The sequence below is a fragment of the Aquarana catesbeiana genome, linkage group LG02 (genome assembly GCF_042186555.1).
Source record: "Aquarana catesbeiana isolate 2022-GZ linkage group LG02, ASM4218655v1, whole genome shotgun sequence".
NCBI lineage: Eukaryota > Metazoa > Chordata > Amphibia > Anura > Ranidae > Aquarana > Aquarana catesbeiana.
Window position 1 is genome coordinate 556730053 of NC_133325.1, and position 60948 is coordinate 556791000.

Consider the following 60948-nt stretch of genomic DNA (forward strand, 5'->3'; position numbering starts at 1 on the left):
AATATGGCAAATCCAGTGTCCCCAGAGTCTGTGTAACCTGGGGGACCAGGACCGGAATCCACAGTAATACCACCTCAAGGGTCCCCAGGCATACAGCTCACAAAGATCACCGTTCCCCCAAATGCAAGGGCCCCCGATCGATCAGCAAGAGGCTAGCATACAGTCCCCTCCAAAAGTCTCTCTCCCGGCTAGGTCTGTCACATTTCTCCCCTTTCGGCAGGAGACTAACACAGGAGGAGACCCCAGACGGGTTGACTCCGAAGTTAGTCAGTAGTTCCAGTCCTCTAATGCCTGTACCCACACAGTACCCCAAACAAATTGTTCCAAACAAAGTATTACTCACCCAGCCAACCTCTGCCTCTCTCAGAGAACATATCTGCCGCTGGGGAGAGGCCTGGACGGGCCCTTCTCTCTGGAGTCCTTTCTGCCGCTGGAGAGAAGATAGGGTGTCTGGGCTCACTCCGTCATGCTGTTGGGGATCTGGGCCGACTGCCCAGCATCCCTGGGGTATACAGGTGGAGACTGAAGTCCCATCCACCTTCACAGGACATCCATCCTCTGTTAGTTGAGGGCAGAGTCCAGCAGTACTCGGCCCTGTTGCCAGCCCTTCTGCTGGAAACCCCACACCATCTGCTCCGGCTAACTGTTGGGGAGGGACGACGAACACCTCCTCTCCCTTCTCCCCCTGTATCCTGATCTGCTGCTGGGAAGTGACCACCTCCTTCTCACCCTGAGCCTCCAGAACCGCCGCAGATGTAGGGCAGAGATCTTGGACCCTCTGTCCGGTTGCCAGCGATTCAGCTGGGGAAGTTCCTTGTAACTTCACAGATACTTCTGTTGGTGCTGGGCAGAGCATAGTGAAGTTTGGCCCTAATAACAGCTCATCTTCTGCTGGAGGCTCACCAGGTTGTTCTTCCTCAGCAGAAAAGTCTATCAAATCCCCTGTCTCTGCAACTGGTGTCTGGGGATAAAGGTTCACCATCTCCTGTCCCTGGAACCCAGAAGACGCTATCAGTGCTGGGCAGAGCACAGTGAAGTTTGGCCCTAATAACAGCTCTTCTTCTGCTGGAGGCTCACCAGGTTTTTCTTCCTCAGCAGAAAAATCTATAAAATCCCCAGTCTCTGCAACTGGTGTCTGGGGATAAAGGTTCACCATCTCCTCTCCGTGGAACCCAGAAGATGCTATCAGTGCTGGGCAGAGGTTAGCAGAGCTCTGCCCTGTTGTCAGCGTTTCAGGTTTGGGAACGGCAATCTTCAGATTTTCCACTGCCGATTCTCTGGCATTCTGCTGGACAGGCACATTCCTCCCTCCAAGAGCATCCAATGCAGAAACAGGTTCATCAAGGTCAGTCACCACTTGCTGCATCCTCCATAAGACCTCCCCCTCCATAGCTGCGGATGCAGGTTGGCAAAGCACACCGTTACTCTGCCACATTGTCAACTCTTCAGCCAGGATTTCAGAGTTGTCAACTGGTATTTCCTGATAGTCCCAGGCAAAGGGAGCACCACCCTGCTGCTGAGCAGAGTCCAACAGCTGTTTGTAGGCGATCTCCAACTCCCATTCCTGAACGGCCAGAAACTCCAAATCTTCCAGTGCCCAGTGCACTTCTGAGACATTCAGTCTCCGCTCTCTGTGCTCCATTATTTCCTCCAAACGCCACTCCCGATCACTTCCAAAGTCAGGGTCCCTGGACAGCCTCCAGTATAACAATCCCAGGCCATCGTAGTCAAAGCCTTCCATGGGGCTGTCATCCGCTGTCCATGGGAACACTTGGGCTACATACCACTGGAGGGCTCTGTAGCTCTCGTCCAACCACATTTCTGCCCGGATCAGCCTGCTTAACTCGGCTGTCCACTCCTGGTTCGGCTGTTCCCCCAAAAACAGCATTCGCACTTCATACTGCGACCAGTACCTCACATGGATGTCTGGTGTCGCTGCTCAGGGGCTAGCGCTTCCTTCCAGAGTTCACAGCGGATAGAATCAAACCATCCTAGCAGGACCTGCTCTGATACTGGTCCTCTGTGCTGTATCTCCTTCTCTCGCAACCTCCTTCTGAATTCCTCATCCATGGTGGCTGGTATTTCTCCTCTCCTGCTATCCTGCTACCTTGGATCCAGGTGATGGTTTGGATGTGTTCACGGCAAGGAAGCACGATCCCACCATTCCCTCCACGGCTCTCAAGTAAATCTTTCAGCGTGGCTCTCCTGCAGGCTGGTTTGGAGTGTCCCAGTAACTGGAGAGCAAATCCCACGGCTGCCAACCAATGTAACGAGCCCCTTGCTCGCTCGGTTCCACTCTCCCGACACTCCACTGCTGCTATAGAATCAGACTGCAGATCGCAACATCTGATTGTTCGGTCATCCGATGCTCCAGGACTAGAACTACAGCTCTGTGCCGTTCTAGTCCAGTTGTGATAGCTCAGAACAAACACCAGGCAGGCCGTATGTAAGTTCAACCAGGAATCTCACTTTATTGCAAAATACAGGCTTTTATACACTAAAAGTGGAGGTGCAGACCTCCTGCTCATATTACTCTAACAATACAGCTGTAACCTAATTAACCTAATTAACATGAGCTAATTAACTAATCCCTTTAGACAGCCTAGATGACTGAGACATGACTTTTAGGCCAGACTGGCCGTCTTGTAGTTCAGAAAATCCCATCAACATTATCACAATCAACATAGACTCTTCTTCACACAATAGCAGAGTTAATTAACACAAACAACAATGGGGATCTAATGACTCTTAGATCCCATACTATAGACTTATTTACAATACACATTTTAGCAGACAACAGACAGACAGGTGCTGGAATTTACATCAGCATCTCCTAACAGTATCTGTCCCAGAATTATGAATCAGCCACTATTCCAATATGGCAAATCCAGTGTCCCCAGAGTCTGTGTAACCTGGGGGACCAGGACCCGAATCCACAGTAATACCACCTCAAGGGTCCCCAGGCATACAGCTCACAAAGATCACCGTTCCCCCAAATGCAAGGGCCCCCGATTGATCAGCAAGAGGCTAGCATACAGTCCCCTCCAAAAGTCTCACTCCCGGCTAGGTCTGTCACAATGCAAGACAAGTTTTAGCCAACACCTGTCGGAAAAAAAACAAGGATTTTGGTGTCGGAATGTCCGATCGTGTGTACAAGGCATTATTCTCCCCAGAGTTTCCCCAAGGAGGCCCAAGGACTTGTTGTTGGTCCCGCATGAGAAACTAAGTGTGAGACCCACATGGGATGAAAAGGGAAGAAGAGACCCACAGGAGTGGGAGAATGTTGTACTTTATGGCCTGCAACAGAGACTTTTGAGAGAGAGCCTATAAAGGTTTATGGACACTGGAATGCACTTTTTCAGGTATGACGGGGCTGCACATCAGCCTGTAGTCATAATTAGGGAACTAGGAAAGTGTCATGTCTTGCTTGTTGAACTTTAAAATGTTTTCCTTTGCACCTTTATTAAGTAAAGCGTTAAAACTTTGTCCTTGCCTGGTCTGAAGTCATTAAAGAGGTGTTTCACAAGTAACCGGCACACACATACAGTTAACGAGTGGGTCTTTAACATGTTGATGTATTAAGACATTGGTGTGGAATAGAGTAATGTGAAGACAAAAGTAGTTGCCAAGAGTAACAGAAGTGTAACAAGCAGCCTGTTGGTAGCGTGTACCTGTTATAGATGGCATGTCCTCTAGCAGCAAGGGAGATGTTGTTGGCACTCCTTATGCCAGCGGTCTGTCTCTCATAGCAATGGGAACAGATTGCACTGCAAAGGTTTCCACATCCTGTACAGAGGTATAGAAGTTCAGGAGTTAAGTGAGAGCACATGTGGAGCCCAGGCAGAGTGCACGGCAGGGCACGCTCCTCTACTTGAGAGTAGTAGTGGAAAAAGCTGAACAGGTGATTGTGGACATTGGCTCAGTGTGCCACTACAAAATTCAAGTTACTGTGGAAGTTGTGCATTGACATGAGAAACCGAGAGTTAACTGGGGAACAGTTGCATTGTAGTGTACATGGTGTATGTTCATCTCTAAGAGTAGAGGTCCACCTTAAGGTTGAGTAATCCTCCACAGCAGCCTCACTCTTGTCCTAGGGTATTAAAGACAACACAAAACAGAGGTACCCCATGCGTGTATAAAATGACCCTGTAACCAATTGCCTTACATAGCCCAGAAGAACCCACCCTGGGGTAGGCCTCTCATGTGACCATTGCTTGGCGCCCATTGAGGATGTTAACATGGAGGACATGACTGACAACTACCCAGCCATAGATGGTTATAGCCACCAGCAATAATCACTGTGTTCTCCCGGCAGGGACAGCTCGCCACGCCCTCCCGCCAGGAGAGCACAATAGCTCTACGGGAGGGATTCCCCCATGACTGCGTTGATGGGGAAATCAAGCAGGAAATAAAATCTCAACATGTAAGGCCTGCCTTAGTGAAGACTTATGGGAAAATCTGAGAGCCAATCATACAAGCAGAAAATTAAATTTTTGGAAGTGTTCTGTACACCAACTGTGTACAGGGTGCCCTTTTGCATTGAATTTTACACAAAACTACAGTGCTGCAGATTGAAAGTGAAAGGTAATTTTTAATACCATTAAATTACAGCATGGCTTGTGTAGTAATTATGCCATATTATTTTTTTTATTTGCTATATTTTTTTTTTCCAAAAATGGAGTTAACCTCTAATAGATGATTAAGAAAACAGGATTTTTGACTTACCATAAAGTCCTTTTCTTGGAGTTCATTAAAGGGATTGTAAACCCTTGTTTTTTTTAAAATAACAAACATATCATACTTACCTCCATTGTGCAGTTAGTTTTGCACAGAGTGGCCCCCGATCAACATCTTCTGGAGTCCCCCAATGGCGTTCTCGGCTCCTCCCTGCATCAGTAAACCCCCTAGGAGAAGAGCTCTCCCTGGGGATTACCTTGCGGGTGCACTCACGAGTCCAGCATTTGCGTCCATAGACACAAAATACCGGACTCGGCCCCACCCCCCGGTGCCCGCGTCATTGGATTTGATTGACAGCAGCGGGAGCCAATGGCTGCGCTGCTATTAATCTACCCAATCAAGAGCCGAAAACCCTGGCCAGAGAGGTAATGTGGGGAAAAAATGGGTTCAGGTGAGTAAAACGGGGGGGGGGGGGGCTGGGGGGGGACTGCTCAGTGACAGAAGTTTTTTCACCTTAATGCATAGGATGCATTAAGGTGAAAAAACACAAGGACACAAGGGTTTACAACCCCTTTAAGGGACACAGGTCCCCCACCCCTCTATCTTTGGATCAATCCTACTACTGCTTTAAGTCTCCTTTAGGCAGCGTAAAAACCCATATGTCTGAGACTAAAACAGCCCATAGATGCATCAAAATTCAGCCGGTTCAGCAGATCCATGTATGGGTACTGTGGTTGTAAAGAAATCAGTCTATCGATAGACTTTTGGACAACCACCCTGCTGAAAAAATTTCCTCCCAATCAGTTCTGTGGGCTATAGCCTGCATTGCTCTTCTATGTATTCTGATGGAGACTACCCGTCTCCCCACTGTCAGAATACAAAGACACAGTGGAAGGTTTCTATCATCCACCACAAATGTGTGGATGGGGAAATCGGGCATTTTTTTCATTCAACCCACTAAATAGAAAAAAACTGACCCATTTATGGCCAACTTTAATCCTACCCTGTTTCCCTTAATGATCTCTAAGATAAGTCAGAATTCCTGTACTGTTCCTCCTGAACATGTAAGTGATAATAATGAAAAACTTGTACTGAGGCAGTATGGAGGCTGCCACTGCTGACCCTCCTTCTGAAAACAATAGTTCACTGTCAGTCAGTCATTGTAGTTCAGGGCCTTCAGAACTTTCCGTACTATGTAGTTTAGAAACCGTGACCTTACACGGGCTTTCCCATACTTGCCAACTGTCCCGGGAAATGTCCCGAGAAATCCGGTTGTTCATGATTCGCCGCCGCCGCTAGAGGTCCGCCATTTTGGTGAAGTTCAGGAAGACGGCTGGGGGGGCTAGACGGAGCTCCTGCGTCGCCGCCCACCCTCCGCCCCGCTCCGCCTCGCCCCGCCTACCCCACGCCCCTTTCCATATCAGACTGGCAGCGGGGCGGGGGGGTAGGCGGGGCGAGGCGGAGGGTGGGCGGTGACGCAGGAGCTCCGTCTAGCCCCCCCCAGCCGTCTTCCTGTCTGATAAGGAAAGGGGCGGGGTTCTAGCCATGCTACTACTAGGACACCTCTAAGGTGGGGGGGAGGGTGCACCGCTGTGGGACTCCTGATGTGAGGGGGGGGGCTCCTTTGGGGACACACACATGATGCAAGGGGGGCTCCACTGGGGACACCTGATGCAAGGGGGGGTCCACTGGGGACACCTGATGTGAAGGGGGGCTCCACTGGGGACACCTGATGTGAAGGGGGGCTCCACTGGGGACACCTGATGTGAAGGAGAGCTCCGCTGGGGACACCTGATGTGAGGGGGGGCTCCGAAAGGGACATCTGATGTGAGAGGGGGCTCCGCCGGGGACACCTGATGTGAGGGGGGGTTCCGCAAGGGACACCTGATGTGAGGGGGGGCTCCGCCGGGGACACCTGATGTGAGGGGGGGCTCCGCCGGGGACACCTGATGTGAGGGGGAGCACCGCTGTGGACTCCTGATGTGAAGGGGGGCTCCGCTGGGGACTCCTGATGTGAGGGGGAGCTCCACTGGGGACACCTGATGTGAGGGGGAGCTCCGCCGGGGACACCTGATGTGAGGGGGAGCTCCGCTGGGGACTCCTGATGTGAAGGGGGGTTCCGCTGAGGACTCCTGATGTGAGGGGGAGCTCCGCTGGGGACACCTGATGTGAGGGGGAGCTCCGCTGAGGACTCCTGATGTGAGGGGGAGCTCCTCTGGGGACACCTGATGTGAGGGGGAGCTCCGCTGGGGACACCTGATGTGAGGGGGAGCTCCGCTGGGGACACCTGATGTGAGGGGGAGCTCCGTTGGGGACACCTGATGTGAGGGGGAGCTCCGCCGGGGACACCTGATGCGAAGGGGAGCTCCGCCGGGGACACCTGATGCGAGGGGGGGCACCGCCGGGGACACCTGATGTGAGGGGGGGCTCCGCCGGGGACACCTGATGTGAGGGGGAGCTCCGCCGTGGACTCCTGATGTGAGGGGGAGCTCCGCTGGGGACTCCTGATGTGAGGGGGAGCTCCGCTGGGGACTCCTGATGTGAGGGGGGGGCTCCGCTGGGGACTCCTGATGTGAAGGGGAGCTCCGCTGGGGACACCTGATGTGAGGGGGAGCTCTGCTGGGGACTCCTGATGTGAAGGGGAGCTCCGCTGGGGACACCTGATGTGAGGGGGAGCTCCGCTGGGGACTCCTGATGTGAGGGGGAGCTCCGCTGGGGACACCTGATGTGAGGGGGAGCTCCGCTGGGGACTCCTGATGTGAGGGGGGGCTCCGCTGGGAACTCCTCGTGTGGGGGGGGCTCCGCTGGGGACTCCTGGTGTGGGGGGAGCTCCGCTGGGGACATCTGATGTAAGGGGGGCTCCGCTGGGGGCACCTGATGCAAGGACGGACTCTGCTGGCACATCTGACGCAAGGACGGACGGCTGGTGGCAGGCGACGTGCCTAGTGACACGCTCAGGGATCCCACTGATTCTGCATTATGGTGAGTTGAATGATTTCATTTTATATTACAATGTATTAATAGAAATAATGCACTTCAATCATCCTGACAGCATAACAACCATGGTGCCGGGATGATTGAGGTGCTAACACCAGGTGTTTGGAGTATCTTTATCTGCTGATTGTTAAACTTTCTAGAATACACATATTTCTATTGTTGTGTAGGATCTGGGGCTGCTGTCCCGTCATTTCCCTCTCCCCCTCTAATCCCTCTAATCCCTCTCCCCCTCTAATCCCTCTCCCCCTCTAATCCCTCTCTCCCTCTCCATCCCTCATTCATCTCAGACTCTAACCACACCCTCTTGAGCCACGCCCATTTAAGCCACGCCCAATATGACGCATAAACCACGCCCATTTTTCGCAGTGGCGCGCTTCGCGTGCCGAACTTGTATCTTTTCCCTAAGCCACGCCTATAAACGAATGCCCCGCCCACTAATTATTCTACGGCTCCGCCTACAGCCACGAAAGTGTCCCACATTTTTTTTTTACAATGTTGGCAACTATGGCTTTCCTGATCTACAGTCCAAGTATGGTCAGGCCTTTCAGAAAATTTTGCCAGAGACTGGTCTTTCAAAAAAGACTGCTGGTTCAATTACTTACACTGCTGGGGATTCCCATGTCAAGATAGCTAGTAGAATTGTGAGTCACCCCTATGCTACATTCCCTCCCCTGTTCAGTATCAATGATCGTTTCCAGTTGATTTTACAAATCTGTGTCTATGTCGGCACAGGCAGTAGCGTTTTTCCGAGCTTTTTCAAGCGTTTACAGGCATTTTTTGCACATGTATCAAGCTTCAGGTATTTGTTTCCTGAGTTGGGCAAGGGGAGGAGCAGTTCTATAGGAGGGGTTCTTCAGATGTAAAAAAGCATATATCGTGCATTTACAGACATATCCATTGAAATCTTTGGGTAAAAAATGCCTGCATACGATAAGAAAGCTCATATACTGTACTTATTTGAGCATAGGGCTTAGCCTAGGTTCACAATAATGCTGCTATATAATGATGCAGCTTTCAGTGCATCTTTGTAATGCATGTATGCACGTTTTGATCTGTTTTCACGCTTTACGTCTGTTTACTTTTGACAATATCTGCTGTGACATTGTTGCTAGGAGGAAGAGACTAGATTTTGAGTAAACAGGGAAAAAAAAGCACCAATAATGTAAGTACTTGTGTTTTTCATGCAGCAACAAAAGAAGAAAATTTACATTTTCAAAAATCGCACCACATCATGTTGCAAACCTAGAGGATGTTCTGCATTACCACTGCTGTACTGTCATGTGACACTATTCTGCCTCGAGTTACTGAGAACTGTTTGTAAATGATTCTAGAATTACAAGTAAAGTATTTCATGATTAAACTATATCAACTGGCTAGGTCATTGTGAAGAGGAGAGTGAACTTGCTCAACATGGGTCAACATGCGTCGGGGGAACAGTGTATGTTCTACAGGTTAACCATTTGGGGTAAAGTGAGAGAAGTTAGCGGAAGGAGGAGCGACCAGTTCAGTAGTGGGAGTGGTGGTGACTGGGAGATGGAGGTCCTGTGGGTGGGGTGATCTAGTAATTGGATTGCACCCTTCCAAGCGGTTTGGCTCCTATTCTAGGGCCTTGCTCTGGAACGGAACAGGACCTAGGGACCCGGCCTGGAACCATGAGATGCAAGGCCTTGTGATGTATTACAGTGGCTCCCTTCTTAGCCTATAAGCAAAAGAGGGTAAAGTTTTATGTTTAAAGAGCTGGTGAGGAGAGACAGAGTGCACAGAGCAGTCCCAATCCTCCTTTTCTCGGGTTCCTCATTGGCGCTCTTGCCTCTTCATCTTCTCTGTGTGCCAGCATAGGAAGCCGCTTCCTTTGGTGGCATAAGAGCAAGCTCAATCCAGAGCCAGGCTGTTTGAAGCTACTGACCCACACTGTATGGCTCAGCCCTGCCCCATGCTCTCTCTCCTCACTGGATTTGATTGACAGAAGCAGGAGCCAATGGCTCCCACTGCTGCCTCCATGTCCAGTGAGGAGAGAGAGTAGCACTGCTGCCCTCAGGCACAGCGCTGGTTTGAGATCAGGCTCAGGTAAGTAATTTGTAGGGGCTGGGGGGGGGCTGACAATAGAAGATTTTTTTTACCTTAATGTAGAGAATGCATTAAGGCAAAAAAACATTCAGCCTTTACCACCACTCTAAAACCCCTGTTAGTCTGCTTTTTGGTGTCTGTGTCTGCCCACTGGTGGAATTTCCCTTAATTTCCTGTCCTGGAGATACAATAGGAAGTGAAAGAAAATGCAGTAACTACAACTGAAGAAAAATCATTTAAATTGTTTGTTACCCCAGCATTTTATATTCCTGATATGTGCCTGCTTTACTATGTACTTGTATGAAAAAGTATCCGGTTCTCTTTGTATTGATTCCATTGTATGAAATTCCTGGTGTTCCTGCCAGTCCCTTTGCTTTCCTATTAAAAACTGATCACCCTAAGCAGGAGCACACACCGTGGTCAGTTCTCTAGGTTTGCTGGGAACTCAGCCTGCTCTCCTTCAATAATCAGACTCCTGGCCAGCTTAGTAGATTGTTCTTTCCTAGATACACATAATATAACTTGATACTAATATTTATAGGTAAAGTTGATCCAGGGAAGATCCGATCGCCTCATGGTGGGATCAGGAAGGAATTTCTTCCCCTGCTGGAGCAAATTGGAGCATGCTTTATTGTTTTTTTTTTTGCCTTCCTCTGGATCAACTGTGGGTATAGGATTCTATATTTTTTTTCCCTTCTATTGGTTGGACCGGTGTCTTTTTTTCAATCAGACTAACTAGGTATGTAACCATAACTTCCCTACAGACCAATTAATATACACCAATTTGGGTTATTTTCACCAAAGAAATGTAGCTGTGTACATTTTGGCCTAAATTTGAAGAAAGATTATTTATTTGCAGCACTTTATCACAGAAACAAAGAAAAATGAGTTTTTCTCAAAATTTTCATTTTTTTTTCATTTATTTAGTAAAACATTAAAAACCCAGTGGTGATTAAATACCACCAAAAGAAAAGCTCTATTTGTGTGATAAAAATTTCATATGGGTACAGTATTGCATGATCGCGCAATTGTCATTCAAAGTGCGACAGCGCTGAAAGCTGAAATTGCCCTGGGAAGGAAAGGGGTGAAACTGTCAGGTATTGAAGTGGTTAAGGATTTCCTATCACTTTCTGTCTTGGTGACAATGGTCACCAGGATAAATACAGTGGGTGAATATACCTAGCTGGGGCACAGACAGCAATAGAAAACGTGAAAGAGAATTGAAAAATAAAAGCACCACTCCACTAGTAAAAGCCCTGAATTTTTTTTATCTATGTTCAATTGGTGAGTCAAGGCATTTCAGGGGCTTTAAGGTTCCCTTTCTTCAGGCGTCAGGGCTGAAGAAAGAGAGGATAAGGGTCTGAAATAGGCTGAAGACTCATTAAAACCAGTAGTCCTGCCAACAAACACATACAGCCAGTAATGTTGGACTGATATGGTCAAGAATTGCTTCTCTATGTGGATATTCTTCCAGTTTGACCTAGCTGAACTTGAACTAGTCAGACTGAAAGAATACCTAAATAGTATTAAGATGACATTTTACTAAATACTTATGTCTAGTACACACAATCAGAAAATCTGATGAAATATTGTGCTTTTGGAAGCGATTGTACGATAATCTGATTGTTAGTACACAGTTTTCCAGAGCCGATCATGATAGTTCATCCAAAATTATCCAAAGGAACAAACACGAAAATGTTTCTCGTAGGAAGCTAGACTATACGACTTTTGTTTAATCAGTACAGTATTTCTCCGAAAAAAATCGGGAAAGCAAGGCCACGCATGCTCGGAACTGAAAGTAATACATTACCATACAATACAACACATTACTTCACTTCTGAAGTTGTATTCTGTCGTACAAGAATTTTTGTAAGTTTAGTAACCTCCTCAATGGACGATCATTCGTCCAGTATTTTCATTGTGTCTACGAGGCTTTAGCCAGGTTCAGACTCTAGTTTTTGCCCTTCTTGGACCTTATAGCCCCCCAAAACACATTGACTCACCCCCTTAAAAAACTAATCAAATTTAATCTTGACTTTTATCAGCAGAGTGTTACTTTTATTGCTCAATCTTATTTCACAAATCCACAGGGATCACTTTAAAGGAACTTAGGGCTCGATTCACACTACTGCATTTTTTGATGTATTTTGCAGAAATGCAGGGAATTTTTTTAACATGGGTTTCTATGGAACAGGTTCACATCAATGCATTTTTGTGCCTCTGAGTTTTTGGAAAGGGTCGGGGACTTTTTTTTCTGCAAAATGCAGCGTTTTGAATTTAAAAGACTTCAAATGGACCCTCATCCATAATTTTATTTTTTACACTGTTTATAGCTGGTTGCTAAGGAGAGGACCGGGAAGCCAGTCGCGGTGTACTTAACAACCGATGAGTCATCAGCTGTCAGCGGGCTTAATATGGATTCGGAGGGGACCCCCCCACTCCCAATTTTTTTTTTAAATGGCGTGGGGTCCCCCTCAAAATCCATACCAGACCCTTATCCGAGCATGCAGCCCGGAAGGTCAGGAAAGGTAGGGGACGAGCGAGCGCCCCCCCTCCATACCCATACCAGACCGCATGTCCTCAACATGGGGTGGGTGGGTGCTTTGCTCCCCCCACCCCAAAGCACCTTGCCCCCATGTTGATGGGGATAAGGGCCTTTTCCCGACAACCCTGGCAGGTGGTTGTCGGGGTCTGCGGGCAGGGGCTTATCAGAATCCAGAAGCTCCCTTTAACAAGGGGGCCCCCAGATCCCAGCCTCCCCCCTATGTGAATGAGTATGGGGTACATTGTACCCCTACCCATTCACCAAAAAAAGTAGTGTAGTGTGACAAAAGACAAGACAGTTTTTGACAAGTCCTTTATTAAAAATTTCTTCTTCTAACCCCGCTTCTTCTTCCTTCAGTCTTCTCCTTCTCCCACTTCTTCCTCCGGTCTTCTCCTTCTCCCGCTTCTTCTTCCAGTCCTGTTCTTTATTCGGTCTTCTTTGTCTGGTATTCTTCCTCCTCCGCCACTCCCGTCGATGACCCTCTTTGAATGCTGCGTCCCGCTGATCTGTCCGCGCCGATGTCATGCATTTCTTAGATAACTATGGGGCGTGGCCATCGGATGATGTCATCCGGAGGCCCCGCCCCTTTGTAACTTCACCACCCTGGGCATGATGGGTCTGTGAAGAAGCGTGAGAAGGAGAAGACTGGAGGAAGAAGTGGGAAAAAACTGTCTATTGTCTTTTGTCACAATACACTACTTTTTTTTGGTGAATAGGTAGGGGTACAATGTACCCAATACTAATTTACATAGAGGGGGAGGCCGGCATCTGGGAATTCCTTTGTTAAAGGGGGCTTCTGGATTCTGATAAGCCCTCCCGCCCCCCGCAGACCCTGACAACCACTGGCCAGGGTTGTTGGGAAGAGGTCCTTGTCCCCATCAACATGGGGGCTTGGTGCTTTTGGATGGGGGGCACCCACCCCCCCCATGTTGAGGGCATGCAGTATGCTATGGTTCGTCGGGGGTCCTCTCAGAATTCATTCGAGACCCAAGGGCCTGTATGGACCTGGGGGGGCCCCATGCTATTTTTTTGACAATTTTTTTTTTAACCGCCAATTCTTTTTTTTTTACATTCAGCTGTCAGCGGGGGAAGCCCGCTGACAGCTGATGAGTCATCGGTTGTTAAGGACGCGGCAGCCGGCTTCACGGCCCCCTGCTTAGCAACCAGCTATATACAGTGTAAAATTAAAACGCAAAATCGCAGTAGAAACGTGGTTAAAAAAACACAAAAAGCACTGCAGAAACACTCAAAAGCAACATGCATAGATGTGAATATAACCTTAAGAGCTGCCTACTAATCTGTACACACTGTCCACTATAAATCATGACACAGGTTCAACTACATGGACTGGAGTCTTTTTTCAACCTCACCAACTATGAAGCTATGAATTGCTCCTCTCCTTTGCCATTATACAAGCAGAAATACAACAGAATTGCCATATGCATTTATTTTATCAGAGTTAAAATTGTACAACTATACAACTCCAAAAGAAGGGAAGGCAAATCGCTGTGTATTTCCAGAAAAAAAAATTTGAAAAGTTGGCTTATACCTGCACTGAGTAAACTAGTGAACTCAGATATAGATGGTAAGATTGATAAGAGGTTCCAGTTCCACTGTGGACAGATTTGTGCACTAATTTCTGGTATTGTACACAGTTCCAGGATCCTTGATGGATGGTGGCGAGGGGATAAAAGTGGGTTTACCTGGCCCTTCTTTTCTTTTCACATACAGAACAAATGCAGGAAAATGAATAACCTGATCAAGTGTCAAAAATAAGTCTGAAAAAAACTCTTTGTATTAAATATAAAGAAAAATTATTTACCAAAGGCGACAAAGTAACTTGAAAACCAGTTATCTTCCACCAGCAGACAGGAATTTCTTAATGAAAATGTCACTTTCATGGTTCAGCTGCTATGAAAAAAATGTCACTGCTGAAGCTATATGACATCACTAGCTTGTGCTTATGAAGCCAGCAAGCAAAATTTTTTTAACAATGATTGAAGCGTTGACCATAAGCACTATTGTCATCTTTATGAAAACAATGATTTTCTTATATTTGGAGTTTTAAACACATTAGCATATTTAGAAATACTTCTAAATACAAATTCCGGGATTGAGCTATGGGTTGGATATAGAGGAATGAATGGTTAATTGACTTCTGGTAGCCGACCAAAGTGTCTGCTGTTGCAACAGGAGGCAATCTTTCTCATGTGAATTAAATACTATTAATAATAATCAGGGCTTTTTTTGTGGGAATGCAATTCCGCCACCTCCAGCACTGGATGTATATAATGCCAAGGAGTGCTTGGGGGATCTATTGTTGCTTGGCGATCTATTGTTGCTGGGGAGGTATATTGCTGATGGTGAGGGGAATCTATTGTTGCTGGGGGGGGGGGGGGCGTTGTTGATGGGAGAGATCTACTGTTGAGGGAAGGGTCTATTAATGCTGGCTTCTGGGGGATCTATTGTTGCTGTTGGGGTCTATTGTTGCTAGGGTGGATCTACAGTATTGTTGTTGGGGGGTATTTTGTTGTGGGAGTGCTATTGTTAATGGGGATTTCTAGTGTTGCTAAGGAGATCTGTCATTGCTGGGGGGTCTATTGCTGCTGGGATTGGTCTATTGATGCTGGGGGGGGGTCTATTGTTGCTGGAGGGGGTCTATTGCTGGCTGCAGGTGGCCTAGTTTTCTGCTTATTATTAGCAAATTCTATACAAACTACTTAGTACCAAAAAATACTTGGTTCTGTAGTCTTTAAAAGGGACGGTACTGGGAGGAGAGTAAGGGGTGGAACCAAGGGAGGTTGCAAAGAGGTGGGCAGGGGGCGGAGACAAGGGGTGGCCCAGAAGGGGGGCGGGGTAACTGCACTTATTCTCTGAGAAAAAAGGCCCTAATAATAATAATAATGCCTATTACATTTTCAACTTAATAATGATTTTTATAGGTGAGCAGATATAAGCCTCAATTCAGTAAGCTATAATGCATGTTTTATTTGACATAATATTCATTATTTTCATCTCTCTTTGGATCACAATATGGGTCAATATGGGAAATAAATATAATTATAGCTTATTGATCTAAGTCTTTATTAACCTATGGGCATGGACCTTCCCACATAAATCTCAGAAGAACCACACTGAACAACCTGCCATCTAATCATATACCACTTCAGGACCACAATGTTTCTCCATTTAAGGACCAGCACACTTTTTTTATTTCAGATATGTCGTTTTGTCTCAAATAATTTCTTGCCTCAGTAGTCTGTCTTAACATTTAGCAGTATGCATTTTTGAGAAAGGATAAATAGAGCTGTAAAGGTGCCCTCGTGGGGTCGCTGCGTGTTTCAACAACCACACATCACCCTGCTTGTCAGACTTCCATTTTAGGCACATTTTCTCCGGCCAATGAACAGTTTCTTGCTTGTTTTTGTTGTTTTTATTAGGGGATTAAACTTGGATGGGAAAAAGGGACATGGTTGGTTGAGTCTAAATTTGACAGTCTCTTCCTCTGCACATCTCCTCCAGCACACTACTTGAGATCACTTGCTTCACTTCACTGTCCAAATTTAGGTTCCTGTCATCGTTAGCACATGGCTAGGCCTCACTCTGAATAAGTCCTAATGTTTTCCTAGTAGCCCTTTACAGGCAGGGGTCTGCAATCCCCTTTGTGGTAGCAACCGTTTTAGTTGAGAAGAATAGATGTGCTAACTGACACTTGGTGGACTACTGACCCCAACATGTCCAATGCAATTCCTGCCAACCCTCCTGGCTGCAGCGACTTAACTTCAACAACACCACAGTCTCTCCCTCTAGCTCCATATCCAATCCTGGCATGTCTTTCCCAGAGTTTCAAACTGTGCTTCTCACTCACCAACCCCGGTATAGATCCCTCATGAATGACTTTCCTGGCCATGTTCCCCGCTGTCTTCCTCCAGCTCCTGTTCCAGGACACCTCTCAACGACCGTGTAGAGAGAGGCTCCTTCCCAGCTCCCGAGGTCCAGGCCTGAGGTACACCCCGCCCTGCCACAAAGGGGGTCCCTCAAGGGCCACCACAGCCTAACACGCCATCATCTCAGTTCTTCCACCCGACAACTAATCCCACAGCAGGCTGACCATGGGTATATATAGGAGGCCTGCCCCCTGCCAATCCTAGCTGGGGATTGGTCAGGGCTCCCACATACAGCCCATGTCACTCTAGCTCTCTGCCCTGCCTCTTTTCTAGAACCTTCTGAAAACCAGAGGAGGCACCCAAGAGCTAAAGCACATGTCAGTCACCTGCTGCTACACTAAATCTCTCCCCTGCCCCTAGATCAAAACAAACAGGCCTAACTCACAGCATAGGCCTGCCTGCATTTACCTGCGCTGACAGTACAAAACAAACCCACTACTCTAGCACCTACCTACCTATTGTAGAGGGTGCTACAGAGCTTTAATTTGAAGCCTATACATATTGTAAAGGGAAGAGGCTCAATTGGATGTGGCAGTAGTAAACCATGCACAAGGCAGGGACACCCAGAAACAGTCCAAGCAGGTATGTCCTGCACTTTGTTTAATGCCTTGCTGAATAAAACACAATCCAATGTAAGAACTTTTTCTACTGTACATCAAGCCCATAAAACGAACAAAACATCTCTCGTCCGATACACTAATATAACATTATGTCAGTTCCTAACAAACAGAATACCACCTAATAGGTTCTCCAAAACAAACAAGCTTAGTGTCAGCCGCAGGTCTCAAAGCAGACCGAGGGAGAGAGAGTCCTTGAGCCTGTGCACACTTGAAATTAATGATGTTTGGCTAACAGGTAAGATATGTACCTAGTGATGGAGACGTTATCCCACTCAAAGACTCTGGGCTCCAGGACCTAGACCAGAACTTATTAGGATTTGAGAGTACAAATAATTTGTTTTCGCCATAATGGACACAAATTCTAGAGCCCCTCACTATGTGTGACAATATACTCCAACCACAACACAATATACAGTATATATGCACTGCATACATTAGCTATTTATTTTTTTGTTTAGACTTGAAAATGAGGGGGAAAAAAAATTCTATAGGATGCACTTTTACATAATAAGCAGGACCCCAAAATATTATTTATAAAATATTTCTATGTATTAGGAAACAGCCTTATTATTCATATTATTATTATTATACAGGATTTATATAGTACCAACAGTTGCAGTCCTTTACAAAATGAAGGCAGATATTTCAGTTACAATACAAGAGGAATCAGAGGGCCCTTCTGGTTAGAGTTTACAATCTAAGGCTTCATGTACACTAGCCTATATGTTCAAAAAACATGAAACACTGCAAAATCGTGGCAAAAATGCACCGCGGTTTTCCTGTGTTTTGCGTTTTCCTACCACTAGCAGTCAAAACGTGTATATATATATATATAGATATATCTATATATATCTATATATATAGATATATATAGATATATCTATATATATATCGCGCTGTCCCTTTAAATCAACAAAAGCAGCCAGCACAGCAGAGGATCAATTATGCAAAGTGTAATATACAATAAAAAAGTGCAGCGCTAAAAATTGAGAATCTCAGATTCCTACTGAGAATAGTAGCAAATATACACAAACAGTGACTGTGTAAAAATCATGTGAAATATAAAACAGTGCTGAACAGTATATTAAAAAATAAATGGACAGAGGATGATAATTCACTTTGTTGAAAAAGTGTCCTTGATAATATGAAAGATATTAATCACAATCTTATTGTTTATGTCCAAAAAAATTGATAGTAGTGACCCAGAAAGTGAAATAATATATACTATCTAATAATGTGACTTTGGTGAAGCAAATTGATAGAAGATCCGCCACCATATATTCTTAAAGGCTTACCGGAAGGATTGAACCCAGATGGATATATACCCACTGAGTCAATCAGGCTTGAATAATAATGGACCTGGAGGACAGCTACCACAGAAGACACGAATTCCATGGGACCAGTAACGCCTCTTTCACACGGCCGATCCATTCAGGTCCGCCTGTCAGTTTTTTAGGCGGACCTGAACGGACACTCCATGGAGGTCTATGGAGCATCGGATGTCAGCGGTGACATGTCCGCTGACATCCGACCCGCTCCTATCCGAAAAAGTGTAACGGAGGAAAAACCTACTTTTCCAACCGTTTTCGGATCGGGTGACGACTGACACTACGGTCCATCATCATCCGATCCCCCATAGGGGAGAGCGGCGCTCTGACAGGTCCGTCGCTGCACAGTGTGCAGAGACAGACCTGTCACCTGCCTGCTCAGCGGGGATAGGCGGAGTGATCCCCGCTGAGCAAGCGGATGTTCATGGGGCGGATCATCACGGACCCGCCCCGTGTGAAAGAGCCCTTAAAGATCAGATCTTCCAACTATCCAGCAAATGTCCCTTCCCCATGTGTGTTCATCGAATGCTTTGTCAATTATTAATCTTTTTTTTTTTTCCTTAAAGATGAACTTCATTAGTTGCAATCTACACAGCACAGCAATTACCAAGTGTTGACATAGGCAATCCTGGAAAGTTGGAGATCTACCTTTTGTTGGGAAGAAATGGCTGCTCCTTTCAGCAGACTGATTATAAAAGGAGTGCTAAGTCTGCAGACTTTCTTCATCTTATGTGAGCTTGTGTGCAGACGCAATATTTTGGTAAAATGACTTTTATGGCACAAGATGGTATAGCTATGGCACTTTTGCTTGAAGTCTGCCATTTGGTCATACAAAAAAAAAAAAATTCTACTGGTAAATATTCCATGATGCTTCTCTTTTTTTTCTACAAAATTGTACCAACCCCTTTCACTATAAAACAGCAATAAACTTCAATAAACTTCAATAAAATGTGGAGTAAATGGGTAAACTGTATACAAGTAATTAATGCATCTTTGAATATTCCTTTATAGGTTATCATATTAGTTATGAATATTACTATAATTGCACATGGGTAAATATTTCCTTAGGCTGTATTTATAGTACATGGAATGAACACCACACTGTTTTTGCGTTTAATATAACTTTGATCTGTAAGTAAATAACATGTAAAAACAAACCATTTTAGCTAGCAGTAAGAAAATATACTAGATTTTCAGCATTGCATATAATTGCAAAGGTTGCCCCCAAATCCACTCCCCCATCTGCTGACAGCAAAGGGAACAGTTAAACTTGCAATTACATTCATCTGAACTTCATTTTGGTGTTCTAATATTTAGAACTTTAAATTGGAGAGACTACTGACCTCTTCCTCTCTACTGGTACATTGAGCATTCCTCGTTTTGAACTAAACTGACGCTCCCCGGTTTCATATATCTAATACAGTGGAACCTTGGATTACGAGCATAATCCGTTTCAGGAGAATGCTTGTGATCCAAAGCACTCGCATATCAAAGCAAGTTTCCCCATAGACGTCAATGGAAATGAAGATAATTCGTTCCGCATTGACTTCTATTGTATGCAGTACAGCATGTGGCCAGAGGTGGGGGGGGTGCCAGAGAGACTCGGAAATACTCGGAGACCGCTCGGATGCACTCGGAAACCCTCAGAAAGGCTTGGAAACACTCGGGAACTGAGTATTTCCAAGTGTTTCTGAGTATTTCTGAGTGTTTCAGAGTGCATCTGAGCGGCTTCGAGCGGCTCAGAACGGCTCCGAGTGTCACCGGCGCCCCCGAACCTCTGGCCAAATGCAGTACTGCACACCGCAGAGGCTTAAATCCTGCTCATTTTGCAAGACAACACTCACAAACTGAGTCAGGTTTTAAAAAAAAAAATAGCTCGTATTGCAAAACGCTTGTTAACCGCGTTACTCGCAATCCTAGGTATTACTGTAGTATTGCTTGTTGTTTGTTGAACACACCAACCCAAAAAGTAAAAGTGTTAGTGCCATCACACCTCAATACACATCAGTATACAGTATACCGTATCAGTGAAAAATAACTAATTATGTTCATTTATTTTTCTAATCTAGATCCAATGTCCTAACCACTTACTTTTCACCACTGCAGTCAAGACACTTCCAATCATTAAAGCGGCAATAATCCCAAATGCAAATATTTATTAAATTGTAACTTACCAATTCTTAGATGTGATGGCTACATTCATTTTCTTTTCAAGGCCCCTTTCATACAGGGCAGACTCCATGCAGCGGATCCGCCTGCTCAGTGGAGGAGCTCACCCCTGATCCCCGCTGAGTGGGCGGATAACAGGTCCATGTCTGCTCCGCTATGCAGAGTGGACACGGACACAGCCTGCTTTCCTCTATAGGGCGGTCAGATGGAAACGGACAGCCTGTCCATTTCCATCCGACTGTCATCCAACCTGATGACTCTTAAAGCCGCTCTGTCTCCACTGACACACTCAGTTATAGTTAGAACTCTGTCCTGATATCCCAGATGTGGATATGTGTAAGTGTTCCTGAACAGGGTACCCCTAGAACAAGGATATGCAATTAGTGGCCCTCCAGCTGTTGCAGAACTACAAGTCCCATGAGGCATAGCAAGACTCTGACAGCCACAAGCATGACACCCAGAGGCAGAGGCATGATAGGACATGTAGTTTTGCAACAGCGGGAGGTCCACTAATTGCATATCCCCACCCTAGAAGGTGACTGCAAATTCCTGGCACCTAAATGTTAGTGTTGGCCGGCTTGCGGTGGAGCCCTTCTTTAGGTGGTGCACACAGCTGTACCTTTAAGTGTATGTAGTGGATAGCTGAAGGACTGCGAAATAAAGAGCAATCACACTATGTGCAGCGAGGGAATAAGTGTTGTATCTCCACTCACCACTGCTGGCAGGTGACAGGTCCAGTTCCATACACTTGGCAGTCAGCAATTCCAGACATCAGGGCGGGAGGCTCAGTTTCTCAGCCCTTGTTCTCACGCAGCTTGGTTTCTCAGCTTTGGTTCACACAAAGTGCAGTCTCTGGCAGACTCAGCAGCAGATTTGTCCTCCCTCTGATGTAGGCAGACAGGCACAAGCAGCAGGTCCCCACAATGTGATGCTCTCTCTCTGGTACAGCTATGGCACACCCTGCACCAGGTCCTCTTGGCTCTTCTTCTCCTAGGAAAAGACCCCTCAATCTCTTGATTTGCCCAGTAAAAGAGTAATCTCTCTTCTCCTCTGTGTGCAGGGATTTTGGATCCTGTAGTTCAAAGACCATCTGCTCCCATTCACTTGTATTATGCTGTACCCAAAAGGGAACTACAAATCCCAGTGTCCTTTGTGGCTGCTGTGTCCTCCCCCTGCTGCTGATTGAATCCAAACTTCTGCTGCAGGAGGGACGGGAGAAAAGGAGGGAGTGGGGGGGGGGGGTAGATTGGGACAGCCCACAGCAACTCTGCACACACACAGACAGTGCTCCACCAGCCTGCCACGGTTTCCAGCAGCGCAAGGGGGTGAAGGAGGAGATCAGGTAGAGAGTGATCAGTCCACTCCTCACAAACACACAGGAGGGGCGAATGAGCAGGGGATCACACAGCCGGCTGCACTCAGTTACACAAACATATTCAATATATCTCTCCAGTACATGCATGCTTCACCATGTTTTGTCTCTTTAAAAACTCTGCAAGTACAGAATCTTTGTCAGCAGTGTTGAAAGTGAGGGAAAATTAGACATTTTGATTGTCACTGGGTCAAGAATAAAAAATAAATTTTCCAAAGAAGGCACATACAGGCCGGGGCAAGGGGTGGGCAGAGAAGGCACATGCCTTGGGCACAGTTGGCATGTGGAGGGAGGGCTGCTAGTAGCATTGCTAGTGGTGGGCATCCAGCTGCTGCCCTGTTGCAATTGCCAGCAACCACAACATCCCTTCCCGCCTATCACTGTGGCTATGTATGGAGGAAATGCCAGTACTTTGATCGATGAGAGAAGTTATGGAGAGGTGTGGAGGAGAATGATCATAGAGAGGTAGAGTAAGCATGGATAGAATGATAATGACCAAAAAGGGAAATGGCAGTGGATAGAAGTGAACGGAAGGGGAAAGAATCGGAGAGAAGAGTGGCAAGGATGGAGGTAAAGAAAAGTGTTCAGGGTGGAGAGCATGCATTTATAGAGCAGAAGGATCACAAAAGTAGAGAAGAACTGCAGAGGCAATGAAAGTGCCTGTGGATGGAAGAGGGAGGGGATAAAAGGATTTATGGTAGAATTTGTACAGGAAAGTAAGGTGGGTGGGCGGGGGTGGAAAGGATCTGTGATTGGGGAAGGCAGGGTGATGCAAGTATATTTGTGCAAGAAGGAGGGATTGAGGGGGATAAGGATTTATGCTGGGGGAGAGTGAGGGAATAAGATGATTTGTGCAAAGGAGGGGGTTGAGGGTGGAATTAATGCCTGTGGGGGTAATAGGATTTACTGTGGCATTTGTACTAGAGGAGGCGTGGGTGAGAATAAGTGGACAGAATCTGTGCTGGGGAGGGGGGGGGGGTTAAGTAGAGTTATGCAAGAAGGAAGGGTTGGGGAAGAAGGATTAATGCTGGGCAGGAGAGGGAATAGGAGGATTTGTGCTGGTGGGGGGGAGGTGAGGGAGCAGAGGACTTTTACTAGATGAGGGCTTTGGGGAAAGAGAGGATTTGTGCAGGGGAGGAGACTGGGGGGGTGGAAAAGGATTTGTGGTGGGGGGGAGATTTGGACTGGAAGAAGATTTATACTAGAAGGGTGACTGGGGGGGTATGAGGGGAAGAGGATTTATACTAGGTGCCGGAAGGGGGAATTTGGTGAAATAGGTAGAGGATTTGTGCCAGGAGAGGGATTTGGAGGGGAAGAGGATTTGCACTAGAAGGTTTTTTTTTTGGGGGGGGGGGGATTTTTTGCAGGGAAAGAAAGAGGATTTATGCTGGGAGGGAAATGGGAAGGAGCAGATTTGTGCTAAAAGCAGGGAGAGGATTTGTGCTGGCTGGAGAAATTTAGGGGGGGAGGAATTGGACTGAAGGGGTGAAATTGTGCTAAGCTCTTTTCACTTTATACTGATTGCTATAGTGCTTTACACACTCCTGTCCCCTGCATTATGTCCATTACATACTCCTGACCACTGCTTTCTGTGTGTTTTATACTCCTAAACCTAGCACTGACTGCAGCACTCTGTGTGTTACGCAGTCCTGACATTTAAACTCTTTGGATTATACACTCTGGACTCCTGCACTCTGCTTTACAGACTCACTTCTGCATTGTATACACTATTTCGTATATTACATACATTTCACTGAAGTGTTCATTGTCTCAACAGTTACTGGTTGCTGAGCATTCCCTGACTATTGTAATGAAGTTCTTCTGTAACCTCTTAGCACCAGCACCTCTCGGCACTTTAAGAGGTTTCAAATGCCAGGAGGCATGGCGGGATTTATGATCATGTGACCACTGTGATCGGGAGCTTTCTGTTAGGTGCCGGTAACTGTGGCGGAAGCGCGTAGGGCACAGCTGTAACTGCAAATTGGTATGCAAATATGTGTCCGCTTGGTGCCAAAGCCCACCCGCCTGTTGGTGCTTAGGGGTTAAGGTAGGCTAAGACAAAGTGTTAGCTGTCCTTTATTTCAGTGTGCACAAAAGCATATGCAATGATAATGCTTTTTTTTCTCTAATTATTGTGCTGAGCTTTATATGTGTTTGTGAGGCTCTTAGAAATTTAGTCAAGTGTGAACAGGCCCTAACACTTAACAAACGCTCCCATAGTGTTAGTATGGGCCTTTGACTCGCGTTAATGAGCTTTAGTATGGGTGTTAGACACACATTAACCGCTTGCCGACCAGCCGCCGCAGTAGTACTGCGGCAACATCACTTGGCTGCGCGAATCGCCATCATGTTACGTCGGTAACATATTCAGCCACCTGCTTGCCCACGTAGCCGATACGAGTACCTGGCAGTCACGATCATCACTGGGCTCCCACGATCGCTCGGGGCACACTGAGAACTGGGATCTGTGTGTGTAAACGCACAGTTTCCGGTTCTCTGAGGGGAGAACAGACAAATTGTCTGTTCATACAGCGTATGAACAGTGATCTGTCATCTCCCCTGCACAGTCCCCTCCCCCCTTCAGTTAGAACACACAATAGGGAACACATTAACCCCTCGATCACCCCCTAGCGGTTAACCCCTTCACTGCCAGTGACATTTTTACAGTAATCAATGCATTTTTATAGCACTGATCGCTGTAAAAATACCAATGGTCCCAAAAATGTGTCAAAATTGTCTGACGTGTCCGCCATAATGTCGCAGTCCCGGTAAAAATCGCAGATCGCCGCCATTACTAATAATAAAAATGCCATAAATCTATCCCCTATTTTGTAGACGCTATAACTTTTGCGCAAACCAATCAATATACGCTTATTGCGGGGTTTTTTTACCAAAAATATGTAAAAGAATACATATCAGCCTAAACTGAGGAAAAAAATAGCTTTTTTTATATATTTTTGGGGGATATTTACTATAGCAAAAAGTAAAAAATATTGCGTTTTTTTCAAAATTGTCGCTCTTTTTTTGTTTATAGCACAAAAAATAAAAACCACAGAGGTGATCAAAGACCACCAAAAGAAAGCTCTATTTGTGGGAAAAAAAGGACGTCAATTTTGTTTGGTTGGAACGTCGCACGACCGCGCAATTGTCAGTTAAAGCGACGCAGTGCCGAATCGCAAAAAGTGCTCTGGTCAGGAAGGGGGTAAAATCTTCCGGGGCTGAAGCGGTTAATGAGCTTCAGTATGGGTGTTAGGTATTTTACAAGAGTTAAAATGCTTCCCAAACGCCCTATGAGCAGTTTTGAAGCATTTGATGAGCGTTAAGGCGCTCCACAAACGCCTATTCCATTACAGGTAATAAACTAATCTCAACGTCCCGAAACTACACCATAACTGCCTGCCAGAACATTTGTGAAGTGTTACCATAGACTTGAATTGGAAGCGTTTAAAGGCTTAAAATGCCTCCTGACTCGACAGGCTTCAATTTTGAAGCAACGCGACGCTAACGCTTCATGTTTTGATAGTGTGTGCTGTCTATTGTATCTTCTGCATAGGTGTTTGAGGGGTGTTCTGAAAGCCTCCCAAATGCCTGCTCTTAATGCCAGTGTGAACTTAGCCTTATTTTGGGAAGGGGTGGGGGTGCAGTTTGCTATTTGTGCTCTGGGCACTGGGTGACCTTGTCCTGGCACTGCTAGTGAAAGATGTCTAAGACAGGATTTTCCTTAGTTTGGTGAGGTTTCCTTTACCCCCTGTAGTGTCAGGAGTGAAGACAAATCTTTTGAGTGGAGCAGAGACTTAAAAAAAAAAATGTCAAGAGTTTTAAAAATTCTCTACCTTACCCAAAAAAAAAAAAGTTTGGGCTTTAGATACAATATCTTAAAACCAGTGTAATGAACAGGAGTCAGGCCAGCGGCATTTTTGATTAATTTTTGTCAAGTTCATAACGCCAACATTTTTTTAAGGGATTGGTCCTTACAAAGGGTGTTATTTTCTGGAAATCATAGACAGTTTTTACTTCTTATTTGCATTAATTCTTGCCCCTAGCTATTTTTTAAGTTCATTATGTGCTAAAAAAAAAATGTATTTCTGGTAAGCCCCACCCTCTCAGCGACACTGAAAAAGTATAAGAGAAAGATGTTGGGTCACTTGTTCCTTACCACTCAATCAAGACACAAGAAAATGTTGTTCTTGGGCTTTGTGACATTGTTTGCTGCACTGGGGATTGCTGGTATGTAATTGTTTCATATATCTGGACTTACTGGTCTGAGATGTTATAGACAGCAGTGCTAACTAAAATTAAATATATTCATTTAGACCTGTATTAGTAAACTAATCTGAATAAAATATTTTTTTTTAATATTTACCAATACATAATTGTTCTATAGATCAACAGAACCGTGCATTGATGATTCTTATATGCATCATGAATATTTGCAATCTAATATAATTTTTAATTTTTTTTAAAGCAATAATGACTTATAAGAAATATGAAAAAGATGATATAGCAGTTTTAAAGAAAACATAATTGGGTTCCAGAGAAATAACCACATGTTTCTTAAAAACTGAGAGAGGTTTCTCTTTGTCAGAATTCCAAGTACTTAAATGGGCCTTAAAACATAAGTATAAAAATAATGAATAGGTTATGAGTGCCAGGAAAAGAGATCTGATGCTACAAAGGTAACAAAAGTAATCTTTGATTTATGATTTATATGTTTCCCCCACTTTTAATATTAATAATATCTATATCTATGGGGGTTATTTACTAACGGAAAATCCACTTTGCACTGCAAGTGCACTTGGAAGTGCCGTCGCTGTAAATCTAAGGGGTAGATCTGAAATGAGGGGAAGCTCTGCTGATTTTATCATCCAATCATGTGCAAGCTAAAATGCTGTTTTTTATTTTCCTTGCATGTCCCCCTCAGATCTACAGCGACTGCACTTCCAAGTGCACTTTCAGTGCAAAGTGGATTTTCTTTTAGTAAATAACCCCCTATATCTATATTTATTTCCTAAAATGATTACTAAATATAGAGATGCACCAGCTGATAGGCTGGCATTACCAAATGGGGTTTTCGTTATAAAACTAAGGTCCAGGCACATTCTCCATGAACATTTTCAATGCTTATAAACCTGGCTGGAGAATGTTTACACAAATATATACAAATCAAAGAATGAATCTTTGATCAATGTGTAGCGGATGTGAATCAAATCTATGGACGCACCACAAAAACAAAGTCAGAGTTGGTGATATAGAGTGACGTGTGTTTTTTTATTGAAATATTTTGTAGCTGCTTAAAATGTAACAGAAGCCAGCATTTAATATAAACAGAAGAAATTGAGAAGTTAGCAAGTGATAAACTGACGGTAGATAATAATGGAAACATGCTTTATAATCCACAGCAGCTTTTCAAGCATGCTGGAAAACTGATTCATACATCAGAGTTTACTTTCAATTATAGTACTTCTCTTGACCACCCAACTTTCACTAGTCCTGTTTTCCGCAAGATACTTGCTATACAGTACCAACGCCTGTAAGTTATTGCTACTAGTTGTGGTGGATGTGAGTAGTCCACATCAGGGGGTGAAGCACTCGCTTGCATATGTTGCTCTCTTGCAGGCTTGATGAGTGAGGCATTGGAGTGGATTTATTAAGGCTTGGTTCTATTCGTGTGGCTGAGGGTGCAGGAATCGCAGCGATTCCCACACCTGCAACCACCCGCAGTGAAAAGGCACTGCTGTAAAAGTGTATATGTAATGTATGTAAAATGTAAAATCTCAACGCGTGTGCGGGCACCCCCCGTGCATGTGCAGGAACTGCAGAGAGATCGCATGGTCATTTCCCCGAGAGACGCATTTGAAAAAGGTGCATGCACCTTTTTCTGCGGGAAATGCAGAAATTAATGGACTGCCATGCATGTGCAACTGCGGCCCGCAGAAACGCATAGATGTGAATCTAGGGTTAAGGAAAATAAACTGTGCACTTTGCAAGTGCAGTTGCTCCATGGCTTAGTAAATGAAGGGGAGCTCTGGTAAAGCTCACCGTATTCACTAAATTTCTGGGGGAAATGAGTGCAACTGCACTTGCAAATTGCACAGTCTATTTTCCTTTAGTAAATCAAACCCAATGTGTTGTCTCGTCCATTGCGTTCCTTGATAATTTTGAGTCAATCAATTATTTATTTACAGACAAAATTTAATACAAAAAATGTAACAAAATAAAATTTGCTCATGAACGTTAAAATATCTGTTGACCTAAACCTAAATCGTCAAAAATACTCAATCTAGGTAAAACCCAGTTTGCTCCAAGTAAGGTATCTCACTAAACAGGTTTTCTTGAATGACAGTAGAACCTACGTAATGAAATGTTAATAACAGTTGTTTAAAAAATATGAAATGTTGTTTATTGAAGAGCTTGAAATACCATTTTCATGTGAACATTTTGTACATATGACAGTTTTTTTCTCTCTCTTTATTAACAGGCTCTACCCCATCATGTTACAGTAAGTATAAAAGCCTAAATATACCTAAATATAACATACTAAACAAATTATTTTGTAACAGCAATAATTTTACTTGCTTATCTCTTAGTGCAGGTGAAATAAAAACATTTTTTCATGTCAAAGTGAGGAAGGGATGTCAGTTTCTTTTCCCCATATGTGTCCATTCTAGGTAGAACCCCTCTCACATTATGTCCCAATTACAAGACCGGAAATACTACCAGGAAGTGAGACATTCATAAAAACCTGACAGCAATTTTAATCATCCTCCGCGCTATCCAAAAATGTTTTGAATGGTGTTTCACTTTAAATTGGACCTACATGACCCTTTTTGTGAATTCCCTTTCTTCTTTTATGTTTATATTGGAATGTACTTTTTGCTATATTAATGTTGTTTATGTGCATTTGCATTCACTTACTATGAGCAACTGTCTGTCACTTTCAGAAAATTTGTTAATAAAAATATATATTCAACCTTAATTTATCTATTTTAAAACATGCATTAAAATGTTTTGTATAGTTATAACAATATTACAGTTCAACTTGATTCTAGTTTTTCCCAACTCTGGTCTCTGGTATCTGATTATACCAGGGGTATTCAAACTATGGCCCTCCAGTTGTTCAGGAACTACAATTCCCACCATGCCTAGTCATGTCTGTGAATGTCAGAGTTTTACAATGCCTCATGGGATGTGTAGTTCCGCAACAGCTGGAGGGCCGTAGTTTGAGAATCCCTGGATTATACAATCTTCTTTAAGGCTTGCTCACAAATGTCTGTTGAGCTGCACTAATCTGCATTGATCAACACAGGCTCAATGCAAGGACATCTAGAAAACAATTGTTTTCTATGTGCCCTGTTCACGCCATATCACTGCCTTCAGGTATGTTGTGGTGTACTGCATAAAAATGCTAGACGTCTGCGGCATTTACCCCCCCAAAAAATGTAATATATTGCAGTTTACCAATCCTCAGATTTGGTGGCTGCATTTGTTTTCTTTTTTCTTTTTTTTATTTCACCTGGTAATCTTTCAGTAACAGACTTCCTGTATTTAGATGGATTTGACTAACACATTGAAGCTGAACTAGAAATAACACTTTATATGCAGTTACAGCAGTCTTTTCCTTGCGGGATAAAGGTTTTTTGTTACTTTCCAATTCTTTATTTATATACGAAGTAACATCGTTACTATACCACTAAAAAGTTACTAAACAACTGATATAATAGAGATATGGGCCTGAGGGTGTTGTCCTTCCACCAAGTCACAGTAAGTTCCCATTGGGGTGGCTGAAGGAGTGGGATAACACCTAATGCCCTATAAGTAACACTTGAAATCTATACCAGTGCTAATGTAGATTTACTATTTGTTATCTATGATCAGTATTGCATATTAATACATGGCAAATGATGTTCACTCTTTGTATATTGATAAAACTGATTAAAAAAAAAGATACTAAACAACAATATTTTGTAGATAGCAATATGCCATCTAGTTCAGCAAGATAGAAAAATATATACATATTGCAAATATAAGTGTAGCTTACAAGAATGTTAAAATTTAAGACATATACAACTCTACTATACAGCATATTTTCTGACTGCTATTCTCGATAAATGTTTTACCCCAAAATTTCAAACCTTACTAGGATAATAGTGCATACTTCCTAGTGGGATAAACGTGCACAATTGAAAGCTAATGCAGCTGACATATCTAAGAATTATTAAGCCTCAAATTAGTACATTTTTGTTTCTTGGGTTTAATACCACTTTAAAAAGTAAAACCGTAAGTAAACAGTGTAATGCATTGTAACAAAAATTTTTTTTTCCCTAGTAAACTAGTAAAGAAAGGCCCACTAAATGGTCTCCAGCTATTCTTTGAGAGTCTGTTTATTTTATAACAAATTTACAGTTTCAGCAGTAAAGCGTGCCAAGGAGGAAAGAAAGATTTAAGCTGGTCATACACTAGTTAGAATGTTATTTGTTTCATTTTAAGAACGTTCATTCAATTTTCTAATCATTAGTGGGGGTCACTTCATTTTTCACCACAGTGACAGGAAATGAACAAATTTCTAATGGTGAGATGAATGTGGTTTTCAATGTTAGAAGCACACAACATTTTGAAATACTTTAGAACAACTTTGAAATACTTTCAAATGTCGTGTTATGTATTGAGAATTTTTGAAAGGATTGTACAAAAATTGGAACTAATGTTTGTTTGGAAATCCACTTGTACTTGGCCAGCTATAGCTATAAATATCCTAACTTCCCTCTCAGCTGGATATAAAGTACAGTCAACCTGATCTCACTCTGTATATTTATACATTATCTAATACACATATAAAACACATACAAGCTATATATTATCAGCTTTTATCTGAAATCTTTGTGTGTGAGCATTGTACTAATGCTTGTTTCTTTCTTTCAGCTGTAGTAAATGGGAGTCCTCCTTTGTGTTCCTCATGCAGTGGGACATGTGTGCAAAGTTCTGGGTGCACATGCTCAAATTCCTCCTCATGTGTCCCTGACGCAGGATGCTCCTTAAATTCCTCTTTTTGCTGCCCTGCAAATCTTTCCTGGAACCCAAACTTGAACTGTTGCACAGGTAAATGAATGAAGGAGACATGAACAGATGTTGTTCATGCTTGGATAAACAACAAATTATTTTTATATCATTTATAAATAGTTTTCTTTTACTATACATACATACTCCGATGTTGGAAAGAATTTACAGACTGTAACCAAATTTTTAGCAGTTTGACTCAGATAAGCAGTAGGCAATATTTATTTTGGGTGAAAAAAAAGCATCATGGCTTTGGACAACACTAATGACACCCACTACAATTTCATTATCTGTGCCTTAAAGCGGAGTTCCACCCAAAAGTGGAACCTCCGCTTACCTGATTCCTCCCCCTCCGGTGCCACATTTGTCCCCTTTCAGAAGGGAAGGGGAAAAAGGGACTTGTTTTTGACAGGTACCCTTCCCCACTTCCGAGAGGCAGCGCCGCGGCGTCATCCCTCGGAAGTTTAGCCCCCCTCCTACTTCCTCCGCTGCTGGGCCAGTTAAAAAGCACAGCACGCTCCGCACATGCACAGAAGGGAACCGGCTGTGGGTTACCCTTACGTCAAATGGCGACAGCAGCACCCGACAGCCGATCCAAAAATTGTCTGGGGTGCCGACATCACAGGAACCCTGGACAGGTAAGTATCCATATATTAAAAGTTAGCAGCTACAGTATTTGTAGCTGCTGACTTTTATTTTTTTTTTTCCCCAGGCAGAACACAGCTTTAATAATGTACTCAAACAATTTCAAGTTTCATTTTTCGAATATTAAAACTGAACTCTATGTATGATCTGTATTGTATACTTATGGCCTGTACACACGATCAGAAAATCGTATAAAAAATACCGCTTTCGAAGCGATCGTATGATAATCTAATCGTCAGTACACAGCTTTCAAGAGGCGAGTTCATCCGATATTATCCAATGGGACAAGTATGAATATTTTTCCTGTACGATACCAGATCGTACGATTTTTGTTCAATCAGTACAGTTGTTGTTTGAAAATACAATACAAATACATTACAACACATTACATCACTTACGAATTCTGATTCTGTCGTACAAGAATTTTCGTCACTTTAGTAAACTTTTCATTTTTGATATGAAATTAGCATGCAAAAAAAAAAAAAAAGATCATTCGTCCGATAATCTCATTGTGTGTTCCAGGCATTACATTGGTAAAGCTTGACACAATGTAAAAATGGCCATAGATGTTGTTTTTTTTTTTTTGTTCAGCCCACTCTATCCACAAAAAAAAAAAGATGAATGGACGAATCCCTCCACCAGGATATTGGATTCTTTTGGCTACAGCTGCTGATTGAGAACAGTTTTTAACATTCTCCATTGACTGAAGTCGATCAAATGGTTGACTTCTGTTGAACAGAGACAGCCACACACTGATCAGTCCCTGCTGAACCAACTAAATTTCAATCCATCTATGGCCAGTTTAATTATACATATCACATACCTGAGGGGCGCTGAGGAAGCTGATAATCACTGCAGAAGTCGGCTGTGCAGTGATACCTAGACTTAATACTGTATATGATGCAGCGATAGCCACAATCTTTCGGGTCCTGTGCCGTCTGCACACTGACCTCGGGGGTTGCCCGCTCGGCATTGCCGCCATTCACAGAACACCTTGTATTTGTAAGAACAAGCCTTAGCTCTCTTGTTCTGTCAAAAAGGCCTCCAGTGTTAGATTGAACGCACTAGAAAGACCCTGATTGGCTCCCTTACAAGTGAAATACAATATTCAAATACAGTTCAAGAGGGATTCAGATATCTTTGCTGGATGCATGTAAATTTTTTTTTTTTTTTACATTAAAAAATAACTTGATTAAATTGTGTTTTTATTTCTATTGAGTTTGGTTTTAAGGGCCAGTTCACAACAAAACTTGGTGCGAGAAACCAAACGTTCAGTGCGCGTTTCCTGCACCTTGTTCTTTGAATCAGGACTAGAATGCATCCAGTTTAACAAATATAAAAAAATGAATAGAATACATAAATAGAAAAGGCAAAAATGAAGGAAAACAATTGGGTCATGCTTTGCTGGGTTTTTTTTTTGCCTTCCTCTGGATCAACTGTGGGTGAAGGATTGTGTATATAGGATTGTGTGTTGTTTTTTTTTTTGGTTGTACTGGATGGACTTGTGTCTTTTTTCAACCTGACAGGCTATGTAACAATCCCGATAAAGCATGATTCAATTTGGTCCATCAGGGGAAAAAAATTGTTCCTGATCCCCTGAAGGCAATTTGATATCCCCTTGTTCGACAATCCTTGGGGTTATTACTGTACCTATAAATATTAGTATTCAGTTATATTTTGTGCATTTAGGAATGCATCCAGCTCTTTTTGAAACAATTTACTGAGCTGTCCAGAACTGGTTCGAGGAGGGAGATTCTATTTCACAATTTCACAGCTCTTGCTGTAAAGGATCCTTTCCGTATGTGTGGGCCTTGTTAACCTTGTATTTCCTTTTATCACATAACAGCGGATCCATACTGTTCTCCAGCATGCCTTGCAGATGAAGTCTGTAAATATGTCAATCAGACAGCAGTTTGTGCTGCCAACTCGACCTACTATACATCTCAAGGCCTGAGTAAGTTGCTTTTCCATTCTTACTTCCCACTCTTGAATGTCTTAATACGGTTAGATTGTTATACAATTGGATATAATATATTTAGCTTTTTGGCTGTCTGGTTACATTTCTCTGTTTCCTTCTTGACAGATGTATACAATGTAAGCTATTCAGTTACGTGTGAAAGTTCAAACATGACAATCTCTGTGGGTAAGAATTTGCTGGAGGTCCTCGGTTACAAGCCGTTTGCATCCACTTTGTTGCAATCCAACTGTTCTGGAGCCGTAGAAAGTATATTGCAAGGGCAGCGTGTGTATTCATTGACTGTGCAAAGCGGTGTTGGCGTCTGTGGCAATAATATGGTGGTAAGTGGGGAAATTACAGGTATAAGCAATAGTAATGTGCCATTGTTTATTTTTATACAACAATAAATTCACTATAAATTGGCAGAGTATGCCACCTGCCCCCAACCTGGGCTGAACATCAGGCAGTCCAGTCTAATGAACCATACAATCATATAGCTAATTTTGAGAATCCTGCTATTTTAATTGGCTCCTGTCCCTAGTGTGTGTATGGATGTGAGTTAGGAATCCTTACATTGTAAGCTCTTTGAGGTCAGGGACTGATGGGGTGATGTATATTGGTGTACAGCTATTGTGTGATCGAATCTTCGCTCCTTCCGATCATATGTGCTATAGTTGCTATATTGTAATTTCAAACTTGTAGGTTAATAATTACAGTGTAGGTAGTAAAATCAGGAATACTCCTGACACAGTCTAAATAAGTCAACTTGATCTAAAATGTAGTAGAGGGGTGCGGGGATGAGTGTGAGATAAATATAACCCCACAAAGGTACCTTCCCATAAAAAACATATACCAAACTAGAACAAAATTGAGTGGGACTTTACATGTACCTTGTAGGGCTTAATAAATGCACAAATCAAGGAGATTTAAAAGAAAAAGTAAGCAAAATGTTATTTTACACATACAAGTAGTTAGGTTAACCACTTAAGGAGCGGGCCTCTTTCTGAGATTTGTTGTTTACAAGTTAAAAACAGTTTTTTTTTTCTAGAAAATTACTTAGAACCCCCAAACATTATACATATTTTTCTAACACCCAAGAGAATAAAATGGCGGCCTTTGCAATACTTTCTGTCACACCGTATTTGCGCAGCAGTATTACAAGCGCACTTTTTTTGGAAAAAATACACTTTTTTGAATTAAAAAATAAGACATCAGTAAAGTTAGGCATTTTTTTTTTATATTGTGAAAGATAATGTTACGCCGAGTAAATTGATACCCAACATGTCACGCTTCAAAATTGCGCCCGCTCGTGGAATGGCGACACACACTTTTACCCTTAAAAATCTCCATAGGCTACAGGTTGCATGTTTTGAGTTACAGAAGAGGTCTAGGGCTAGAATTATTGCTCTTGCTCTACCGATCGCGGCGATACCTCACATGTATGGTTTGAACACCATTTTCAAATGCGGGCGCTACTCACGTATGCGTTTGCTTCTGCATGTGAGCTCGGCGGGACAAGGCGTGTTTAAAAAGAAAATTTTTTTCTTATTTATTTTACTCTTTATTTTATTTTTACACTGTTTTTTTTTTTTTAAATGGTGTCACTTTTATTTCTATTTCAAGAAATGTAAACATCCCTTGTAATAGAAAAAAAGCATGACAGGACCTCTTAAATATGAGATGTGGGGTCAAAAAGACCACAGATCTCATATTTACATTAAAATGCAATTAAAAAAAAAAACAACAACACCCTGGACAACCAACCTAATTGTAACTGAGATTTTAACCAGTTTTGTCTCAAACTTTTTTAACCTAACTACTTGTATGTGTAGAATAACATTTTTCTTTTAAATCTCCTTGATTTATTCAACATTTATTAAGCCCTACAAGGTACATGTAAAGTCCCACTCAATTTTGTTCTAGTTTGGTATATGGATCTAAAATGACATCTTTTATGGTGGCCATACAAGATTACATTTTTTTACCCAACCTAAGTGCAATTTGATCAATCAAATCCCCAAAGGAATAGCCATAACCCTTCCTATCGAATTAGACTCAATTTCAATCAGATTTCAGAAGAGGTTGATCAGCCAGGGTGGAAAATAATTGATCATTTTGAATCGTTAAGAAGCACTGAGATGTCCTGTATTTACATATGAGCTATCCGGAGGAACACAACATGCTTTTGGGGAGCAGGTATTCACACACCTAGAAGTGTTTGGATACCTGCTGCTGCTAGGGATCGCCAAAAGGCAGAGACATATATATATAAGCCACTTGAAAGGTAAGTAAATAGCATCTTCTTTTACAAACTGGCTTTATTTTATTTTTAAATATGCAGTGACAGGATCACTATAACAAAGAACATGAAAAATCCAATTTATGTTGAAATGTTCAACTAGATCAACTTACATTCAAAAAGAGACTCCTAACAAGGGATATAATCACTTTCTAAGTTAATGAACCCATATAAATAAAAAAATCTGTAGTGGTAGTTGACTTTAAGGTGACTAAGTGCCTGTGTTGGAGGGCTTTAGGCCAGTGGTGATGACATCAGTTTGAGACAGTTGAGTTTTTCATTCCAATAGACTTGTATGGGAATGCAAAACCCTTCTGATGTGAAAAGCCCATTGACATAGGTCCTAAAGGTAGCTTCAAATGTCAGAAAGTTTTGTGAACAATGTTTGAATTCATGAGAGATTTTTTCTTGTTAACACTTATTGCACAATGCCTTCTAAAGAATTTTGCTCTTTTGTGGAGTATCTAGGGCAGGTGTCAGCAACCTTGTTCTACTTAAGAGCCGGTTTCAAAGTATGTGAATGCATGGAGGGACGCATTCACCTGCTAATAAATGAAGTTGGGGGGGTACGGGGGGGATACAGAGGTGGCTGTGGACAGGACAGATACAGAGGTGGCTGTGGACTGGGGGACTGTGGGGCACATAGGTGGCTGTGGATTGGGGTGCTGTGGAATGGGGGGTACAGTGGTGGCTGTGGACTGGGGGGTACAGTGGTGGCTGTGGATGGGGGGGTACAGTGGTGGCTGTGGACTGGGGGGTACAGTGGTGGCTGTGGACTGGGGGGTACAGTGGTGGCTGTGGATGGGGGGTACAGTGGTGGCTGTGGACTGGGGGGTACAGTGCTGGCTGTGGACTGGGGGGGTACAGTGGTGGCTGTGGACTGGGGGGTACAGTAGTGGCTGTGGACTGGGGGGGTAAAGTGGTGGATATGGACTGGGGGGCTACAGTGGTGGCTGTGGATGGGGGGCTACAGTGATGGCTGTGGATGGGGGGGTGCAGTGGTGGCTGTGTACTGGGGGCTACAGTGGTGGCTGTGTACTGGGGGGTGCAGTGGTGGCTGTGGATGGGGGGTACAGTGGTGGCTGTGGACAGGGGGGTACAGTGGTGGCTGTGAAAGGGGGGGTACAGTGGTGGCTGTGGACGGGGGGGCAGCTGTGGTTGTGGATGGGGGGGTAAAGTGGTGGCTGTGGATGGGTCCAGACAATATTAAAGATGTTTAATAGTGTTATCTGCAAAAGTGTCTGCGTTATATAACAAAATTGCAGCTATATTACCTCATTAAGAGCGCCACTCGGCGCTCAGATTACTCGCTGCCTCTATCTTTTCCTCGTCTGACAATTCAGCGGGCGGGGCCGAGAATGCCGTCATTCAGGAGGGGGGAGGAGAAAGGCAACAAGTAATCTGAGCGCTGAGTGGCGCTCTTAATGAGGTAGTATAGCTTCAGTTTTGTTATATAACACAGACACTTTTGCAGATGACACTATTAAACATACAATCACTTCTCCACGGACCTGGTGCCGTGAACTAATCACGGGCACTAATGAGCCGGAGATTTAGCGGCGGCAGGCCGTGGGTTGCTGACCCCTGATCTAGGGGTTTTGAAACTGTCAATACTCAACAGATTACAGTCTTTGTTAGTGGTTGCAAACCCTTACATAAAGTGACTAGCCACAGATGATAAACAGAGATGAAACAAATCCCAGTCAAAACAGTGTAGTGTACCTTTCTATCTTCAGACCTTTTCTCTACACCCATTCAAAGTCCAGAATTTATACTGCTTTTTTGAGCTTCCAGAGGCAGGGAGAAGAGTTGAGTGTAAATCTGAGACCTGAGTGGAGGGAAGGGAACATGCACAGCTGAGGCTGTCAATCACAGGCTATCTGCTAGAGGCCCTCTCCCCATCGATCCCTTGGAGTTTACACAACCTGTCAGAAATGACTCATGCAGATAGCAGAGGACAGCAGACAAAACACACTCAGTGCTTTAGATTGAGGCAAGTACACACTATAGAAGGATATGCTTTGTTCATTTTTAATGCCAGAGGTTTACAATCACTTCATGCATAATGACTATATAAATATGGGCCCTTATCTTCATGACTATGGATGACATTCTAGATCAGTGGTGTGCAACCTTTTAAAGAGTGAGGGCCATGTAAGTGATTTGGGAATAGGTTGCGGGCCACAATGAGCTATGTTGTTTTACTGCCCCCCAAACTGCAAATGTAAATGAGCTCTTACTGTCATGAGCCCCCCATAAGGCTGCTTTCACTCTGATGATTTGCGGTTTACCCTCACCATGGGTGCAGCGCAGTGCAACTGTGGCTTAGCTGTGCTTTGCCACAGACTTCTATTTCAGAGGGTGTGTTGCACTTTCAGAAACCCACAGGATATACCGTATTTTTCGGACCATAAGACACACCTGACTATAAGACGCACCTAGGTTCTAGAGGAGGAAAACGAGAAAAAAAATATTCTGAACCAAATGGTGTACTAAAATATTTTCCAGTGCCCATGAAATGCAGCCTGACCAGTGCCATAAACGCAGACTGACCATTGCCAATAAGAGTGACCAAAAGTGCAGCGTGACCATTAATGCAGAGTGACCAATAATGCCGTGTGACCAATAATGCAGCGTGACCAATAATGCAGAGTGGCCATTACCGTAAACACAGCCTTACCTGAGGTTATCACATCTGCTGACAGAGCAGCCCAAGCAGTTGACTGCTATGTTTTGTGTCTGGCAGAGCAGGGGGATTGCCCGGCAACCACAGGGGGTTTGGATATCTGTCCCCCACTCTCCTGCCTCTCTTCCAGTGGTGGCGGCGGGGGGGGGGGTGCTGGCAGCGGCGACGAGGGGTGGTGCCTGTCGTATATTCGCACCATAAGAAGCAGAGACATTTTCCCCCATATTTCTGGGGGGAAAAGAGCGTCTTATGGTTCGAAAAATACGGTAATAGAAGTCTATGGCTCAGTGCAGCTAACCCACCTGTGCATCTGTGTGAAAGCAGCCTAATAACCCTTTTTTATAAATGCTAATATGCCCATTGCAAAAGTGCAGTGTATGTTAATAAACTGACCTTTTCCTCTTTCAACTTCTGCTGGCATCACTCTTCAGACTGCTAGAAAGGTCCCAGTCTAAGTGCACTCGGTATCACTCGGCCTGGGAGCCAGCATTACAGAAGAAGCCTTGGCTTATGTGGCTACTGCTCCCTCTGCAGCCTCCTGCTTCCTCCACTGCTGGCACTGGCTCAATGAACTCTGATACTCTGGGATGTCGGGTTGGGAACCCTTTGATCATGATCTGGGCTTGCTGAGCCAACATCCCAGAGCATGGGCATGCCCTTCCCTGGTTTGAGGTGATAGGCCACATCAAAGGGCTTGGGGGCCAAGGGTTGAGCACCCCTGTTCTAGATCATATTTGATTACTGAATGTTTGCCATGAGTAATCCATTCATAGAAGTTCCACTTTACTGTTTATATAATACACACAAATGTGAAATTTGCATGTGCCTCTTCAGTAGTTTTTATAAGGCTGTTTAATATTCACATTTTAAATGAAATACAATATGTAAGACTTTATAACATTTTGATTTTTAAGTAACATTTTCCCATTTTCATTTACAGAAAAATACAACTACTGTGTCTTACACAAATGCTATTAACATTCCCCCAAACACTGTCAATGGACTCGTGACAGTTAGCAATCTTAGTATTGCCTTTACTTGCTCATACAATATTTCCATGTGGACGTCTCTGTTCACAGTGTTTAAGCCAGTTGTGAGGTGAGTACATGGTCTTCATTCCTTCTTTAATTTACACAGCTGTATAATAGGTTGCACAATTTGATTCCACTTTTTTTATTGTACGATTATTGAAAGTATATTTGTTCAGTAAGTATTTATTATTGCTCTTAAGTATATTTTTAGAAGTAATTTGTAAAATTTTTTTCACATCTTTTAATAATCATTGTGTCTTATTTTCATGACCGGTTGGTACTAATGTGAATGCGAAAGGTGAAACAAACTTTAACGCTGGGTTCACACTATTGCGAATTGGATGTGGGTTTTCACCGCATCTAATTCGCATGACAGGAGCCTGTGACTGTCTCTCTATATTTTTAAATAAACGATAATATGACTAACATTTTTTAACATCTTAAAGATAAAGAATGTTAGTTATATTATGATTTATTTAAAAATAAATCGTTCTATGTGTGTGCAAGTGCACTGCAGGGCGCCAAACTAATAGAAGTCTATTAGGCCTGTCAATGTTAAACAATAACGTGATTAGAGCCTCAGGCTTTAATTGGCTTCTTTAACATTGTGCTCGGAGTGCAGAGCACTGTACCCCAAACCCACCCACTTTTGACTATAGCGAATCAGAATTCACTTTCACGTCACTTCCGGTTTCATGACCCGCCGGGTATTGGGAGTCATGACAGCCGAGGATGGGTAGGTAAGGACCTGGAAGGGTTTGCGCCCCACCCCAAAAAATGTCATCACTAGCCGCCACTGGTTAATTATGTAAAACATTACCGTAAAACCTCTTTCATGTAATGATTTTAAGCAAGAAAAAAGCACTTTAAAGGTGACAAGCAAATTAGATTTTATTTTTTTTTTTAAGTTCTGCTATGTTAAATGGAACATGTAACAAATATAATCCAATTTGGCTGCAAAAGTGGAAATATACTTTAAAGCCTGAATACAGCTTTGCAACTTTGGCATGTGCTAATAAACCTATACTTATATAGATAGTTACATAGTAAGTGAGGTTGAAAAAAGACACAAGTCCAACCTATGTGTGTGATTATATGTCAGTATTACATTGTATATCCCTGTATGTTCAGGTGCTTATCTAATAGTTTTTTTAAACTATCGACGCTCCCCTGCTGAAATCACCGCCTGTGGAAGGGAATTCCACATCCTTTCCGCTCTTACAGTAAAGAGCCCTCTACGTAATTTAAGGTTAAACCTCTTTTCTTCTGATTTTAGTGAATGGCCACGTGTCTTTTTTAAACTCCCTTCCACGAAAAAGTTTTATCCCTATTGTGGGGCCACCAGTATGGTATTTGTAAATTGAAATCATATCCCCTCTCAAGCATCTCTTCTCCAGAGAGAATAAGTTCAGTGCTCGCAACCTTTCCTCATAACTAATATCCTCCAGACCCTTTATTAGCTTTGTTGCCCTTCTTTGTACTCGCCCCATTTCCAGTACATCCTTCCTGAGGACTGGTGCCCAGAACTGGACAGCATACTCTAGGTGCGGCCGGACCAGAGTCTTGTAGAGCGCTTTATCCCTGGAGTTAATCCCCTTTTTAATGCACGCCAATATTCTGTTTGCTTTGTTAGCAGCAGCTTGGCATTGCATGCCATTGCTGAGCCTATCATCTACTAGGACCCCCAGTTTTCCATCCTTGATTCCCCCAGAGTTTCTCCCCCTAGTGTATAGATTGCATTCATATTTTTGCCACCCAAATGCATTACTTTACATTTTTCTACATTGAACCTCATTTGCCATGTAGTTGCCCACCCCATTAATTTGTTCAGATCTACTTGCAAGGTTTCCAAATCCTGCGGAGAAGTTATTGCCCTGCTTAGCTTAGTATCATCTGCAAATACAGAGATTGAACTGTTTATCCCATCCTCCAGGTCGTTTATGAACAAATTATTCACAACTACTTAGTGTATCCAGGTGGATTCAAATTTTAGATTGTGAGCAGGGCCCTCCTAGTCCTTCTGTATTGAACTGTGTTTTAACTGTACTATCTCCCTTTATATTGTAAAGCGCTGCACAAACTGTTGTCTGCAAATGTGTTGCATTATCAAAGAAAAACTGTTCCATAATAGCAAAAAATATATATATTTTTTGGCTGTATATTGCCATTACCATGAACCCCCACCAAAAAAACAACCCAAAAAATACCCAAATTCTATACCTAATGTGCATGGACATACCACATATGTGCAGCACTGCTAAAAGGGAATACAAATGTAACAAGCAAAATTGGCTGAGCCAAGCAATTATAAAACTATAAACTCTTCATCGAAAAAAGGTTTTTAAAGCACCTGTTAAATTGTATTCAGAAATTTTACATCTACTTCTAAAAACATTAAAAAAACTACAGGTCCTCTTCATTCAACAGATTAAAAATGCAGATCTGCAGTTACCAAGGTATTTTTGGGTTTGTAGTCTCTGCAGCTGCTGGGCTGGAGAATACCTGGTCTCCTTCCTTATGTTTTTTTTTTGCAAATGAAAACAAATCTTTATTATGCACATGTAATCCTTTCATATATCTCAAGCAGTGGCATAGTACATATCAGAATGCCGTTTGAGCCTTTTAAATTGTTATGCTGTGCAGCTAAACATGAAAATATAAAGTGCATATACAGTGTATATAAAAAGTCTACACACCCCTGTTATAATGTCAGGTTTCTGTTATGTAAAAAAATGAGACAAAGATAAATCATTCAGAACCTTTTCAACCTTTAATGTGACCTATAAACTGTACAACTCAATTGAAAAACAAACTGTAATCTTTTTTTTTTTTTGGGGGGGGGGGGGTAAAGATAAAAAATGTAAATATTGTGGTTGCATAAGTGTGCACACCCTCTTATAACTGGGGATGTAGCTGTGTTCAGAATGAAGCAATCTCACATTCAAACTAATATTAAATAGGAGTCAGTACACACCTGCCATAATTTAAAGTGCCTCTGATTAACCCCATATAAAGTTCAGCTGTTCTAGTAGGTCATTCCTGACATTTTCTTAGCCGCATCCTACAGCAAAAGCCATAGTCCAAAGAGAGCTTCCAAATCATCAGAGGGATCTCATTGTTAAAAGGTATCAGTCAGGAGAAGGGTACAAAAGAATTTCCAAGGCATTAGATATACCATGGAACACAGTGAAGACAGTCATCATCAAGTGGAGAAAATATGGCACAACAGTGACATTACCAAGAACTGGACGTCACGTCCTTCCAAAATTGATGAAAAGACAAGAAGAAAACTGATCAGGGAGGCTGCCAAGAGGCCTACAGCAACATTAAGGCTTGGTTCACACTGGAACTGGCTGCGGATCGCACAGGAACGCTATGCATCCCCATACTCTGGTTCAGGGACGAATCTTTGTCTGAATTCGGCCCTGAAACAGAGCCAAAGACGCACAGCATTTCTGTTCAGTGCGCTCCGCAGCCACCCCGGAGATATGGGAACTGGCTCCATAAAGAGCCAGTCACATTCTCCTGCTATGCGAATTGGATGTGAGCAAAAATGCATCCAATTCGCATAGGTGTAACCCCAGTCTTAAGGAGCTGCAGGAATATCTGGCAAGTACTGGCTGTGTGACAACAATCTCCTGTATTCTTCATATGTCTGGGCTATGGGGTAGAGTGGCAAGACGGAAGCCTTTTCTTACAAAGAAAAACATCCAGGTCCGGCTAAATTTTGCAAAAACACATCTGAAGTCTCCCAAAAGCATGTGGGAATATGTGTTATGGTCTGATGAAACCAAGGTTTAACTTATTGGCCACGATTCCAAAAGATATGTTTGGCACAAAAACAACACTGCACATCACCAAAAGAACACCATACCCACAGTGAAGCATGGTGGTGGCAGTATCATGCTTTGGGCCTGTTTTTCTTTAGCTGGAACAGAGGCCTTAGTTAAGGTATCCGTGAATTATGAACAGTTCCAAATACCAATCAATACTGGCACAAAACCTTCAGGCTTCTACTAGAAAGCTGAACATGAAGAGGAACTTCATCTTTCAGCATGACAACGACCCAAAGCATACATCCAAATCAAAAAAGGAATGGCTTCACCAGAAGAGGATTAACCACTTATGGACCACCTGCCGTCGTTATACGTCGGTACTTTGAAGAGGGATATCGTTGTTATGGCAGCAGCTAGCTGCTATAACCCCAGTATCTTCTTCTTCAGCGTGCGGTCTGCTTTCAGATAAGTGGTCTCTGTGGCATATTCAAAACGTCACTTCCACCCATAGTTCTTAAAGAGACTTTTTTTTTTTCAAATGACATTTAATTCTTTTCTTTTTTTTTAATTGCATTTTAGTGTAAATATGAGATCTGAGGTCTTTTTGACTCCAGATCTCATATTTAAGAGGACCTGTCATGCTTTTTTTCAATTACAAGGGATGTTTACATTCCTTGAAATAGGAATAAAAGTGACACAATTTTTTTAAAAAGAACAGTGTAAAAATAAAAAGGTAAAATAAATAATAAAAAGAATGTAAATTTTTTAAACGCGCCCTGTCCCGCCGAGCTTGCGTGCAGAAGCGAACGCATACGTGAGCAGCGCCCGCATATGTAAACGGTGTTCAAACCACATGTGAGGTATCACCGCGATCGTTAGAGACGAGAGCAATAATTCTAGCCCTAGGACTCCTCTGTAACTCAAAACATGCAATCTGTAGACTTTTTTAAACGTTGCCTGTGGAGATTTTTAAGGGTAAAAGTTTGTTGCCATTCCACGAGCGGGTGCAATTTGAAGCGTAACATGTTGGGTATCAATTTAGTCGGTGTAACATTATCTTTCACAATATAAAAAAAAATTGGGCTAACTTTACTGTTGTCTTATGCTTTAATTAAAAAAAGTGTATTTTTTCCAAAAAAAAGTGCACTTGTAAAACCGCTGCGCAAATACGGTGTGACAGAAAGTATTGCAAAGGCTGCCATTTTATTCTCTAGGGTGTAAGAAAAAAAAAATGTATATATATATATATATATATATATATATATATATATATAATGTTTGTGGCTTCTAGGTAATTTTCTAGCAAAAAACCCTGTTTTTAACTTGTAAACAACAAATCTCAGAAAGAGGCTCAGTCCTTAAGTGGTTAAAGTTTTGGAATGGCCCAGCCAGAGCCCAGACCTGATTCCGATTGAAAATCTGTGGGGTGATCTGAAGAGGGCTGAGCACAGGAGATGCCCTCACAATCTGACAGATTTGTAATGTTTTTGCAATGAAGAGTGGGCAAATATTGCCAAGTCAAGATGTGCCATGCTGATAGACTCATACCCAAAAAGACTGAGTGCTGTAATAAAATCAAAAGGTGCTTCAACAAAGTATTAGTTTAAGGGTGTGCACATTTATGCAACAATATTATTTACGTTTTTTATTTTTACTTCCCTCCCCTAAAAGATTTCAGTTTGTTGTTCAACTGAGTTGTATAGTTTACAGTCATATTAAAGGTGAAAAAGTTCTGAAATGATTTATCTTTGTCTCATTTTTTACATCACAGAAACCTGACATTTTAACAGGGGTGTGTAGACTTTTTATATCCACTGTATGTCAAGTTCCATGTGCATTTGTAATTTAAACACAAACAGAAATGCATGTTTTAAAACTATAAAGTGACACTAAACTCTAGTTTAAGAAATTCTATTTAAAGAGTAACTCCACTTTTGTTGAGAAAAAAAACATTCCTCTCTGGGTAATCTATGTATATTGCATATTGCAATGATGTTAACACATTTTGTTCCCACTTTTTGTTTTTCTGAAAAAAATAGCTGTTTGTTTTTTTGTGTCTATGTGCAAAGTGAATGTGAATGGGAGTGACTTTATAATTATCAGTCAGCTGCTGCACTTGTGGGGTTCTAATGAGGAAAGTGGTAGGGTCTGCATTCCTTTCGACGCAATTTCCCAAATGACATTTTTGTTGCAGGGGATGCCCAAAATCTAATTTAGTGCAGACTTCCAGGAAAATCAGTAAGCCAATCACACAAGCAGTAAATTACATTTCAGGTGGGTGTTCCATATGCCATCTTTCTATTGCATTGGATTTTACCAGTGGCAGCTGTTTTTTTTGGGGGGGGCAGCAAACAACCACCCCTCCCCCGAGCGGCCAGCAGAACCCCCCTCCCCCCACTGTCTGCTGGTCAGTCCAGCACTTACCCCATCTAGGCAGGTAGTGGGTGGCCCTCAGCAAGCGGCAGCTCCGTGTCCTCTCCTCCCCTCCTCCTAGGCATCCAATAGGATCACCTGTCCTTTCAGCCAATTGGGTGACGGGTCTCAAAACCTGCTTCTTAATTGGCCAGGAGGAAGATCAGTGTTACAATAGCAAATATTCATTCGTTGTTGTAACACACCTGGGTGGGCTCCGTTCGCATTCTCGCGCCCCGAGCCCACCCTATTTTGATGTCTAATAGAGCCTCTGACTCTAATCAGGTGCTTCAAAAAAACACCCACCCCCTACTGTAATTCATGCATCCGGCGTCCTGCAAGGGGACAGAAACATGGATAGGGGGGGGGGGGGGGGCGACGCCCCTGCGCTCTTAATGGAAGGACCGCCCCTGCATTTTACAGAAATTTACAGCACTGCAGATTGAAAAGAAAAGGACTTTTAAACATTCAAATACATATATATATATGACTTGTGCAGCATTTGTATACACTATATTATTTATTTGATTTGCTAATTTTTTTTCTACAAATGTGCAATTAACCTCTAAGTATGTATTTTTAACCCACAAACGTTCTTCCTTCTATTGCTCTCAGGCTCCTCCAAATCCTAATATTCCTTTTTTTTTATGCTGATGTGTTTTGACTTCCTGTTAGAGGGTGCCTATGTTTGTTCTCCATGGTCCCACTGTATGTAGGAACATAGCCACCTTCTCTTGCTTGCTCCCAGGATGTACTATGGACTATGAGATTTGTGGGAGCGGCTGGCTCTCAGCAGCATGCTGAGAGGCTGAGCCAGCTGCCGGTCAGGCATCTGGGTGGATCCCGACATTAAAGTCAGGATCCCTCCACAGTCAGGACTGGCTAAGTGACATCAGCCAACAGTAGATTTTAGTCCACTGTTGGCTGAATCTGGGTCACAGAAGTGCAGAACTAGGTACACTCCTGTGACTCACAAGAGAAGCAGGGCAATGACATTTACATATACACAAAAATTCCCCTAGGTTTGATTTCATTCAGTGCTAATTACACATTACAAACAGTACAACTTTGTATTTAGATATTACTGTGACTGATAACAAGGGCAAGCTTTTCAACAGCTTTTTCTTCCTTACACAGCACACAGGATCTGAACTCTGGAGGCACTAGTGGCAGTGCCCTCACATCAATGGCAGCTTATTCCAGCCCATCATATACTTCGCCGGTGCAACAATCACAACAAGAAAACATGCCTATAGGATCAACTCTTTATTTTGGGATGAGTACCGAGTTCCCTGACCCTATGTTTGTTTTGCGGATTGAGCAATGCTTTGCTACCCCAACCCCTGATGGTTCTGGTACAATCAAAGTTCAGCTGATTCAAGGAGGGTAAGTCAGAAAAAATATATCATGGAAGGTTCTAAAGCCTTGTACACACGGTACGCTTGTTGGACAACCGAGCATCAGATTTTTGTCATAGGGCGTGTGCCAGGATCTTGTCTTGCATACTAAAGTTAGACAAATTTTTGTGCCACAAACACAAATGTAACGTACTACAAGGAATTTTAGCTCTTGAGCGCCACCCGTTGGGCCCCTTCTGCTAATTTTGTGTTTGGTGAGCATTGATTCAGAGCATGCGTGTTTGCACTTTCGAATTTTGTGTGACGTATTTGTGTACTGACCATACGAAAATCTGACGTGGAGCTGTCGTTTGACAAGAATAAATTTACTAGCCTGTCATCCAACATTTGTTGGCCGAAAAACAATTGTTGAAAGGAGCGTACTAACGGTAAGAACTTCGGACAACAGTCTGTCAAACGACAATCCCATTCTGATTTTCGTGCCGTGTGTACGAGGCTTAAGGCAGACCATTTAAAAATGCCGTTTTTCACATCTTTTTGTCCTACTTTTTTCAGCTGTGCTACAGGAGAAGTTGGTGTCCAAGTGCTGGGAAATGGACTATCCAAAGAGGTCCGTTTCAGCATATCCTCCTTTTCCTTCAATAATTATGGCTCTGTCTACATTTTCTGTAATGCTCGTCTGTGTAACAATGGAACTGGAACATGCGCATTAGTAAGTGTTCTTTGCATTTATTATTGATATATTATCACTTCATATCTATTTGACATGCATTTTAAAAACATGCCTTTCCTTTATTAGTGTAGCACTAACCTTGAGTATTACACTGACAGTCCTCACTTCTTCACTGGCAGCCAGGTGCACGGTATTTTCTACAGCCAGGCACACATACAATTAAGCTCAATGTAGTCAGTGACCAGTCTAATGGTGTTGTTTTTGTAGTTTTATTTTGTAGAAACTTGAATAGGTAGGGGATTTTAGTAGGATACTTCGGAATAAAACTTTACACAACTTGAGGACTCTAGCTGATCTAAAGCTCTACTAGTTTCTAGAAGGCCAGGAGGAGTTCAAGCAAACTCAACAGCACCTTAAAGCGGGGTTCCACCCAAAAGTGGAACTTCCACTCATCGGATTCCTCCCCCCTCCGGTGCAACAGTTGGCACCTTTCAGGGGGGAGGGGGGTGTAGATACCTGTATAATACAGGTATCTGCACCCACTTCCGGGAATAGACTCCCACGGGAGTCACGCCCCCTCCCGCACTCCGCCGCTGTCTCCTGGGAAACACACAGGTCCCAGGAGATAGCGGGGACCATTGAGAACGCACAGCGCGACTCGCGCATGTGCAGTAGGGAACCGGAAAGTGAAGCCGCAACGCTTCACTTCCTGATTCCCTCACTGAGAATGGCGGCATCAGCACCCGAGGATCGAGGGACGGTTCGGTCTCGGGTGCCGACATTGCTGGACCCCGGGACAGGTGAGTGTCCTTATTTTAAAAGTCAGCAGCTGCAGTATTTGCAGCTGCTGACTTTTAAAAAAAAAATGTTCGCGGGACTCCCGCTTTAACACAGGAGCAACCGAAACTAATAAATTTTTCTGTTACAGACCTGCTGAAAATAGATTTGCCTATAGCCCCACCGTTAGGTGGAAGAGCAAATTACACTAGTCTATTTACATCCTAGCATCTAAACCAGGAGGGTGCTACATTAGCAACATCTTTACATTTTTGTTGTTCCCTGCAGTGCGGATCTTCCCGTGATGTTTCTGAAACGACTCAACAGTTCTCTCTGGGCCCTTTCTCTTTTGTTGGTAAGTATTTCTTTAGTCAAACATACATTAAGGAATAATTTTCTGTTCATTAAAACTTTTTCCAACTTGCCTATTGATGTTCATTATATACAGGGTAGTCTGGACAGGCTCCCTGGAAGCACAATTACATACCTTTGCTTCTGACGTTGGAGCTTTGCTGACATTTGTTTTTTTTTTCAAGCCTCTAAGGCAGTGTATTGTCAACTTAGCAAAAGGAAGCCTCAAATGCAGCCCCTGACATCAGCAAAGAGCCACATATAATGTTCAATATATGTAATGCTTGAGAGGACTGTCAGATACTGCAGACCTAATAGAGGAAATGAAGGTCAGAGAGTGTGAACATACTACATTTAGGTCTGGGGATATGCTCTAGTCTAGAAGAAAATATGAAACTGGGAACATGTTACACAAGGCTAGCAAAGATCAATGCTATTACCCTGATCAATGTTTCCACAACAGACTGCTGGGGTCCGAGGGCCACATATAATATACCAAGGGGTCGCATGAAGCCCTCGGGTAACAGGATGGGCACCATGGCTTTTAGGTCTTCAGAGTAATTATTATTTACACTGATGGTTGAAACTTTATAGATTGTAATCAGGGTTATTGATGCATTGGGGTTGGTTTACTAAAGAAATAGTGACTGCTCACTTTGCAATATAATGTTCCCTTTGATAAATATACATTCACTTTGCATAGTAAGTGGTGGTGAAAAAGCTGACTCTGTGTTCACTTAGCCAGTCATGTGTGAGGATTTTTATTAGTGCACAACTGGTTGATTAGCACAGCTTCATCTTATTTACTAAACCTAGACGGTGCAATGCAATAAAACATGTACAGTATGTAACTTTTCCGACACCAACTGATTTATGTACCTGTCTTTGACAGGTAAATTAATTAGGCATAGGCACCAGCAATTTTTATGGGGTGCCCTATTGGAATTCTAAAAGGTGTCTACAACACCTTTTATGTATTCCCCCTAGTGAACATTCACTTTACAAAGGGAATATATAAGAACTGTGTGTATTTTTGTGGAAAATCCCCATTGTCCACGCCTATGTCGATTGACTTAAACCGGCTAGATTCATAGTGCATTGTAGATACAAGAGGAAATGTTACTGAAGTAAACATTGGTAATATGACAAGAAGTTATTACCTGTGTCTCCAAGTAGTAACACCAGGGGTATCCGATTTTCTCTTGGCGGATCAGAAATAATTTTTTCCCCCATTGGAGCCAATTGGATTATTGGGGGTTTTTTTCCTTTTTTTTTTAATTTTTTAAACTAGATGGACTGGTTTCTTTTTTCACTCTGACTAACTATGTAACTATGTAAGGTATGAAAACTATATTCTCTGGGAAGGCATGAAGCTAAATTTGTTTTACAAAACAACACTTGGAGCATTGGATTTCATAACTCTTTTGTAGGCAGTATTTTTTTATTAGATCCTTTTACAAAATAACAAAATCGTCAAAGTGTTACTAGTTCAATAAAGACAGCAATAATCCACTAAAACCCCAAAAAATACATTGTTAAAATTACTTCAAAGTTTGTAGGCAGTTTTTAATGATTAAGGCTGGAAGGCTAAAATTTATGGGATTTGGCTTGTTGAGCATTTTAGACCTACAAGCTTCAAGCAGATAATCGCTCAGATGTAAACAGGGCCTTAGACAAGGAATAATCGGTGGCACATGGTTTCATGACATTTTATGCAACTAAACAAAGAGCACAGAGCTAGCAGTATGGGTTGTAGCTTTGACCCCATCCAGATTTAAAGCGGAGTTCCACCCAAAAATGGAACTTCCGCTTTAAGGGAAGGTGACCCCCTGACATACCACATTTGGCATGTCATTTGTTTTGAGGGGGGGAGCGGAAACCCTTAAAAATGAGGGTTCCAGCTCCCACTTCCCCCCAGGGCTCCGCAGAGCCGGAAGTCAGTTCACCTCTCCCCCCTCACTCTCGGCAATCATCTGGGATACGTCACAGGTCCCAGATGATTGCCCGGCCAGTCACAGTGCACTGCACGGCTCGCACATGAGCAGTGTGTGCCCGACTGTGAAGCCACAGCCGGGCGCCCACAGTGACAATGCCGGCGCCGCAGAGAGGAGGGGGAGACAAGCGGGGCTTCGTTCCCCCGCATTGCTGGACCCTGGGACAGGTAAGTGTCTGATTATTAAAAGTCAGCAGCTGCAGTATTTGTAGCTGTTGACTTTTCATTTTTTTTTTTTTTTTTAAGTGGAACTCCGCTTTAAGTCTAATTAGGTCATAGTTAATATAATAAGTCTATAGTACATGACAGACATAGAGTGGCAATGCTATCATTGCTAAAACTCCTGATGTGTCTCCTGATAGTATGGGCAAGTGTTTTCTTATGTAAGCTGCTCAGATTCATATCAGCTGTGTTTCAAAAGAACAGCAAAGATTACTCCAAAGTAAAAGAATCCAAAAAACAGTACTGCTCAAATTCTCCACTTATCCCTTCTGACCAGCCGCCGGTATATCAGGTGTCAACCAAGGAAGCCCATCCTTGCTCCGTGTACTGTAAATATAGCAATCCAAAAGCCATACTCCAATGACACCATTGCGTTGAGTATTTTATTCAGCCAAAACTCGCTGAAAGTCCCTGCCCTAGAACCACCCCCCTCTAAAGCGTTTTACCCTTTCTGACCTAATTGTAGAAATATTAGAGACATTTTTCTAATTGTAGAAATAGGTGTGGTCAGGACAGGGAGGTCTCATACAACACATAAATCAAAAAGATTAACAATGTAGATTTGCCACAAGCTTAAAGGCTCTATGAACTACTGGTGTAATTTAAAAAGAGATTTTGGCATGATACCAGTAAGGGGCAATACGTGCACCTTCGGTATGTGTCCCTGTAAGCTTGCCAAAGTTTTACAAGTAGTGACGTCAACAGAGTGTTGCCCTTGACTTTCAAATGTTTACTTCAAGCTCTAGACACTAAACTGTAAGGGGCCATGTTACCTTAGTGATCTTGACAACAGAGGAAGCTTGCCAACAACAACTGCCTATATGGCTGGTTGGTTAAAATGTTGTAGAATCTCCCTCACCGGTAAGAGAACAGCTATGGAGTGACATCTTATTGGTTCTTTTTTTAGGACTCTATGGTTGGCAAGTTGCCATATGTGATATGGCATCAAAAAAGATTGCATTGTTACCAAAGTATAAACTTTATTGTCTGACTTGTCAGTTTGAGGCACACAGATTTGACTTGGTGTCAGTATTTACAGAGATCTGTCAAGTTTGCTGCACAACAAGCCAGTACAACAATATAAAATATGTTCCTGACCACACCTTACTTTGTGTGTTTAAAGTGGTAAACTATCACATGCACAATGGTGAATTTAGCATAGAAAACTGTTGGAGATGGCTTTTCATGACTGCAAATGTATAGGGGTCACAAATGCAAAGTAAACTATTGCAAATGTTGGGAAATAAAATGCAGCTATATTTGCACTAAATAGGCCCCTATTCTGTTCATAACTTTTATTCTACTATATGTACGCCTGAAATATGGTTGCTTTAAAAAAAAAAAAAAATCCTGCCTTGCACCCCAAACCCCCTTCCAGCTCCTGAACGGGCTCTAGCCCCCTCTATTAATATATGGATACCCAGTAATACTCATCCTTTGCAATAGTTCCATGAGGGCCTCTGGTCTTCAGGGTGGAATAATAGTACCAGTGGCCATGTCCTCCCATTAAGGTTATGTGCACACTTTCTGATTACAGTGCAGCCATGCTGATATTAGATAGAACGGCTGAAATAAGACTGGTTCAGAGAATGACATGAAAAGTGGCTTTAGAACACCAGTCATCACAACCAGAACTGCTGAGGCGGAAGATCGTGGGACTGAGGATTACCTGCATATTACTGTGTGTTGAAATGTTTAATTTTTAGGTACAAGTTATGCCGCGTACACATGGTCGGACTTTTCAGCTACAAAAGTCCGACAGCCCGTCCGACAGACTTTCGACAGACTTTCAAAGGACTTTTGGCAGACTTTCAACAGACTTTCTAACGACCGGACTTGCCTACACACAATCACACAAAAGTCCGACGGATTACTAAAGACTAAAATAAGGAAGTTGATAGCCAGTAGCCAATAGCTGTCCTAGCGTGGGTTTTTGTCCGTCAGACTAGCATAGAGACGAGCGGACTTCTGGGTCCGGCGGAGTTACGACGTAAAGATTTGAAGCAAGTTCCAAATCTAAAGTCCGTCAGATTTGCGTCTGGAAAAGTCAGTTGAAGGTCTGGTGAAGTCCACACACGATCGGATTGTCCGCCGGATTTGGTCCGTCGGCGTCTGTCGGACAAGTCCGGTCGAAAAGTCCGACCGTGTGTACGCGGCATTAGAGATTGTGAGCAGGGTAGGCAACAGCTTTGTTATTTTTAGTGTGACTGATGTTGGGTTTTAGGATAATCTAGTTCCTAGTTGCTCTGAATTGTGCGAACACCAGCATGGGTAAAAATATTTTATTATTTTGTCTTTAGCTCCCGAGGATAGTTCTGCTGTCTCCCACAAAGGTAAGAAAAACTGCTTAAAAATATGCTTTCTGAAAAATTCAAACATTGTTGTAGACTTGAACACACACATGATTTTTAAACAATTCAACATAATTACATTTGTCTTCAAAAGAACAGTTGTTATGCATGCTGCTTATCAGAGACCCACCCTCTATCTATGTAATCTTTTGGTTTGACATTGCACAGTGCAATTTAGTTTTTAGTAGTGATTCCCCAATTAGAGCTAATCTTGAAATGGTTGTGAAGGCAAAGGTGTTTTTGTTTTCTCTGCATTAGGGTAAAAATCATTCCAGTACCAGTGTCCCCCAGCCATCTACCCCCCCCCCCCCCCTTTCCTTACCATTTCAGCACTTTTACCCTCTTTCTGCAACGGGCAATTATTAGCATTCAGCGCTGTCCCACTTTGGGTACAGTGTTGCATGACCACACAATTGTCATCCAAACTACATTTTTATAATTTTATTCACACAACTAGAGCTTTCTTTTGGTGGTATTTAATGACGACTGAGTTTTATGTTTTTTGCTAAAAAAACAAAAAAAAAAAGACTGAAATTTTTTTTCTTCGTTTCTGTTATACAATTTTGCAAATAAATAATTGTTTTTAATCAATTTAGGCCAAAATGTATTCTGCTACATTTCTTTGGTGAAAATAACCCAAATCAGTGTATATTATTTAGTCTGTAGGAAAGTTATTGAGCCCACAAACTATGGGATATATCTGAAAAATGATGAATCCTGATGTACTGTACTGATCTAATTTCTTGAGGCCCAAAAATGTCAGGACAGTACAAATATCCCCCAAATGACCCCTTTTTAAGGTATTTAGTAAGAGGCATGGTGGATTTTTTGGAATTGTAATTTTTTGTATATAATTTTTTGGAAAGTGAAGAAATTAAAAATAACTCACATCATTTTTTTTTTACATACTATCCCCAGTGCAGTACAGTGTCCTCATATAACTGTTGTGGCGGTGATAAGGAACACTGACTGGCAACAGTATGAAAAAAAAATTCTGATTTCTTTTTTTTTTTTTACATTTTTTTTACATTTTTTTTTTTTTTTTACTATTGTGTTTAACACAATGTGACCAGAGCAATATAATGTTACCATAGTAACATTGTACTACTCTGGGGAAGTTATCAGGATTTTTTTTTTTTTTTTTTTTTACACATTAAGATTGCTTATAGTAGTGCATTTAATTGCTATAAGCAAGCATTTTACTGAATTAAACGGGTTCATCCAGTTTGTTTTGTTATGATTGGCCAGAGCTAATCACATGGTACAGATGGGCTGTGATTGGCCCTGTCTGTGCCATGTGATCACATTGACAAATCACAGCTAGTAACACAATTGTGCATAATGGATGGCATGAAAGGAAGCCATCCATTTTTTACAACTGTCATGTGATCTGCTGTGATTGGTCACAGCGGTCACATGGTACTGGCAGCAAGCCGGTACACTGATCAGTCATTATTGACTGTGTCCAGTGGACACAGCCAGTGACGTTTCGCTCCGCTGTATCAATCCAGCGCTGTGTCCGTCTGCAGGTATTCTCTCCCCTCTCAAACTTGGCTGGAAGCAGTGAGACCGATTGGCTCCTGCTGCTGTCAGTTAATTCCAACAACCTTTACAACCACTTTAAAGTTCCACTAAAAAATATCCTTATTCTCCAAAAATAATCCATATACATCTACTGCCTAATGGGACTATAGTGTATTTTCATGAAATTGTTTTTTACTGTGCTTTTCTGCCACCTTGTAACCTCCTCCTTGAGCTTTCAAACGTATAATTTTCTTCTCAACGTTTGTTTGGAATGAGCAGTACATGTTAGTTACAGTCATGTGCACTGCTCTATGTACACAACAAATCCTATAATCTTTAGTCCCTAATCCATCTCAGGAGAGAGCAAGAGAGGGTGGGTACATAGAGAATGAATGTAGCAACTTTCTAAGGAAGGAAGTCAGATCAGATCAGGAAAAAAAATGCATTTGAAGATTTGGAGGAGGATGAGAGTAACAAGACATACTTAAATATTTTTTTAAACAGAGTTTGGTGTCACTTTATTTAGCAAAAATGTGCCTTTTTTTCAGAATGGCCTATACCACAGTATATATTGGTAAACACGGTTTCTTTTAGTAGTTTTCTTAAAAAGTAGAGAAAAAACTGGCTTGGGTGACTGAATGGAAGAAATAAAATTCAATTAAAATTTGTTTTTTTTTATATATCAATCCAACAAATCAGTAAACACAGTAAAGTGCTTAAAGGATAAGTTCACATTTGGGAACATGTTACACGTTCCAGCCGTTTTTAGAGTGGAACATGTATCATGTTCCCAATGCTGCGGCCGCTGTCCGATTCCCCACCCCCGTGACCGTAGTACGGGGAGAAGTACCTCGTACTAGCTGTCACTTTTTGAAATCAGCATGGCCTCGCGGGGCTCCGCCCACAAGGACCGCGTCAATCATTCACACAGTTCTGTGTGTGAATGAACTTTCCACCCCCGACATCCTTTGTGGCTGTCAGCTTGTAGTTCTCAATTAACTACCACGGTGCTGTGGAGTGCCATGATAGTGCATTGATTCTTCCTGCCAATGTATCTGCTTGCCCGTATAGGATGTACGGGCACACAGATGCACTGACAGATCTGCAGAAGACCTGCATTGCACCAGCGATCTATTGATCGCTGCTGCAATGCTTTACAGGCTTCAAATAAATAAATGCACATTGTTTTACCTGCAAAAAATGTGCATATACAGTGGGGACGGAAAGTATTCAGACCCCCTTAAATTTTTCACTCTTTGTTATACTGCAGCTATTTGCTAAAATAATTTAAATTATTTTTTTTTCCTCATTAATGTACACACAGCACCCCATATTGACAAAAATCACAGAATTTTTTACATTTTTGCAGATTTATTAAAAAAGAAAAACTGAAATATCACATGGTCCTAAGTATTTAGACCCTTTGCTGTGACACTCATATATATAACTCAGATGCTGTCCATTTCTTCTGATCATCCTTGAGATGGTTCTACACCTTCATTTGAGTCCAGCTGTGTTTGATTATACTGATTGGACTTGATTAGGAAAGCCACACACCTGTCTATATAAGACCTTACAGCTCACAGTGCATGTCAGAGAAAATGAGAATCATGAGGTCAAAGGAACTGCCTGAAGAGCTCAGAGACAGAATTGTGGCAAGGCACAGATCTGGCCAAGGTTACAAAAACATTTCTGCTGCACTTAAGGTTCCTAAGAGCACAGTGGCCTCCATAATCCTTAAATGGAAGACGTTTGGGAAGACCAGAACCCTTCCTAGAGATGGCCGTCCGGCCAAACTGAGCTATCGGGGGAGAAAAGCCTTGGTGAGAGAGGTAAAGAAGAACCCAAAGATCACTGTGGCTGAGCTCCAGAGATGCAGTTGGGAGATGGGAGAAAGTTGTAGAAAGTCAACCATCACTGCAGCCCACCACCAGTCGGGGCTTTATGGCAGAGTGGCCCGACGGAAGCCTCTCCTCAGTGCAAGACACATGAAAGCCCGCATGGAGTTTGCTAAAAAACACCTGAAGGACTTCAAGATGGTGAGAAATAAGATTCTTTGGTCTGATGAGACCAAGATAGAACTTTTTGGCCTTAATTCTAAGCAGTATGTGTGGAGAATACCAGGCACTGCTCATCACCTGTCCAATACAGTCCCAATGGTGAAGCATGGTGGTGGCAGCATCATGCTGTGGGGGTGTTTTTCAGCTGCAGGGACAGGACGACTGCATGCAATCAAGGGAAAGATGAATGCGCCCAAGTACAGGGATATCCTGGATGAAAACCTTCTCCAGAGTGCTCAGGACCTCAGACTGGGCCGAAGGTTTACCTTCCAACAAGACAATGACCCTAAGCACACAGCTAAAATAACGAAGGAGTGGCTTCACAACAACTCTGTGACTGTTCTTGAATGGCCCAGCCAGAGCCCTGACTTAGGCCCCTTTCACACTGGGGCGGTTTGCAGGCGTCATTGCGCTAAAAATACCGCCTGCAAACCGCCCCTAAACAGCCTCCGCTGTTTGTTCAGTGTGAAAGCCCGAGGGCTTTCACACTGAAGCGGTGCGCTGGCAGGACGATAAAAAAAGTCCTGCGAGCTGCATCTTTGGAGCGGTGAAGGAGCGGTGTGTTCATCGCTCCTTCCCATTGAAATCAATGGGACAGCGCGGCTATACCGCGGTAATACCGCGGCTATAGCCACGCTGTACGAGCGGGTTTAACACTTTTTCGGCTGCCAGCGGGGGGTTAAAACCGCACCGCTAGCGGATTAATACAGCCGCAAAAATGACGGTAAAACAGCGCTAAAAATATCGCTGTTTTAACGCCGACGCCCCCACCGCCCCAGTGTGAAAGGGGCCTAAAACCCAATTGAGCATCTCTGAAGAGACCTAAAAATGGCTGTCCACCAACGTTTACCATCCAACCTGACAGAACTGGAGAGGATCTGCAAGGAAGAATGGCAGAGGATCCCCAAATCCAGGTGTGAAAAACTTGTTGCATCTTTCCCAAAAAGACTCATGGCTGTATTAGATCAAAAGGGTGCTTCTACTAAATACTGAGCAAAGGGTCTGAATACTTAGGACCATGTGATATTTCAGTTTTTCTTTTTTAATAAATCTGCAAAAATGTCAACAATTCTGTGTTTTTCTGTCAATATGGGGTGCTGTGTGTACATTAATGAGGAAAAAAAATGAACGTAAATGATTTTAGCAAATGGCTGCAATATAACAAAGAGTGAAAAATTTAAGGGGGTCTGAATACTTTTCGTCCCCACTGTATTTATTTATTTTTTTAAGTGAACTTATGCATTTAGTGGATATGTAATAGATCTATATTTTGTAGGAATGTAAAAAAGTGTATCTATAGGCAATTTTTTTTTTATATTATGAAAAGAGTGGGGCAAGGTTATGCCCTTTGTCACTAGAAAGTAAATAAGGGCAAATCCAAAATTTTTGAGTTGTCACCAGAACACGAGGTAAGGGGCAATCTGTCTTAAGCTGACAATACACTATGCAATCTGATTATGCGATCTGCTTTTTATCTGCCAGCAACTATTTCGTCCAAGGGCCTGCCTGATTTTCTTTTACACTCTCCAGTGGTACACCGACACCAAAAAATAATCTGGTGGGGTTTTTAACCCTTCCCTACTCTATCCAAAACAAATAAAGTTTGGCTATAGATACACTTGAAGTAAAACACTAGGGGGTTTAGGTTTATATGACTTTGAAAGTCCATGTGACCAGGCTCTCCTATTCTTTCTTTTTTTCACTTCATTTAATTGAATGGGGCTTCGCTAGAGTCCCAAAACAAGTAACGTGTAATGCACATTTCTAGAGAATTATTGAGGACACTTGTACATAAAATGTCTAGACTTGTCTAAACCCCATGATTTAGTTGACAATATCCTTCTGTCTGCAGGTCTGTCTCTAACCATACTCATGGCTAGCCTTCTGACAACTTGGATACTGCTTATGTCATATGAGTTTTGAGTACTAGAATACTGGGTTGCCGAGAAGAGGGTCCATTTTCTTTTTCTTGAACCAGCTGATCATTTGCAAAGCCACATGAGGTTGCCTTCTACACTTTGTAGGCTCTGATGCAACATTATATGTATGAGATAAAACTGTATGCATTGTTCTTCTGTGAGCACATATAAAGATTTCACAAGGCTTCAAAAATGGCGATAGTCATGTATACAACATTTATAATGTATACCTTGCATGTAAATAAATGTAATTTAAATCTTTTTCATGGAAAACTGGCAAGATCATATTCCAAGGATATGTTTATAATATACTGTATATTATTGTCAATATACATGAATTTATATGCCATAATTATTTATCCTTAAAATTTGATGTCAAAGATTCACCTTGCTGTATGACACAGTAAGTGCTGATGTTTTTGCTGTCTACTAGCTTACATATTTTAATGTATTTTTTTTTTTTTTAATGTAAAAAATGTTTTCCGTTAACCCTTTACAGCACACTAGGCTTATAGGCTGGTATTTCTGTAGTAATATGGATTCTACCATGTACCATTAAGCATCACGAGGTTGTTTAACAATGGGGCCCCCCAAAAATACCATCCTTTTTAAACACTTGGCCTGTGCACATAGCAACACATTGGGGGTTATTTACTAAATGAAAATCCACTTTGCACTGCAAGTGCACTTGGAAGTAAAGTCGCTGTAGATCCGAGGGGGACATGCAATAAAATAAAATAAAAAACAGCATTTTAGCTTGCACATGATTGGATGATAAAATCAGCAGAGCTTCCACTCATTTCAGATCTACCCCTCAGATTTAGAACGACTGCACTTCCAAGTGCACTTTCAGTGCAAAGTGAATTTGCCTTTCGTAAATAAACCCCATTGTTTCATGCTAGCAGTTCCCCAAATGGTAGTATTGGAGAGGTTGATGTCTAGTGTAATTATTATACCTTTAATGTAGACAAGTATGTTGCTATCTCTGAAAATGCAAAGTAGAGAAAGAGCGCACTAACCTTGTATAGTATGACAAGGATTTATTAGTGAAACACAATAAAACTGCACTTTTTACTGTTCTGAAGAAAGAAGTGTGTATCAGTGGCTCAGTAGAACCCTTCTTTTTCATAGTATCAAAAACTACAAACCCCTCTAAATGGGACTTTTTAGGGCATCCACAACTTGAGAAGTTCATATAACAAGTATATTTTATTAAAGCTGAACGGCCACACTCCGAATATACACCATTATTTGTGGCAAAACAGAGTTAAAAAATCCAAAGCTGTCACGTCATGGTTGTAGTTGGTACAGAAGAAAAGGCTAACACGTTTCACATCATGGTAGATGCTAAGTCATAGCTAGTAACCATAATTTGACTAGAAATATATAGTTAGATAAAACCAATTGAGGAAGCAAAACACTCCCCAAAACTCCTCCCATATCTAATCAAGCTAAAATGGAAACCTGGTGTGCAGAAACATGGACAGCACGTAAATACAGAGTATCAAACTCTGGATATATGACATAATAAATTTGATCAGGTCAATAAAACTGTTTCACTGTAATAACATGCTGTCTCCTAGCAGATGTAATTGCTGTAAAGTGTTCTAATATAGACTCAATATATACCCTAAAAACATAACAATACACTGAACAATGCATTTGAATGCATCTGCAAAGCTTTGTGCAATCAAAATACCACAGACAACAATAGAGACAACAATAGAGAGAGACGATCATTACAAATTTTGAATAACCGAAGTTCATTTGCAAAAAGGAAAACATTTAGTATTATGTTGGAGATTGGAGGAGCTAACTCTGGACCTTCTGGGTTTCATTCAAATACATTTCAGGGCGATTAACTGGAGTGTGATTTAGCTCCTTGCTGAATGAAAGGCACTGGAGTATTTACATCTCGGACGGACTGGTAAATCTGTTGCACTAAATAATAAATGGATATGAGGCGTTTAATACAGTAATGTTCTTTTGGAATTGCTGTAGAGTTGATCCAAGGAGCCTACAACTATAATGAGCAGAACATTTATCTCCGATCAACTGAAGTGTGAGCTGGTGGTAACTTCTCACCACACACACACTACGATTTGACAAAGCTAACACAAGGTATAAAACATTTGCCT

At 42.6% G+C, this 60948-nt stretch overlaps 1 protein-coding gene across 1 annotated transcript; it reads left to right on the forward strand.

Annotated features, from left to right (window-relative positions):
- Nucleotides 1–25870: 25870 nt before the first annotated feature.
- LOC141128609 (uromodulin-like) lies at nucleotides 25871–60378 on the forward strand. The gene is made up of 11 exons (XM_073615997.1): nucleotides 25871–25949; nucleotides 28201–28221; nucleotides 30642–30818; nucleotides 33268–33375; nucleotides 33505–33719; nucleotides 39304–39461; nucleotides 46720–46968; nucleotides 47496–47652; nucleotides 48679–48745; nucleotides 53257–53289; nucleotides 58744–60378. The coding sequence occupies exons 1-11, from the start codon at nucleotides 25901–25903 to the stop codon at nucleotides 58812–58814; spliced, it is 1305 nt and encodes a 434-aa protein (XP_073472098.1). The 5' UTR covers nucleotides 25871–25900; the 3' UTR covers nucleotides 58815–60378.
- Nucleotides 60379–60948: the final 570 nt, after the last annotated feature.

Coding starts and splice junctions, on each gene's coding strand:
- LOC141128609 (XM_073615997.1), top strand. CDS start 25,901: ATGTTGTTCTTGGGCTTTGTGACATTGTTTGCTGCACTGGGGATTGCT. Junction 39,462..46,719: donor GTGTTTAAGCCAGTTGTGAG/GTGAGTACATGG, acceptor TTCCTTACACAG/CACACAGGATCTGAACTCTG. Junction 53,290..58,743: donor TTCTGCTGTCTCCCACAAAG/GTAAGAAAAACT, acceptor TTCTGTCTGCAG/GTCTGTCTCTAACCATACTC.